General features: G+C 41.0%; 4 protein-coding genes across 7 annotated transcripts in view; 2 read left to right on the top strand and 2 right to left on the bottom strand.

The window, feature by feature from the left end:
- LOC310940404 (zinc finger MIZ domain-containing protein 2-like) overlaps positions 1–16,418 on the bottom strand; it is a 19,200-nt gene extending 2,782 nt beyond the window's left edge. Inside the window, exons 1-20 of the mRNA XM_083905359.1 lie at positions 16,325–16,418; positions 9,178–9,273; positions 6,820–6,934; positions 6,236–6,444; positions 5,904–6,060; positions 5,315–5,560; positions 5,003–5,162; positions 4,778–4,896; positions 4,595–4,684; positions 4,305–4,494; positions 3,923–4,064; positions 3,750–3,828; positions 3,532–3,663; positions 2,840–2,945; positions 2,564–2,721; positions 2,391–2,458; positions 2,248–2,316; positions 978–1,267; positions 677–849; positions 376–570 (exon numbers count right to left, since the gene is read on the bottom strand). Coding sequence (XP_083761485.1) covers positions 376–570; positions 677–849; positions 978–1,267; positions 2,248–2,316; positions 2,391–2,458; positions 2,564–2,721; positions 2,840–2,945; positions 3,532–3,663; positions 3,750–3,828; positions 3,923–4,064; positions 4,305–4,494; positions 4,595–4,684; positions 4,778–4,896; positions 5,003–5,162; positions 5,315–5,560; positions 5,904–6,060; positions 6,236–6,444; positions 6,820–6,934; positions 9,178–9,227 — 2,748 coding nt within the window. The 5' untranslated portion in view covers positions 9,228–9,273; positions 16,325–16,418. The remainder of the gene's footprint in view (positions 1–375; positions 571–676; positions 850–977; positions 1,268–2,247; positions 2,317–2,390; positions 2,459–2,563; positions 2,722–2,839; positions 2,946–3,531; positions 3,664–3,749; positions 3,829–3,922; positions 4,065–4,304; positions 4,495–4,594; positions 4,685–4,777; positions 4,897–5,002; positions 5,163–5,314; positions 5,561–5,903; positions 6,061–6,235; positions 6,445–6,819; positions 6,935–9,177; positions 9,274–16,324) is intronic.
- Positions 16,419–19,812: 3,394 nt separating this feature from the next.
- Positions 19,813–46,555, bottom strand: ogdha (oxoglutarate dehydrogenase a). 4 transcript variants are annotated; one of them, XM_083904801.1, is made up of 24 exons: positions 46,488–46,555; positions 43,538–43,915; positions 37,981–38,172; positions 35,888–35,990; positions 32,282–32,326; positions 28,735–28,850; positions 27,689–27,843; positions 27,033–27,179; positions 26,842–26,932; positions 26,374–26,553; positions 25,842–25,970; positions 25,584–25,763; positions 25,351–25,503; positions 25,164–25,266; positions 24,392–24,520; positions 24,157–24,307; positions 23,946–24,073; positions 23,520–23,698; positions 23,362–23,433; positions 22,661–22,786; positions 22,443–22,515; positions 22,183–22,346; positions 21,926–22,080; positions 19,813–21,670 (listed from the first exon to the last, which is right to left on the bottom strand). In XM_083904801.1, exons 2-24 carry the CDS (start codon positions 43,772–43,774, stop codon positions 21,550–21,552), a joined length of 3,129 nt encoding a protein of 1,042 aa, XP_083760927.1. In that variant the 5' UTR covers positions 43,775–43,915; positions 46,488–46,555; the 3' UTR covers positions 19,813–21,549. The 4 variants fall into 4 exon arrangements, with proteins under 4 accessions (XP_083760927.1, XP_083760929.1, XP_083760928.1 ...); XM_083904803.1 differs by lacking the exons at positions 32,282–32,326; positions 35,888–35,990 and adding an exon at positions 36,339–36,432; XM_083904802.1 differs by lacking the exon at positions 32,282–32,326.
- A 2,186-nt stretch (positions 46,556–48,741) lies between these two features.
- Positions 48,742–52,004, top strand: LOC310940080 (uncharacterized protein). Its single transcript, XM_083905002.1, has 11 exons — positions 48,742–48,830; positions 49,279–49,378; positions 49,456–49,690; positions 49,773–50,046; positions 50,125–50,302; positions 50,401–50,589; positions 50,680–50,860; positions 51,038–51,130; positions 51,330–51,498; positions 51,602–51,747; positions 51,874–52,004. The coding sequence occupies exons 7-11, from the start codon at positions 50,707–50,709 to the stop codon at positions 51,975–51,977; spliced, it is 666 nt and encodes a 221-aa protein (XP_083761128.1). The 5' UTR covers positions 48,742–48,830; positions 49,279–49,378; positions 49,456–49,690; positions 49,773–50,046; positions 50,125–50,302; positions 50,401–50,589; positions 50,680–50,706; the 3' UTR covers positions 51,978–52,004.
- Positions 52,005–65,572: 13,568 nt separating this feature from the next.
- fam163b (family with sequence similarity 163 member B) lies at positions 65,573–67,326 on the top strand (the record flags this gene model as incomplete). The annotated part of the gene is made up of 2 exons (XM_083904502.1): positions 65,573–65,665; positions 66,883–67,326. The coding sequence occupies 2 exons, from the start codon at positions 65,573–65,575 to the stop codon at positions 67,324–67,326; spliced, it is 537 nt and encodes a 178-aa protein (XP_083760628.1).
- Between the last annotated feature and the right edge of the window lie 4,763 nt (positions 67,327–72,089).

The raw sequence follows: 72,089 nt of genomic DNA, 5'->3' as shown, positions 1-72,089 counted from the left end.
TCGCTCGCCATCCACTCAAAACGCAACGTTTAAGCCAACTACTCTTTGGCCGGCTCGTGCAGTGCGTCTGTCGTTTTGTTTCCGGTCTAGCTAGATCCGGTGTGGTGTTGTAGTTGTTCTAACGTTACTAGTTGCTGCAACAGCATGTGAAAACAACTACAAAGTTTGCTCGGCCAGAAAGAGCGTTAATCGTGCGATAAAAAAATGTGCGCTGTTAAAATGGGTTCGCGTTAACGCTGTTAATAACGCGTATAACTGACAGCACTACTCAAAAGTAAATCTTAATATCTTGTAGTATATGGAACAGAAGTAGAGACGGGGACACAACAAGAAAGACGAAAAATACATTAGGTTCTACGTCTGGGTTCTACTTACATCCAGAGAAGGTTCTGAAACGTCTGCAGACCCCCCAAGTCCAAAGGTGCTGTCGCCTTGGAGACGGGGGTTCTGGTTGCTGCGCTGCATCATTGAGTTGCCGCCCCCCAATTGGGAGTTGCCAGGGTGAGCCTGCGACTGCTGGGTGAGAGGACCACCATGGGGAGAGGAGTCCAGGTGGCCTGAGACTGAGATCTGAGAGAGGGAAGAAGAGAAAGTTAGGAAGGAAAAGCCAGGGAGGCAGAGAAGTTAAAGTGATTCTTCCTTCTTCTTTGAATGAGTAAAAGATGAGTGTCCTCACCTGTCCTGCCAGTGGGTGTGGGGGAGGCTTGTCAGGGGTGAGGAGGGCACTGGAGAGTTCCGACTGGTAGGAGAGAGGTGGAGGACCAGGGGAGGAGAAGTCTCCTCCAACCCCAGGAGTCCCAGGACCACTGAAGTCAGAGAAACTCCCTGACTGTGCAGAATAGGATGGAGCTGATGGAGACAGAGACAAGACAATGCTGAAGAAACACAATTTTATGACAGGCCTCCCATTGATTACTAATAATAACCTGTTGATTACCACCTACGTGTGTTTCATTCATTACCTGGGTGTTGCCTACCTGGTCCAGGGTAGTCAGGGGTGTTGCTGCTGTTATTGCTTCCCCCTGAAGGCAGGGAGGAATAGGGCATCGGGGAGGAGGAGGCTGCTGAGTTGGTAGAGGAGGAGGGGGCGGGGCCGAGCGATGCGATCATTTCCATTACGCTGGGCAGGACCATGTGACTGGGGCTGAGCGTCCTGCAACGTTTTAGCACAGGGCCGTCGGACTCTTCCTTCACATGGATGTCTGGCTTCACAGGGACAGGTTTCCAACTGCACACTGGATCGATGGTGATCTCCTCATACTCCGAGCTGAGAAAGAGGAGAAGGAAAAGGAGGAGCAGGGAGTGAAGTGTTACAGGTCTGACATCAAGTTAAAGTTTAACAATGCGTTCATCCAGATCCAGACATCCCTTGTGTCCTGTGATAGCAGAACTGGACCATAACAAATTGGCTTCTGGTCTGATCAGGTTGTTAACTTTATTTAAGTGACAATGGAACACTTTACAGTAGGTTAAGCATGCAATTTCAGTCCTTTACCCACACGTTTTCTTTTTTTTTCTAAGCGTGAACCCACTGTTGCGGCTCTTTTAGTGACATATTGGTTGCATTCCTACATTTCTTATCCAAAAACAATATCAAAAGTAGCATTACACACACTTAATCAAGTTTGAAAACTGTGAAGTGGTATTATATATCTTATATAAGAATCAGAATACTTTTATTATCCCGGAGGAAATTGTTTGATATAATATTATATATTTGAAAACGTAGTGGAAGGGAAAATTAAAAGTTAGCTGGAATGCTTGAGGTTTTAAAACATGGTTATACTCATTAAAAAATGGCAAATGACTCTCGTCTCACTGTAAGAGTAGGAGTTTGTCTTTTTTTTTACTCCAGTGAGACATATTTGAAAGCCATACACAACCAACATGTGCAAAACACAACAGGACAACATGCAATAGACAGCACATCATGTCACAGTGGTGTTACACTTTTATATCATCAACTTCAGTCTTTCATATTGAATCATTTTCAATCACTGCCTGAACAGTGTCACAATGTCACACTGAAAAAGGTGCAGACTTCACATCTAGACTTGATTACCCCTTTCACCCTGGTGTCATGTTTACATAACAGCAAGTCAGAGTGTAATCTCATAATAAACAACATCTATTGCAGAGTAATTTGACCCCAAAATAAATGACAATTGTATCTCTTCCAATTGCAGCGAAAAGAAAGACGTCCATGGGTGTTGAATCACTACAAAAAAAACTTTAAAAAAATCTTACTTTTGAACGTAGATGAGGATTCCCAGCATGTACTGATCAACCTCCAGACCTTCCAACAGAGCTGTTTTACTGCACACAAACAACATGTTACAGAGGAAATAATGTATGACCAATACTGTACACCAAGTGTTTGTTGTACATACTTGCACACAGGGCACCTCCAGGTTCCTCTCTCACAGTTGAGCTGCAGGTACGACTCCAGGTCAAAACACTGTAAGACACACACACGCACACGAAGCATCAGTATCTCACAGAAAACCGGTTTTCCCTATGACATCACAGTGAGTGGGCTGCCATGATTGGCAGGTGCTCAGACCTGTATGTGTCTGCAGTCGTGACCTCTGGCAGGCAGCTGGATGCGACGGAAAGTGATGGGACATTTTAATGAGACTCTGATGGCTGTCTGCTCCACTCCGTCCTCTCCATTTAACCCGGGAGTCCCTGGAATCGACCCGCTGCTGAAGTTCCTTTTTACTGAGTGACAGAGACAGGGAGGGAGGTGGTTTAGAGTCACAAACAGAGTTTCTTTCTTCTTGACATAAATTCATGACAATGTTTTTACAGGAGTAATTAAGAACCACAGATGACTCACTCTTGGTGACACAATGCTCGGCAGGCAGCAGCCTCTTCTTCATCAGACCTTGCAGCACTGAGCGAACCGATGGACGATGGACCAACTGGAGGACGAACAGGTGAGACTGCAGAGAGGGGGGAATTTAAGGGTTATTTTGGGTATTCTCAAGTTGTATAATGTTCCGACATATAGTTAGCAGTGATTGCGCTGTGTGCACCCCCTGCTACGAGACCCAGCCCGAGACATTGAAAACATGGCTGCAAGAGGGAACTATACATACAGATGTCAGCCTCTTAACAAAAGGCTCTATACTGGCTTAATTCTATAATTTCACAAGAATTAACCAAAGTAAACCGAGAAAACCTTTGGCATTTTAAAAAGGTTACTCCAATCCCAATTCAAAACATCATGCATGGTTGCCAAAGTTTAGAGACAGGCGTAGCACTGTTTTCTTCTCCTCTCTTCTAGACTTCTTGAGAGGGGTAGTGAGGATTTTTATGTTTGGTAACATTTGGCATGTCTGACACATAGCTGCAGCTTGCCGTGTTTGCTTAACTGTGGAGGCAGCCAGGTCGTTCAAAGGCTGCAAGCCGCTTTATTGGGTTGTGCAACAAACAATCGTTGTGTCGGTCTTGTAGCCATGTTTTCTCTGAGGGTAAGCATCCATGTGCTCTGTGTTTTGTGTTTTGTGTCCGTGTGTGTGTTCTTACACAGCAGCAGGCCGTGACTGTGATCTGGATGGTGTTCCTTCCTGCCTGACACACCTGCTTCAGATACAAAGGCTTATGGGAAGTTTTGTTGTCACCTCGCTCGATGGTGAGAGGGGTCGCATTCACGCTCACCTTTGAAAGACACAAGACGGGTAAATAAACGTGCGTCATGCATTGGTGATGACGTACTGAGAATCAGCAGAATAACCGTGTCAGACCTGGACAGAGGCGGGCCAGTTTGTGTTCATCTGTCGATCCTCGTGGTGGTAACACTTAAACTGGAGCTCCAAATCTGGCCTGATACATACATACATACATACATACATCAACATTCATATATGGACGAGATAAATAAGAAGCATGGCAAAGGGCATCATCAGTCCGTTCTTACCTCATGATAAGCGTTTTATAGACAGAGTCTCGCAGCTGGAAGACATGGTTGCTCACAGCCAGGTTGTGCTCTAACCTGAAGGGCTCGAGGACCACACCGTCACGCACAGGGAAAGTCAGCCGCAGTTCATCGCTGGGGTTACCTGTTAACAGGAAGTCAACATGGCCACTTGGCTGTGATATCACATTAAAATGAGCATTTGAGTAATGTGACTGTTTCATACAAACTGAGATAATGAGTAAAACATTTACACAAAAAGTGAAACCAAAGATAATATGATTATTTTTTACAATGATTTGATTACATCACTGATAAAGTGATTTACACTGTTGTCAATCTGAATGCTTATATTCAAGACATTCTCTGTGTTTGTGTAGAGTACCTGTAGGTGGGGGTGGTACCAGGTTGGCCATGTTGGGTTTGATGTCAGGCAGGAAGGAAGAGGGTGGTGGTTTGATGTCACTGTTGCCAGGTGACATGTAGGGCGGGGCCATGGAGCTGCTGGGGGTGATGGGAGGAGTTGGGTTACCGGGTACTGGGGAGGACGGGTAACCTGGCAATCCTCGACCAGGCTGAAAGAAAGAGAAACGATTAATGTGTATTTAAAATTTAAACCATTCATTTGAACTTCCAGTGTTAATTTGCAACAAACACACAAAAAGAACTTCTTACCCCAGAAGGCTGGTTAAAGGAGTTGTAGACACCTCCAGCACCTCCTCCTGTCAGAGTGTTTAAACCTCCACTCTGACCATTTAACTGGTCCTGGTGCAGAACAGAGAACTTAAGTCATGCTTTTAAGTTGTTATCAAGTACAAATACACACACAGAGATATGTTCCAGCATAAGATTATTCACCTTGTAATACTGCGAGTTGGGGGGTCCAGAGGGGGGGTACTGTGGTAGGGACATTTTATGGCTCTGGTAGGAGGGGGAAGAGCCAGAACGCTGGGGGGCAGGGCCTGGACCACCAGGACCTAGAGGTAAACAGACAGAAAAGAGAAACGTTTTTTTTTTTATATCAAAAATATGTAATAAATCTGCAGTGAGCTTCTTCCAGTGTTCAACCTGCCACCATCTTACCTGGGTGGTACTGCATGTTTGGTCCAGAGAATGGACCAGACCCAGGATGACCACCTCCACCTGAACCCACCATTGCACCACCAGCGCCACCAGGACCCGACATGACATTCACACTGGAGCCAACAGGAACGCCGTACTGCTGAGGCATTCCTTGAAATGACTGAGACAGGGATAAAAATGTTGAACGGTACATTTTTAGTGATGTTCAATTTGAAAAAGTTTGATACTAACCTTATCCGACTTACTGAGGTTTATTATGAATTTAATCTGATAAATGGGTTTCACTGTAGAGCTAAACCTCTTGACTCTCACCTCAGAGCTGTAGGGCCGTTTAAGGCCCTGGGGGGGCCTCAGGTGACCCTGCTGTGGTCCAGGACCATAGTTTGGGTGCTGGGGGACTCTCTGGGGGCCCCCTCCAGATCCATACATGGGTCCCATTGAGGGGGGGACCCTGGAAGGTCCTCCTGGACCTGGCCCCATACCTCCGGTAGCCATACTGGGGGGGCCACGGGGGCCAGAGTGCTGCATGAACTGATTATTGTAGGCTGGGCCTCCCATCTGCAGGCACATGGACACAAAAAGCAAACATTTACAAAACAATAACTTGTCTGCAAGTACTTTGACTTTGCGTTTAAGCAAGAACCTTACTTGGCATGAAGCATCTATTTCTTTAGATAGTCTCACCCTATAAGAGCACCAGTGGTTTGGACATTGGCAGCACTCCTACCAACTCTTCTATAATGACCTTTTTGTTTGCTACAGGCTCACTTGTTTGACACTTATATTTAAATGGATCATCTCACTTTTAGTTTCTTGAAGCAACATAGAACTGAATGACCACCTGGTAACTCATGTAGAAGATAGAGGCATAACTGCATTATTAGTGGCCCTCCTCCCTCACCTGTCCATAGTTCATCTCTTGGTTTTGTTTCTCCTGAATGGCGGCAACTGTTGCCGTGGCAGTGGCAGTCGCTGTGGCAGCAGCAGCAGCAACAGCGGCAGCAGCAGCCTGAGTGAAGTCAGCGGAGCCTCGAGAGCCACCTGGGTTGGATGGGTAACTGCACACAGACACGATACATATGACGGTTTGGGTACGGTTATCAACTTGATCAATTTAGTTAAGTCTGTAAAGTCAGCCACACCATGCAGCCAGAAGACAACTGAACAGTTGTAATGTGTTATAGTAACCAAACTAAATCTTTAACTTATATAGTATCAGATAAACAAACTCACCTCCCTGTGTAGCCCCCTGGTCCTCCAGCATAGCCACCAGTCGACCGGCTATACATGCCCTGGTTCATGTACCCTTTGTTGGGCTCTCCATAGCCTTGCTGGCCCATGTAGCCACCAGGTCCACCAGCCATACCCGGACCCCCTGGGCCCTGCATCATGGGTCCTCCACCATGGTTGGCCCCGGGCCCCATCACCCCTCCACCCAGACCCTGACAGACAGAGAAACACACACGTCACATCCCAGTTCTTATGGTGAATTCACACCCAATGCAGAGATGAGAATAGACACCAGGAGCAAGGTTATTATTGTTAATGAAAACAAACAAAAATGACAATTGAAAGAACATTTTCGTTATCTAAAATAAAAATAAAAACTAGAGTTAAAAAAAAGAAAAAGAAAAGATAATCAAGTCAAACTGAATTGTGTGTGCGAGCACTAGCTCAAGGGGAGAGGTTATGTTTTGTAGCAGTAATCCCGTGATTTAGGCCAGTAAACACAAATTATTCTGCCACCACTGAAAAAGTTTGCGCCCTCATTAATACATTCTGGCCCAGAATTTCATCCATGTTTAGGGATGTCATACCTGACTCGCCGAGGGATTGGTGACTCCCCAGACAGTGGTTACTACAGAGAGGGATCCAGGAGGCTGGTTGGTAGGTTGCTGCCAGCTGGTGGGGTCATAGGAGTACGAACCATCGCTGCAGAAACATAGGGAGAGAATAAACATTACAGTTCCAGCCGAAGTAAAATATAGGACTGATCCCAATTCAGCCCCATTTGGGGTAACCAGTTCTTTGTACCAGGAAGAGCAGATGCAACACCTAAACTATGGTTTTCTAAGGCAGCGCTCCCCAACCTTTTTTGCTCCACGGACCGGTTTAATGTCAGGAAATATTTTCACGGACCGGCCCCCTAACGCTCTCTGGTCGCTATGGTAACACTTAAACGTGCCTTCAAAATAAGATACACAAAACAGCTGTAAACGTTTCATTAATGTTTATATATTTGTTCCAATTGCTAAGTGAAGCCTGTCATATTTGGGACAAGAGTTGGGACCTTAATTTGCTTGCACAAAACTATTGATCAGCACTCAGCATTTGTTTGTTTCTCATCAAAATCAGTATGTGCCGAGAGCGCGGGCGAGCGAGCGGGTGAGAGAGAGAGTAACGAGTGCGAGTGAGTGAAGTCTGCGGTCTTGGCCATTAGTTCATTTACTAATTTTTGTGTAGGCTGAATACGTCGCACAAGTAAGCGAGTTTTGCGACTCACTACTTGTCACTGAAATGTTCTGCCAGCAGGGACTTCTTTTCTGAGAGAAATCTCTGCAGCTGCTCTCGCTGCAAACACTCTGGCCAGCAATGTCCCTCGGGATGCGTCAAGAGTAAGTCATAGACGGATGTAACGGAGGGAATCCGGTCATTTTTCAAAATAAAACATTGTTCAGACCCCGATAATAAATAAAACGGAAATAAGGTTATTTTATTCTAGTTATTTATTCTTTTTGTGCGGTCTGGTACCAAATGACCCACGGACCGGTACCGGTCCGCGGCCCGGTGGTTGGGGACCGCTGTTCTAAGGGACTTAGACTATGTAGACTCAAATGATGTCCTTTGAGGATAGAAGCTGTGTTAATGCCAATCATAATAATGTACTTTCTGAAGCCCACCTCTCTTTTTTGGAAGAAGAAATTACAAAAAAGTTTACGAAGTGGTGTTGTGAGTGAGTTTGTGAGTTTTACCAGCTGCTTACATCTCACTCTTCAGAAAATTCTAAGTATTAATTGAATGCCTGTAAAGAAAATGTTGAAATTGACATTACAGACGACGACTTGGAGGGTAGCTTTTACATAAGCTCACGCTAAATTTATCAATACACTCCTTAGATTAACTCAATACAAATGGTTAATGCAAATCTATGTGACACCAGTAGATCTGAACACATAACAACAACATCCCAGTTATATGCACAAAATGCACAGAATTTCTGGGAAGAGGTGAAAAGTGTTCATTGAAAAATGATCGCAAAACACATTTTATTAGATCCCAAACTCTTCTTCCTGGGTTTATATACACAAAAACATAATTATAGTAAACATGAAAGGACATTTATACAGTTTGATTTATGCAAAAAAAATGGATGGAAAAGAGAAAGAAGACAGAGAACCACATGGTGCAGGAGGAGCGCACAATATCACTTTAAGTTGGGCAAATGTGATTGCAAGAATTTGACTACAGAGAGCAGTCTGACATAGCATTCCACGATGAGCTGATAATTATACTGTATCTATAAGAAACTAACTGCTGCTTGGACAAAAAGTCAAAAGCCACTTTTCCACCTATGGTCCCAGCTCGCCTCAACTCAGTTTAGGTTGGTTTTCCACTACAAAATAGAACCTATTCAGGGTGGGTGGAGTCATCACTGCACTACATTTAAAAGCAACACACAAACAAGTGACCAGTGATTTGTAAATCAGTTGTTTTTAGTGGACTGAATCATTAGTTAATTAATTAATTAAAATATTAGTTCAGCAAAGTATCGCCTCAGCTCGCTTGTAACCTCGCCTGTTCACCTTTTCTATAATATGCATATAACATGTTTAGATAATGGCAGTGGGTATAGTTGAATGTGAAAACATTGTGTAGCGGGCAGTAGAATAACTATTGATGTCCATTTGTGATGACTGATGGCTGAGACGGATGAGATTTAATAAATCCTGGAACTTAGCCTGCTCCAGAACAGGCTAACGCCACAGGATAAATCTCCATGGAAACTTATGTCATAACATATCCTGCTTTCCACTATCCTGCTTTTGTACAACTGGATTTCAGATAAATTAAGCCAGGATAACCAAGATACCTGGCTTAATCCCTTATACTTGAGTTGTGTTAGCGGGCCTCTGGAAACACACACTTAAATTTTGTGTGCATGTGTGTGTATATACCTGTGTTGGTTGTTTGCCAGTCCAGCCTTCATTTGGTTCATAGGGTTCATGGTGGATGGAGCTCACCAGGGTCCAATCAGCCAGGTGGACAGACTCCTGCAGACAGACCATATTAAATCAAACATTTAGAATCAAATTACAAAATCATCTCCACATTACATTTCCTATTATCCCAAGATTTGTGTCAGACTGTAAGAAAGAATAGCATCACAACATACGTAATAAATATAATCACTGTATTTATCTGATGAACTCGTGTTAATTATCGATTGTAAAACCACATTTCTGAATCTGACCACCTTCACCAACTCCTTCAAACATGTCCCAGTTTACTAATCCCTTTAATTTATTAAAATAAGAATTGTAGTTCTTAAAAGATAAATCTTAGTATCAGTTATAATAAATTGATATAAAAAAACCTTCTTGATGTCTTCGTTTTTATAAAATTTGTAAAAATAGTTTAACTCATAGGTCGCCATTGTTGTTAACGTCGCAATGCACTCTGGGTAGTGACGTCAAAAGGTTATACTGGGGGCTTCGGGACCCTGTTGTGACTGTTCAGCATAAACATGTCATCTGTTCAGCCTTTTCAATTTGAGCCCAAGCGAAACATACAGGAGGAGGACAGCACTGACAATGTTTCACAAAACGAGCATTTTGTGGGACAAAACCGGTGGTGTATGTGCGGCAACTGCGTCTCCATGGTAACCGAGTGGGAGAGTGTTTGTTGTCAAGAGCTCCAATTTTTGTCAGCAGATGTTCACGGTAAGCTACTGTTTGATCAAACTTATTCCAATATCAATAATTTGGGAAATTATTAGCATCCAGAGCTGTCGTGTGCTTTATAGATAATTAGGATATACAGTGAAGCGGCGACTGCAGACGCGGGTTGTCTGCTCAGGAGAGCATCCAGCGTCTCTCGTCTCTGGCGCTTTTTAATGCGAATTTCACTTGCTTTACGCGGGCGTTTAGGCTCCTTATGTGGGAGAATTGTCGGACAGGCATTTGGTTTAAGTCTCGTTTGTATCCACCCGCTCCGGTGAGGTCATTTAGCAGCTGTGGTCGACTAAAAGCCTCAAATACTTCTGGCGAAAAATGTAGAGAACACAGCCGCGGATCTCCTTTCTCCTCTTCTTGTCAGTGGGAAAGCTGTGTAAACTCACAGCACTTCCCTTGTTGCCTTTCGATAAAAGGCAACAAGGGGATAAAAGCCAATCGAAAGTCGACCACAGCTGCTAAAAGACCTCACCAGAGCGGGTGGATGAAGCGAGTGAAATTCGCGTTAAAAAGCGCCAGAGACAAGAAACGATGGATGCTCTCCTGAGCAGACAACCCGCTTCTGCAGTCGCTGCTTCACTGTATATCCTAATTATCTATAAAGCACAAGACAGCTCTGGGTGCTAATAATTTCCAAAATTATTGATAGTGGAATAAGTTTGATCACACAATAGTTTACGGTGAACATCTGCTGACAAAAAATTGGAGCTCTTGACAACAAACACTCTCCCTCTCGGTTACCATGGAGACCGAGTTGCCGCACATACACCACCGGTTTTGTCCCACTCTCCCCTCAGCTGAACAGATGACGTGTTTATGCTGAACAGTCACAACAGGGTCCCGAAGCCCCCAGTACAACCTTTTGACTTCACTACCCAGAGTGCATTGCGACGTTAACAACAATGGCGACCTATGAGCTAAACTATTTTTACAAATTTTATAAAAACGAAGACATCAAGAAGGTTTTTTATATCATTTTATTATAACTGATACTAACATTTATCTTTTAAGAACTACAAGTCTTATAGCCGGGGTTCCTTTTAAGATACATGATGCTTGCTAGTTTATAACCCCCATGGGCTGATAAATGATCAGACCATATCTGCTGGGATTTTTCTAAACCGGCGAACAAGGGGTCCACGTAATCAGCGAGTCCAGGTGCCGATTGAATCCCAAGTCACACTATCAAATAGGTCATTATTATGGTGATAATGTTCTTGCCAATAAAGATGTTATACACACAGTCCCCGCCATAACAAAAACATTAGATTTAAAAACAAACAAACAAAAAAAAAAAACAATCATACAGAATTGGCATAATTTATTTTGGTTTTTCAGTTTTGGTTTTCGGCCAAGTGTTTCCTGATTTTCGGTTTCGGCCAACAATTTTGCATTTTGGTGCATCCCTAGTTATATTGTTCTTGCCAATAAAGAGGTTTCTTGTTCATGTGCTCCCCCAGCTGCTTCCCAAAGTAAAGGTTTTCTGTAATACAGAGTTCTGTAATGTTCTGCGCCTGTGGTAACTTGCCCATTTTGAGTTACTTGCCCTTACTTCATGAGTCACCATAATGGTCTTTCAAAAAGCCTCAGAATGCCCCATTTTACCTCAAATTTTCAAAAGCTCCACACCGAGTGGGGGGTGGAGGGGGGCACTACTCCCTCTGCTCCCTCACCATGTGCTCCCCATAGTGAAATTGTCATAGAAAAAACCCTGATCATACTACAGTACTTATAAGAAAAAAATACATGAACTAATTAAAAAATAGTAAAACAAGTTACTCAAACATTTAGTAGTTTTGTTTATCTAACCATTTCTCAGGTAGGCTATTTAAGACTGGATTAGAAGAGACTAGTTTTGAAGACTTTTATCAACACATTTTAGGGGTTTGTCATGAACCTAGTCTAAGACCAGTCTACTGGACAGTCCCTAGTTATTAGACCAACTAGTTTTGAATATACAATGAAGAGTTAAGCAGTCGCTCTGACAAGTTTTGAAGTAGACACTTGGGAGTAATTTCATACTGGACATCAACGGTCAATTTTATTCATCTAACCTCTCCACACCTGAGAGGAAACCAAAGAACCTGGAGAAAACTCACTCACACAATGGAGAACATGCAACTCCACACAAAGACCTGAAACGGATGCAAACCAATGATCATGAACACGCTCATCGGTATGCCAGGTCTTCCCTTCAATAAAGTGTGTTGGAAAAACACTTTGACTAGTTTAGTTGATACTGTGGGCAGTTAGACACTACTTACTAATTAATTAGACCCAGTCTCTGACTAGCTAACTTGTGATTCTGACGAACTCGCTGGGCTTTCCACTGTCATTAGACAATGCAAGTCATATTGGTGATGTGGTTAATAACCGCCTCCATTTGTTATCTGTAAAGCAGTAAACACAAATGAGCATTTTAAACCAGACTCTTGACATAAGTTTCCAGCCTCAGTTAATGAAAAGCTTCAGTATTTGACTGTGCTGTGCTCAGTCACCTGAGAGGCAGCAGCTCAGAGTCAGTGACACACGAATTCATGCAAGCACACACAGAACACATGGTCTGTCACATGCTGACATACTGGGCTGTTACAGTTTATGCAGCTTCAATTAACCATCTGTCAAGTTGGGTACAACAGGAAAAACCTTTTACGATGATGCAAAGCTCAGCTGCAACTCATAAATCAATGTTGTCATGAGCGTTACAAGAGACCATTAAGGGTCATGTGAGTATTTTCAGGAATAAATTAATTAAAACATCTTTTAACCACAATTATTAGATTATTATGTACATTTCATTTTAAATATGACATCAATTACAATAAAATAAATGCATTAACGTGTGTGACCCAGCTAGGTTTTTTGTGGTTGTATCAGGTACAAAAGGTATTGCAGAATCTGAAGAACATGTTCATTGCTTTATCTCACCATTAGACAGTATTTGTCAACACACAGGGACACAGGAGCTGCTTATCTACCACTGCCTCATGTGGTAAGTTTGTGTCTCTTTAATTAAACATTTCAAATGTCAAAGTTACAAAATAACAGATTTGAATTTTCTTATGGAGGCAGCAGTGGACCGACATAGAACTGGCCTTTTCATGATGACTGGCTGTTGCAACTTATCACAATTTAATCTCATGCCGATTCCTACATTTAGCGTCAGCAATCACGTGCTGTCACACACAGCTAAAGGGTCAAGTAATCTTAAAACATTTTCTTTTATCTTTCCTTATATTGTTTGTTAATATGTGAAATATTATATTTTATTTAAATGTTTTAATCCAGGATTTATGAGCAAAGTCAAGAGAGTCAAACTGAATAGGCTCCAAAAACATGCAACACACCATTGTGATTGCTAAACAACAACCTGCTGTAAACGTAAACATGCACATGGATTTAATTGTCGAAAACTAGTTAACGAAGACACATTGTTTAAATATATTAGATATGGGAGATACAAATCTCGTGGGGCCTTTACTTTTTCTTAACATAGGCCTGACGTAAAGTTTTCTTTCTGAATGTGTGTGCTGAATATCTGGCTTGCTTGAGTTAATTACTGAAAATAATTATAATAATGGGTGCTGCTGATCTCTAAAAGTCAGGGGGTGGAAAGTCTGGGCTTTCTGGAAAGTTACTTACAGTGACATCAAAAAACATTATTTGTCCCCATGGGACAACTCAAAAAATATGGTAGTATACAAATATTTTTGGGGTATAATGTGTCTTGAGACCCCCACAACAGATGAGCACAGACAGACGTGTGCACTTCATATAGGACAGATTACCGGAGGCAATCTACACGCTCTGTGCATACTGACACAGATTCATATTGCATTTATAACAGACACTCTTTCAGATTATGTTTTCCTTCCTGCTGTTAATACTGTTTTTGTCCTAAAAAGTATTAAGCAGAGTGAGATGTGTGTGTCCGTCTCTTGAGTGACGGACAACATGTGAAATCAGATTGACTGGGCATACAGCTCTGCCGATAAAGTTCACTTTTAATTACCACATCTCTGAATGGACTTTGGTTTGACGTTGTCAACGAGACCATCGGATATGCCAAGTTTCTACACTTTCAACTTGGCTTTTATCCACAAAACAGTCACAACTCTGACAAAGGCAAGGAAATTATATTTCCAATGTGACATGATTTGCAGACTTTGGTGAACCGAATTAGTAAATTTAGGGATCAGTGATCAGATACTGTACTGTAAAGATTTGCTTTACGTGACTGAATCTCTTCATATCTGAAAGGCATCAGCTTGGAATTTAACCTTTTACTTACTTAATTGTAAAGTCAGACAGACTGATAATGACAACAGCCTGCTGTGACTGTGGCAACAACTTGGGGAATAATGGAAAGCAAAAGAATATAAACATGTGCCAGATGCCAATAAAATCATTAGAGGCAAACAAGCAAAACATTTGCATGTATTTGTAATGTATTCCACTGATTTTTAGTATTTCAGCTATTGAACATCACACGATCCAGTGACACCTGCTCAGTAAGGAAACCATCACGCCTCAACAATCACAACCTGATGAGACAAGACTGACGTCACAGTGATGTCATGGACTTTCTCAGCTGTTTACATTTTACTTCAGCAGCACCTGGCAACGCCTGAGTCATGTGACTCACCTCTCCTTTGAACACTACCTGTTCTTCTCTGGTAAATTGCTCTTACTCCTCGTAACCTGTTTACCAGGACTTATATCGGGAGTAAACCAGTGTGTCAGACACTCACAAGGTGAAGGCCGTGACACATGCGCTTTAAGTAGTAGTTTTGAAGTCTAGTAGATGGGTTAACATGTATTATTTTAAAAATATCACATAACAACACTGTGGTACAACAATACGGAAGAATGACAATGCTACAGTAGTACAACACATTTAACTAACACTGGAGTACAAGAAAACTACAGTACTGTCCCTTGAACTTTCATAAAAGGTTTTCTGGGAACTCACTCTACTAGCCCAACTCCCGCAGCTCATGACAATTGCTTTGCTCATATTATCATGTATCTTTCCATCAGTCTAATCTGTGAACCTGTGGTGTGTTATTTTTGTCATTAAATGAAAAAAAAGGATTATCCAATCTCTTATGAAACATCTATACTGAGGTATGCAGTGACATAATTGGATTGCTCTTATTTTTAAGGTCTACGGTAAACTAAGACTTGTGAAATCATTCTGGATTGTATCAGATCAGTTCATAAAAAAAGTGATGTTCCATGACTCATATTATATAATTACATATCAAATTGTTTGCCAAGTTAGACATGCCCTTGCCTATGTACCACAATACTGGAACACTGTTATACAACAAGATTAAAGTACAACACTTAAGTAATAAACTACAACAAAAGTACAGAACTACATCAAGCGAAACATGATTTACCTCCAACATCTACTTTAATTCATGGTGTTAGACATTTACCGCTGTAACAGCTGACTGAAACCGCAATAAACGAAGCAAAGGAATTAAGTGAACGTAAATGTGTTAAAAGGGCGATCACATCTTGTCAATCGGGTCACAGATTACGTCTGGTTTCACCTGCATCTCCCTCTTGCATCTCTTTGCGAACTGTGTCTGGCAATAGTTATGATGTAAAATTAGGAAACACTCGATTTAAATTGTAAAACTAAACTGTTCGTTTTAAATTTCAATCAAAGCTAAGGATTATTTACCCTCAAACTGCCCCCAAATCGCGTGCATGAATCACACACACACGTGTCTGGCATAACAGTACACCATTAGTTATTATGTAAGGCTTTCTGTGTTGTTCTGGTCCCCCTGGTTACATTTTAATACAAATCAACATTCTACAACATGAAAGTGTTCAGGGAGACATTTTGAGATTCCCCTGTGCTGGAGAAGCTAATGCTAACATGCTAACAGACAGGTCCATGGGCTCAGCGGCCGGTGAAAATGAGGCTGCTCCTGCTGTGGGTGGCACCGCATTTAGCGTTAGCATGATACCGAGACGACAATAGTCCCCTGGGTTTGAAAAGCATTTACAAGACACATAATGTGGTTATTGGTCAGGCTCCGTGGCAAACAATGTTTGGCATCTGATATTAGGGTAAATACGATATATTTAGAGAAAATGTTGACCCCCTTCTACTGCTGTACCCCCGCTAGCTGTTAGCCGATATAGCCCAACACTGTGACAATGGAAAGCTCCGAGGCTAACCGTTAGCCACAACTAGCGTTCTCCTCGAACACAAAACACACAACATGGGCGAACATGTGGCTCCACATCAGGTTTGAATCATCGACATTACGTATCTAACGAATACATTAAATCGTAAATATCACAGACACAATGTTTAGAAGGGCTGCTTTTCACCGACCCGACCTACCTCCACTTCCCCAGTGTCCGAGTGTTGCTCCGGTGTTCCGTAGTCTGTATTCTCCGGGCCTTCGAGGTCCAAAAACACTCGAAGTCAACCACCACAACGGAAAACTTCTCCTCACAGGCTGGTGTAATATCCGAAAAATGTCCAGATGAAACCCACACTGAAACCGAGTTTCACCCAGCAGCAAAATATGTGCTTGCCTGCTCCAGTCAGCCTGCTAGCCCTGCCTACCTCCCTCCTGTAACACCTGATACCAACGAGTAGTCCACGCATTGGCATCTGTCGTGTGGTGGAGCCATTGGAGCGGGGCTTGGTCCAACCAGAGGGTGAATGAGCGCACCAGGAGATAGTAGCGGAGGGCACCAACCGCCCACTGTATGTCGAAGTACTCTTTTCCCACCGTGCTGTAGTTCACCTCCCACTGAATCAGCTTTCGGATAATGTACAGTACGCGGCGGTCGACCCCCCCGTAAAACGTCACTCAACCTGCTGTTCGAGGCGTCTGTCTGTTACGATGAAAGGGAGAGAAGAGTTTGGTGTGTATAAGGCCCACTTTACATTACGCTTTTCACGACATGGGGACTGTGGACAGCGGGAACCCCCGTGTACAGAGAATTCCCGATATCGTAGTCCCACTGTCTTCAAATTTTCTCCTGACAACTGCGAAGTGGTCGCCTGACAACACAGCGGGAGTCCCAGACAACTTCAAAGTGCGTATAAAGACATGTCGGGCTTGCGACAGCGGGAGGTCAGGGTGTAGGCGATTAGCTTATACCGCAGGACTTTTGTTCCAAAAAAAAATGGCGGGGGTGAAGGAGGGCGCTGTACGCGGAGCACCTCCGAAACCAAGTGCCTGATCAGTATCTGGTCGGAGGACGATATCCAGAGGAAGCTGGAGTCATCCAGCAGTCAAAATGCAGCGGATGCGGGAGGCCGGCTACGATCGTACAGTCGAGCAAGTAAAGAAGAAAGTTGTAAGCACCGCGGGTGTCCTGCCAGATTTCCAGGCGGTGTGTCTAAATACGTTGCAACAGCGACGTCCAGACAGCTGGAAATTCCGCGAAAAGCGTAATGTAAAGTGGGCCTAAAAGTGGCTCCCCACAGAGGGCTTGCTTTACCCTCTCAAACACCAGGCACCCTTTCGAGTCAAGTCGGTTAGGGGGCTGGTCAGCTCTGAGAAAGCCAGAATGAACCTCCTATAGTAACCGGCCAGCCTCAGAAACCTCCTGACCTCTTTTTTTTGTCTTGGGTACTGGGCAGGCAGCAACAGCTGCGGTCTTTTGTATCTGTGGCCATACCTGCCAGCCAAGTGGTACTCCAAATACTGTACCTCCAACCACACACTTCCCCGGATTTGCCATGAGCCCCGCCTTCCTCAGGGACCCGGTCAATGAGGGGCTGAAACGTGGCCGGAAAATCCGAACGGAAGTGTGACAAATTGGTACAAACCATATGGAGTGGAGAAGGCCATCTTTTTCCTGGACTCCAGCGACAAGGGAATCTGCCAGTAGCTCAGGCATCGAATTTGACCCTACAGTAGTCCACACAGAACCGTATTGACCCATTGGACTTGCGAACCACCACGATGGGGCCACACCAGTCACTGTTGTACCCATCTCACAGGACCCCATCTCCAACATGGCCTGAAGTTCCGCCCAAACAATTTTCCTCTTGTGTTCTGGCGGCCGATAGGGTCGTGAACGCACTGTCACGCCCGCGGGTGTTTCTATGTGGCGATGTATGAGGCTGGCAGGGGAGAGAACACATCGGCAAACCGCCACTGTAACAAGGCTACGTCTGCTCTCTGGCCCGGGGAGAGACAGTCGTCAACAGGGACCGGCACTGACCGGTTCAACTTAGTCACCTCCGGTCCCAACTCATCTCTCTATCTCACAGTGGTGGCCAGAGAAACAGCCGTCACCTCCCTCCAGGCTTTGAGGAGGTCGAGGTGGTTAAATCTGTGTTGCTCCGCCCTTGTTCGCACAACCTCATAGTCAACATCCCCCACTCGCTTCAACTATTTTTATTGATCGCATTAATCTTTAATTACGTCATTGTACTTTTCAGCTTACTGTATTCACTCACTTCACTATCGTTGTTTTTGCATTAATTTACAAATCCATGGTTTAAACCCGAAACTAACGTGACGTCGGTATTCATGAAGTCCGCTAGCGCACGCCATTAGCGTACTCCCATCATGCCTTCCGCTGTTCATGTACGCACCGAGCTACTTGTTAACGCAGATGGCTCGTTCACATAGCTGAGAAGCATTATGGTAGTGACACTACTGCGCGTGGTCTATGGGCCCCATAACCCGGAAACAAACGCGGAAGTCAAAAACTTTTTTGGCATATGCGCTGGGTGAGCAGCTTCATAGGAATGAAGGGAAGCAAGATTTTATTATGCATCCATGGCATCACTGCACATTTTTGATACATTTCAGTAAAAACAGCCCGAGTGTCGGGGGGCCCCTATCGGCTCGGGGCCCCAAGCAGTTGCTTGCCTTGCATGTTCACAAGCTACATGTCTACCCGTGGCGCAATGAAAGTGAGAAAGCGCGTTAATGCGTGAAAAAAAATCCTGCATTAATTCCACAAATGAATCATCCTGCGTTAACGTGTTAATTTTGACAGCCCTGATATATACACTTGAGGAAGAAATTATTATTTGTTTTTTCAAATGTGTTTATTACTGTACTTTTAAATGAAGAATATTCTTGCAAAATATGAGATAAATGTTAAAAATGACTGGTTACAAGTGCCGTAGGGTTGTTACAACAAGCAACTAGCGAGTTCTTGCAGATCTGGTTTACTGAGAGCAGCGAGGGCAGTTATCTGCAAAGAGGAAGTCTCTCACTAGAGCCTCCAGTACTTTGGTTTTGGCTTTGAGACACCATAGGTCAAAGAACCGACCATTGCATCTGTAGCGAATGGTTATCCCCGCATCTGTTGCAGAGTGCTGTGAACAGCATTGTTGCAAATTTGAGGCTAAAGAGAGAGGGTGTGAGATCGAGGAGTCAGACATAACTCCATTTTCCACAACGCGGGCCATCATGGAAGGACCTGATGATGTTGACAAAGATTACCCACAGGCCCTCACTAATCTAACCTTTGTTAGATTCATAAACTTAATATACATTTCCTGAATTTGACGAAGAGTAAATACCATGTCAACAGTTCCCTTATTGCTTCTGAAGCCACACTGGCTTTTAGATACCACATTATCCAGCAGGTGGTGTGACACGGTGGAGGACAATGTAGGCCATGACTTTCCCTGGCACTCAGCAGCGGGATGCTGATGAAAGTCCCATCACATTGTTTGGAAAAAAATATTGTTTTTTAAAAATATTTGTTAGTGTTGTAAAATGCTGTGCTGTGTTTTAAAATTAAAGTCACACATCAAATAAACATTAAAATAGAAATGAATTCATGAATACAAAGTCACAATATATAAAACAGACAGGATGGAAAGAAGCAGTAGTTTTTTTTTCAGTAGAATTCTTTATTGAATGAAGCAAAAATAATGAAGAGAATTTAAATTCCCTATTATGAAAATAAATAAATCATTTTCTTGAACAGGAGCACAGAACTCTATCTGCAGCCGATTTTTTTTTTATCTTCTGCCGTTTTTATTTCTTTACTGCTTCAAACCAGAAGATTTATTATTATTATATCTTATTGTTCTGGTGACAGAGTTCATTCAGTTGATAAACACTAAAATAATAAAAACATGAGGCCCTCCAGTTTGGCACAGGATAATGTTTGGACAGAAGAGAATGAGAGAGAAGCCAAGGAATTAAATGAATCACCAGCAGTGCATTTGGTTGAGTTTATGTCAGGAAGCCAAACCCCAGATATCCCTTGAAAATAAAAGCTCAATGTGCGAGTTAAGCATAGCTGTGGTGACTAATTGGATACTTTCTTTAACAAGCAAACACACCTGACACCAAACCTCAAATACATCACTTCCATGTTTCCCAGCTAGCCACACTCCCACTGGTTTTCAATGGGAGCCCCAACTATGCTAATGAGACATTAAAAACAAACATTTGCAAAGACCTTTCAGGTGTAGATCATTTTTGGCTTTGATAACTATGCCATCTGAGAACAAAAAGGAGTAATGATGATGAAGATGGAAAACAGGAGTCACTCCCTTTTTCTGGACCCTCTTATGTAACTGCTGACCTGCTGGAATCGTGTGTGTTTGGACTGAGGTCAAAGATCATGAACGTTTAGGCTAGAGGAGCAACTCCACCAGGTGCAACAGTGGTCTCAGGAGAAAAATTTTTTTCGCTCTCAATTTCCCTCCATGTTGAGCCCTTAAAATGTCTCGTCTTGATTCAAGACAAGTTGCACAAACACTCAACGTGTTGGGCAACAGACAAGAGATCATAGAATTTGTGCCAGACCATTTTAGACCAGATTAAAAACGGATCAAACCTGTGGTTTTCAGACTTTCAAAAGTGAAGCCCTTCTGCATCTAAATCAATGACTTCATATCAATTAATAATGAGATCATGGTGCTGCAGAAATAGACGTTAAAACACCGTTTTAAGACACAAGCTTGAGAAGCCTGGTCACATGACGTCATTCCTCAACACACCAACTGTTAGGAACCAATATTCTGAAAATATGTTTTTGCTGCTGTTGCTCTGTGGTGGAGCTGAGCCTGTACTCAACTGATTTCCTGGACAAATAACATCTGTACTGTTGATATATACTGCTACTTCCTTCATGTAGTTCCCATTACTAATGCACAATAAATGACACACCCAGGGCCAATTTAAACTGAATCCAAACTAAACGTGGCAAAAACTACATGGACATGAAGAGATGTGATTCCATGTTCACTGGACCACTGATCACTAGTGCAGCAAACACCACATTTGAATTCTGAGCAGAAATATTAAACTCAGATTGTTTCTCAGTGCTGTTACACTGTGTACTATTGCAGTGTATGCTACAGAAGTAAACAGTCAACAGCATCATGCTTCGTAAAGATGTAAAAAGTATCACTGTGTACTTTACAGTACTCCTACTCTTTTTTGATCCATACTACATGATGTTGGCAGTATATACTGAGCAGTACAGCGTGTTGGTGTGTACTATATAATGTAAACTTTTCCGATACTCCGTTTTATGGAGTTGTGTGTGTGTGTATTGTGATACAGAATTCCAGGAGGGTCAGGGGTCACAGGTGGGACAGATGAGAGTGTTGCAGGTCAGACTTCACTGCTTATCTTTGAAAGCATCCAGGCCGAAGGCTGTGTCCAGGAGACGGCGCAGCTCCATCAGGTGAGTGTTTTTGTTTCCTGTGGCTGGAGCCGCACCTGGATCTCTGCCAGCATACCTGATACAGACACAGACAGACACACACAGAGTGAGGTGAACTGACCGATCATGTTTGTAAACTGCTCACTTTTCCAGAACAAATTCCATTGGAAAATCTCAAAGGAACTTAGAGATTTTATTCAGTAAAACTTTGGTTAAGTAGGTAAAATTTATCTTTCAGCTGAAGTCAGTGCAGACCATGCATGTCATACAACCTTAACAATCCACACAGAAATCACTGAGCAATCATTCTGAAGATGAGGAAGATTATTACCAGACAGGCTGGGATCTCTGGATCGTGGTCCTGATGCGAGGCTTCACGTAGTCATAGTAACCCTGGTTCTTATGCTCCTCCTGACACCAAACTAGGTCAGCATTGGCAAAACGCTCCACCTCGGTCTTCACTTGGTCGAAGGGGAAAGGAGACAGCTGGGGAAGAAACATGAGAGATGTTTAATTTGCTGCTTCTCCACATCAATCAGGAAAAAAACAAACTCAAAAATGTGTAAATGCTCAAAACAATTTCAGTACCTGCTCCATGCGTATAATTGCCACGGTCCCTTCCATCCCTCTGTTCTTCCTCTCTTTGGTCAGCTCATAGTAAACCTTCCCCGTGCAGAAGATTATCCTCTTCACCTCCTCAGGATGCTCAGACACAGGGCCGTTATCAAGGATCAACCTCTGGAAGTGAGTTCCTGCAGGAGGAGAGAGGAGGAGTGTAGTTAAATGTCACCGTAATGACATAATATCTATAAACCACTGGTAAATAACACAAACAGCTGTAACATTACCAGGCAGCATCTGATCAAAGCTGCCCCTAGCCTCTGGGTGACGGAGCAGAGATTTAGGAGTGAAGACAATCAGCTGCAGAGACAAACAGGATGCTGAGTATTTACAAGATACAAAGGGAAAAAGTCTTTAAAACAGGTGTAAAATGGTGTTTGGATCAGAGGAAAACCCAGCAATGATGTCATGTATGAGGCTGTTGTGCGAGGACGTGTGCGCTCACAGGCTTCCTGAACGGCATGAGGATCTGTCTTCTGAGGACGTGGAAGTAGTTTGAAGGGGACGTACAGTTCACCACAATCCAATTACACTCGTAGAGCTGACGCACCGCAAAGTCCTCTGTGATGTTCTGGAGACAAAATACAATTTACTTTAAAAAAAAAGAAAAGAAAAATACAATCGGTAAGTCTGGAGAAATAGAGAAATGTGATGAAAATCTCCTTTAGGATCAGTACTTTCAGAGCTATTTTTATAGTGAAGATGAAGAATCTGTTTCTGTGAAGAGCATCACGGGTTGTGCTTATTGCTCAGATTCGGGTAGAAAGCAGGAAAGAGGCGAGGCAGGATGAAACCGAGTGAGAACCAGTTTGTTCACGAGTCTGGTTTACGTCAAAAGAAAGCCTGATTCCCTGTGGATACATTAGGTTTTGATGCAAACATAATGTTGCATATAATTTTGGTCTAACAAGCTGATGCTCAGTTTTGCATTTTGCATCTTCGATTAATTTACTATGATGAAAAACATGTAGAAACACTGAAGCTGAACCAAGTACACACATAAAACAAGGCAATCAGAGATGGCAGACTTCACCCCATTCATGCAACAAGCCTCTGGCGGCCTCTGTTGGTCATATTGGCAAGTGCAATTGTGGATGCACAAACAGACGGACACAAAAAGCCACTAAATGAGTGTGTGTATCTCACCGGCATGACATCTGGGTCATCATTGCACATTTGGAGGAATCTCTCTGGACGAGCTGAAGAATGTTCTGGACCCTGGAAACACAAGTTAAAGTGGATTCACATCACAAGTAGGATAATGTGAACCTGAGGACACGTGTGGGTGTGTGTGTGCACCTTACCATGCCCTCCATGCCGTGGGGCAGCAGCAGCACAATGCCATTCTGTCTGACCCACTTGGCCTGACCGGCACAGATGAACTGGTCGATGATGCACTGAGCCGTGTTGTTGAAGTCTCCGAACTGAGCCTCCCACAGGATCAGAGCGTTGGGACTCGCCATCGCAAAGCCAAGCTCAAAACCTACAGAAGAGCAATGAGATGTCAACACAATGCGGAGCTCAAGATAACGAAAATTGTTTTTTTGATGCGTTGTATGAGGTACACAGGCAATTTCTTCACCTGGTTCTTGGTACAGAAGGAGCAGATAGCACAGTAATCACCAATTATGTATCAATATCTCATAGACAATTCAAAAGAACCAAAAACAAACGTTATCCCTTTATCAGCCTTAATTTACAAAGACAGCATGGAGTGGGTCCTGACTGACCTAGAACTCCATACTCGGACAGCGAGCTGTTGCAGACTGTGTAAGGCGCCTGGTCAGGAGACAGGTGGTTCATGGGAATACAGATCCTCTTGTCCACGTTCTGATCATGGAGGACGTGATGACGGTGACTGAAAAGAGACAGTGTGAATCTGCAGAACAACCACACAGCAACTGACTTCCTGAAGTTTCTTTTGTACTTCAAACCGTTTACCTGAAAGTCCCTCTCTCTACATCCTGTCCCGACAGTCGAATATGGATTCCCTCTTTCAGCAGCGATCCAAAGGCCATGTACTCGCCAAGCGCCCAGTCTACTGTCCGGTTACGAATCATCTCACCTCGGCCTTTCAGGATACGACTCAGACCTGAAACACCCTCCCCAGTGTTAGTCTAGGTTTAAAACTTAAAGTCCTGAAAACTTGAAACAACCAGTTTGAACTGTGTCCAACCTCCATGGATGGTGAAGTCCTCCACAGGAACAGATGAGGCTACCTGTCCTATTTGGTTCAGGTTTTCCTCAGTCAGACCAGTAGAGGGGCAGCTCATAGACTTGGGCTGTCCATCCAGAGTGAAAAAACCTAGAAACAACAAGACCGGTATATTAATGACCTCACAGAGAATGCCACATTTTAAATTCAAGCCAAGGGAGTTGGACCACATGACCTTTATAGAGCTTATTCTAGAGCTGTTGTCAGATTGCTGTGCACTGACTGGGAAGAGTGTCATCACAGGAAGAGGCACAAGAATCAAACCAAATAATGGCAAAAAAAAAAAACTGTAGATCAATTTAAGGGGTCATATTATACCCTATTTCACAAAGTGAACCTAGTTCCCTGGTGTTCTAATGAACATGCCTGTGACATGCTTTGGTCAAAATACCATAAGGATGAAGCACCACAGCAGTTCAATCACTCTGCCAAAACAGCCCTCTTCAGAACGCTCTGTTTAGTAGTATCTCTTTAGATCCTCCTTAAAAAAAAGTAAAATGAAACTATGTATCCACTAAATAGATAAATCCTCTGAGGCTGGAAGTTTGTGTAGGACTCTGTGCTGCATTCTGGCATACCCTTAAACAAGAAAACAATTGAGAGAATAATGGATACATAATAATCAATCTAATTAGCTGCAGTGTGTGCTAAACCAACATTATTTATCTCATCCCACCCTTTTCACATATACACATTTTTGATTTTCTCTCAACAGTACAATACGTGACCTCACCAGGCCATGGAGAGTCCAGCCAGTGCTTAATGTGAAGGATTTTCTCATCTTTAGATCGAGCGTATGCCTCCTCACAGATCCTATCATACTTGGATATCTCCTCCTACGAGCACAGAAACAAGAGAGATTCAAATAAATTCAAATTAAAGAACAATCTATGTTTAATTTACGCTTGTTTGAGTTTTACCTCGTATTCCTGGCGGCTCACCACTCCCTCTGAGATCAGCTTCTCTGCGTATTTCTGGAGAACAGGCTTCTGCTTCTTGATCTGCTTGTACATCAGTGGCTGAGTGAACATCGGCTCATCCATCTCGTTGTGGCCCATCCGGCGGTAACACACCTGCGAGTAAATGTGAATATCAATTCACGGCTCACCAACACAAATATTTAATCAGATGGAAGAAACAAGACGACACTGACCAGGTCGACGACCACGTCCGAATGGAAAGTAGCTCTCCACTCAGCGGCCACTTTGCAGACGTAGATGACAGCCTCAGGGTCATCGGCGTTGACATGGAAGATGGGAGCGTTGACGACACGGGCCACATCTGTTGGATACGGAGACGAGCGAGCCACTCGAGGGTCTGTGGTGAAACCAATCTGCAGATGTGACGACAACACGTTAGAGCTTTGACTACCATACATTCACCTGAACATGTCACAGCTTGAGGTATTTACCTGGTTGTTGACGACGACATGCACCGTGCCGTGAGTGGTGTAGGACGGCAGGTCTGCCAAGTGAAAGGTCTCATAGACGATACCCTGACCTGCAAACGCTGCATCTCCATGGAGCAGGATGGACATCACCTACACACGCAAACACTGAAACTTAAAAATCGTGCAGCAGCGGCTGATGATGAGGTAATGTTGTGATATGATGTCAGGTGATAATGACACATGTCTGTCTCCAGAGCAAATCATCTGACATTGTCCCAGTTTTGGAAGTGAATATAGAACACTGAATAATACAATCATTTTATTGTTATCTTGTGCAATATTTAGCACAATTATCAAACTTGATATACATCTAGATCAGCTAAAAGTATGGTAATATTTCCCCTTGAAGTCCTTTTTTCAGAAAAGCTGATTGATGTTTAAACACAAAATATGATTGGCTGGATATATAAACAGGTGTTGTTGCTTTGGAAGTCCAAGTTTGGTGGGGGATTATAATATAATATATATTATTATTATGTGTGAGGCAGCTCACCCGTTTCCCATCGTTGTCTCCACAGTAGAACTGCTCGGCCTTGGTCTTACCCTGCACCACGGGGTCAACAGCCTCCAGGTGAGAGGGGTTGGCCACGAGAGACAAGGTTATGTTCCTATCTGTCACGCGGTTGATGCGTCGGTGGTACATGCCGAGGTGATACTTCACATCTCCAGATCCCTATGGAGGAAAACCTCAGTGAGCTTGATGTTTCACTCTAGAGTCAAATGGCAGCATGTTGTCTCCAGGTATTTGAGATTATATACATGTACACATATACATACATACATACATATGTATACATACATATATATGTGTACATACATGTACGTGTGTGTGTGTGTGTGTGTGTGTGTGTGTGTGTGTGTATGTATATATATATATATATACACATACATACATACATACATACATACATACAAGCACAACTGTATAAATAAACAACAAACAACTAGAGCAACAAATTACCTCATCGGCTGCTTCCAGTTTGGAGTCAAACTGACAGAATATCTGTTCCAGCTCTTTACGGATCACATTTGCCAGCACATTAAGACGACCTCTGAGAGATACAAACAGATGTGGTGTGTAAACTGACCGGAAAACCTCTGTGTGGTGTGCGCGCACATACGTGTGTGTGTGTGTGTGTGTGCGTGTGTTACCTATGAGGCATGCCCATGATCACGTTCTCTACTCCATTCTCAGAGGATTTATCAATGATAGTTTTCAGAGCAGGGATCAGAGACTCACATCCTTCCAGACCAAAACGCTTCTCTGCAGACCACTTCTTCTGCAGGAACTCCTCAAACCTGAACACACACACAGCCACACACACACACACGGACACAGACACAAAGAAATGCAGAAACATAGAAATGCACACAGACACATACATGATTGCAAATGGACACAAATAAATAAAAATACACAGAGACAAAGTAATATCTCCTTATCTCACAAATTAATGAACATTTCATCATTCACTTGAAGTGGTGTGTACAGTTCTGTCCAGTAGTTGTGTGCACTGGTGAAAAGGAACACATGGCCCAGCACTGCTGTCTTCCCCTTTAGAGTTTTTACTGTGTTGGTTTACTATATGTAGTACAGATGCAACGTCACTATGTCACTTAAACTGAAAATGTCATTTTGCAGTAAAGACAAAATAGAATGTAGCCATTCTTAATAAAACAAGAGGAAAAAGGAGCAAAAACCTTAAAGAAGAAATCTTCTCCTAAATTAGCTTAACAGAATGAACCAAAACTGTGACCCAGAAACCACGATGTCAATCTATTGTGCAATGTTGTGTTAAGTTGTGTACCTGGTCGAGCGAATCATACGGGCCAGTAGTGTTCTCTTCTCCTCAGGAGTGAACTGCATCACTCCTGGAGTCTCAAACTTCTCTCTGATCCACTGACACTGGTCCAGGTCGTTGATGAACATGAACTCCACTCCAATGTGCTGACAATACGCCATCTACACAAACACAACATCAGCAGCACTGCAGGATTCCTCACATACATACAAACATGTTTTATTTTTACATTTTATTCTGATCGTTCTCTCCTGTAATGTTTTAATCCTGTATAAATTATGTAAATCACGACCACCACTTCATTTATGAGCAAAATGAACAAGATGATGAGAAGACTTCATTAACGCAGTCTGACACAGAGCTCAAATGCTCTTGGTATAGATAACAAACACAATGTTGTAGTTTTGTAAAGACCCTAAACTGGAAGTTACATGGTGCCAATACAGGGGATGCAGACATGCTCAGGCTTCACTCACCCTGTTCTCAGTTGATGTATCATCAAAATAATCTTAGAGATATTACAGTATTTGAAGGTTGAAATCCTACATTGTGTCACTTTAATTCTATCACATACAGTACTGTGCAAAAGTCTTAAAGCAGCACCAGCGTTGTCGTTTTTATGTCTGTCTTTAAGTTTGGATTGAAATTAAGTGACTATAGTGTGGTCTAATATATTAGCAGCAAGCTGTCAGTGAGACGTAACAGACTTTTTCCACAGCCGATATTTTGTCAACATGAAATAGTACGACAAACACAAGCTTCATTAGTCACATTCTGCCTTGTCTGGGTGTCTGAAGTTTGTTTCAATTCATATGAATGAGAAATTGTCTTTTACAATTCTTTGACCCATTTGAAAGTTTCTATGATGAAGTATGTGGAACTAAATAACAGACTGACACGGCAGAATAACTTGAAAAAATGGCTGCCATAGAACAACGCATAGTGGGATGGTTTACAGCAATACCACTATCAGTGGGATGCAAATACTGTGAGAACAGAAGCTGCAACCAATCCACAGGTTTATGTCAAGTCGATGTGTGCACTCTGTTTACCTCTAGGCGGCGAATGATTTCCTTCAGGGGGAGGGCACTCTCTGCACCTCCGATGAAAGTGGTGGTGGGCAGTCGGAACACCTTGTCCAGATCAGACTCATCCAGACCGTAGAAGCCTACATGTCCCAACCACCACAGGACAGGAAAAGGGAAAAGGAGGTGAGGACAGGTTGAAGACGGACTCCACAGACATGCAAAAACGTTTGTGGGCAAATGACAACATGCATATGTAATTTAGTGATGCGTCATAACACAACATGGAGCAACTTCAGAGACAGCATTGACGGACAATAACAAATAAAATAAGGAGAAAACAATAGCCAGACAGAGCTCAGAATGAGTTTCACCTTATTGTCACAAAAAAACACAAATCCCTGTTCTTCCTTTTTTTTTCCCTGCTACAGAAATCTGATTTACAAAACACTTCACCACACACAGAGAGAGGGATCAGGAGTCATGACAGCAGGAAATGATGCAGTGATGGCGTGCTCAGGAATTTTAATGTTATTTTAACCACTTCAAACTGGTTATTATGGGACATGTGGGCAATGAGGGAGAGAGGACAGATCAAGAGAAAGATGCTGTTGTCAAATGGGACACTTGAGAAGTTGACGTTCAAGTGTTAAAGTGCTTCATGATCGCCATTATTTCTGAGCTTACCAATTCAGCAGTGACTGATGGAGGAACATCTTTCATAATTAAAGACTCTCCCTTGTCCTTGGATGTCCCGATTCAAACAATCAAAGAGCTCCTCCTACAAGCCAACACAAACCACCAAAATGATAGACTCCAACCAATTAAAAAGTGGTTTTCCTGATCAGCTGCTCCTTCACTCGTCTCCTTCTCTGCGAGGGGGGGTGATTAAGGAGGAGAGGAATGACTCTTCCTCTAAAGAAAGGTCTAAAGAAACAAACAACCTTAACGTTTTATTTCTCTCTTTTTTGGGGGGGTGCTGCTTCTGCAGCAACAACTCACAACATGAACAGACTCATAAAGACAACAGAGTGTTGTTAGTAATGGTAACATCTAATTCAACAGAAAAAAATAACAAATGTGCAAAAACCCAAAAGACTGGAGCAAAGCAGAGAACAGAAAATAAACTGAAAGAGATGATCCAAACCAACAGATGCCAGAGAAACAAAATAACAGGAAGAAGAAGCAGCTTCACACACTGAAGCTTCACGCAAGAAACGTCCATTGTCATTATGATGTTATAACTGATAACACGCACGCCTTGCTCATTTAAAATGATTCCCGTGGGACCACAAGGATGCGGTTTTTGTGTTAGAATTTCAACTCGAATTACGGCAAAAATGACTTGTATTTTTATATATCCTAAACAAGGAAGTTCACCGTGTCTACTGTGCTTTGTCACACAGGGATCTTTATTACAAAACAAAACTGGCTTTGAAAAACATGTTATTTCCAAAAATGTTTGGAAATAACATGTCATTACTAGTGACATGTCAAATACCCGATGCCCCCCCATGACATGCAGTCCATAAAACTACATGTAGCACATAACTAACTGATTTTAATTTCTTACAGTTCTGTCATCCCAAAGTCTCTGACCACAACAACCTTCGCTACAGGCTGCGACAAACCCAGTGATCCAGATGGTTTTACTTTCTATTCTTTGTAATTGTGTATTGTATGTTTTGGGTAACATCTACTGCACGTCTGTCCGTCCAGGGAGTGGATCCCTCACCTGTGGTTCTCCCTAAGGTTTATACATTTTTTCCCCTCTTATAAGGGTTTTTTCCCTGGTAGTTTTTCCTTACCCTGGTCGAGGGTCTACAGAGGATGTTACCAACCCTGTGAAGTCGAAAGACAAACTATGTTTTATAAACTGTGGGCTCTACAAGTAAAATATGATTGCTTGATTGATTGACTAGTGCCTTGCTATTGCTGCGTGACCAAAGGTGAACCATTAGGGACACAAAAACTGTAAACAAAAAACTTTGTCTCAAAAACCAAGAGCTGAAGCGTCAGCAAAGCAATTCAGCAAGTCAGCAATTTCTGCTCCACAACCAACACACACAATAACCCTGACTGGACAACATCATTAGCATATTAAATAACTTCGGTTTGACCTTTAGTCAGTCAGTAAGGCAGTAGAAGAAGTATTTGAGTATCACATCGAGTGTTTTATTTATAAAGGGAGTGTTTTAAAACTGTTCAGTTCCCAGTTTTCAGCTGGTTTGGGTCACATCTACAGTGGCAAATCTCAAAATTATAAAATTGTAAATAAAGGTCATGTGATTGTAAATACTGCTATGGTATATTTTAGATTAGATATGCAGCCTGGTTAAAAGACAAATCCCTCACACTTTCTTCATCATAAAGAGTCCGCGGATTAATGTTCATCTTCCCTGCTGCTCTGGTGATGAGCAGCATCCCGAAAGCCAGAAGGTGGGCGGGTGTGGTGGAGCAACTACAGCTTTGGTGTTTTCATGTATATATTTCCCAGTGAGAAGCTGAATAAATAGGGAGGAGAATCACTGATAGTCAGGACAGAGTGCAAGTCCCTAACTCTTCCTCCTCTTCCGCAGGTATAGATGGCACATTTAGCCAAGCTAGAATCATTAACTCTGATTCAGGCTCTGTTTCTCACGTGTAGGCAGGTGTTGGACTTACCCTCATCCTACCGGACATGGGCGAGAAAGGGCGAATCTGCAATTTCACAGGTGATGATGCTCAACTAAATATGGTAGTTTGCATGCAGAGGAGGAAAAGATGGGCCAGAACATTCTCATTTCCTTTCATCAGTGACTCTCCTCCCGGTTCTACCTTCTACTCATTTGTGGATGTAGATGACAAAACTGAGGCTGTAGCTACACTACAGTGAAAGGTGCGGAAGCAGTTCACACCAGTGATGAACCGCTACGAGACCACCTCCTTAAAGCAGACCGGAGTTTGGTTGTTCAAGGCATGATCAAAGTCATCACACACAAACCATGTTGCACCAGGCACGCTGTAACAAATATAAACCAAGCTTCAGAAACCTACACTAGTTGTTTTACAGTGTACTAGGAAGAGCAGGACACTATCAACAGCTGGGAGTTCACAAAGCTGACTACACTGGCCACAACACACAAGAGACATTCAGAGGAAGTTAAAGACCATAATAAATTATTATCATAGTAAACAGTTGTCTTACAAACAAAATTGAACAGAAAGGGAAAAAAAAATTATGTTTTAGAATATTTTAGTGGGTTTCCTCTGATGCCTCCTGTGTATTGATGTTTTTTTTAGGGAAATGTTACCATAGTTCAATGTGTGAACTGTGTCAATAATTCCTCTGTATCCTCTCATCCTCCCAGTGCTTAGACTTGGCCAGGAACTCAGGAGGTAAGAGGTCAGAGGCGGATCCTGCTGCGACTCTCATCGCTCTGCAGGCTGCAGCATCTGTTCCCCACCTCCTAGAGCTGCTGCAGATGATCCTGCAAACTAATGACAACACCACTACAGACACACTACTGGCTTCATAGCATTGTGCAGTGACACAGCAGCAGCATTACTGTCATTGCTTCTCAGCTTGTCATACCTCCAACTGTTAGGACACTCAGCCTCTCCTTGAAAAACGCCACATCTGGAGGGTCACCAGCAGGGAGCAGCAATGGAGAGAGATACCTGGACACCATTAATTATCTATGGCCCATTTATACCCAACAAACAAGTCCAGTTTACAGAACTAACAGCTACACCAGAGCAAAACACCGGCCCCAGCATCTCCACCACCTTATAATTTATCGTCAAGTCAAATACTCTTGGTTCGAAACAGTTTGAATGTGGTCGAAGGTGGTGGAGAAATACAGATGAAGTTAACACCATGCTGAGGTTACATAGTCCTCAATACAGAAGCAAGACACAACCAAACGTTCTCCCAAACAGGAAGCCATTCTGCACAGGTCATCATTACTACAGCAAGGATGGAACTTAAGGTCTGCTCACATCAAATGTGACGCGAGAGCTTTTGTACAAAGTCAATACAAACACATGAATGGACATGAAATTCATGCCAGTCTTGTCAGGCAACAAAATCCATGCAAGTCCAGCTGAAACTGAGCGAGGACTATCTGGTAAGTGATAAAAATGTCACTTGATTCAAGGTGCTGGTCACAATAACTACGAACATAGTGAACTCAAGTAAAGCATTAGATACATATGGTCCAGTGACCATCGTTAAGCACATAACATGACCTGGAAAAAATATATAATAATTGTGTTTGATGTGAATACATTTTCACAGTTTTCCAAACTGCGGGGGTGCAGCATACTATACTTAAATCCCTATGTTCCACTATTTGTCCCTGCAAGAGTCTACTTGAATTAAATTATGATCAACAACTACGAAAGCGAAAATACGTTGGTGGCTCCGAGCACAGCTAACGTGAAACTGTTGGTTTTTCCACTTGTCAAAGCGGACTTCTTCCCTTGCTTCAAATAGCAGGAGTCCATGCAATGGCGCAACGTTGTTGTTATGGCAGCACACAGGACGTGAGACTGTAGTCTTCTGCTGAAAATCTTTGCAGAGGTAGAAGGGGAGGTGACCATGTGGGGATAGCGATCACATCTTGATGTGGATGCATGTTAATACCACATAATGACTCAGATTTCAATGCTACTTAGTCATTAAACATTTTGCCAATGTGAAGTGGGCTGTATTTGTGCAGTCATACTGGTGCGGTCCTGTAGTGGCGTAGTCGTGCTCACACCAGTGTGACTCATCCTGTAGCTACCATCTTTAATTGTGGCCAGAAAATGTTGGAGGGGTACTACACTCATTTTCAGATGTGATTATTTGAATGTATTTTTACGACATAATATCTTGGATCTGTGCTTATTCTTGTGTGTGATGGACATTTACTACCCTGAACTCGCATCTGAGATGCCTCCTGGGTCAGGGTTATGTGGATCAAGAATCCACAGTGATTTAGCCACAAGTGTCTTCTTCAACACTGCAGCTCAGTTTTATTGTGGACTGCAATTTTACCACATCACATGTCAAATTAGTAGGTGACAAATAAATCCATTCATGTACAAATATTCGGTTTTGACTGGCATAGCCAGTCTCATTTCAAAAGACCCTCGCCTTTACAGTGTAGTAGAAAGTGAAAGGCTTTAGTTTTATGATTATAATTGAGCCACAGAATCAGGTCACATACATTTTTGGTCATACAGCCCAGCAATACTGCTAGACATACCTCTAGACATACCGCTTCTATGTTGTCATTGAGTTACGCCCGCCTCCAGCGTGTCAGGGAAAAAACCCTGTTTGTGATTGAGGCATTTTCATGCCCTTGATCCAGGCAGTTCAAACCTAGACTACATTAAAATTCAAATTTTTCAAGGATATCAAGCACCCATATAAATCTTTTACTTATATAGGTGTTGTTTTTTGAGTGAAAGTGAGCCGCCATGTCTGAGGCTTGTTCTCAGTGCCTGGGGTGCTCATTCAGCTATCACTTTGTGCGAGTAGATCATACAACCACACTTACAAAGAAAAACAGAACATATTATTCATCCTATGTGACACATTGTCTCAGCAGCGATCAGCCAACAGAAGCAAACTGACAAACAGACAGCCATGGCCCAAAGCCAAGAGCTAAAACCCGTCAGCAGACTAAAATCAATCAAATGCTACAAATGACAGCGCAGCTACTTTTCTAATGCATGGACATCAAGGTTCACATGAAGCTAACAGCTCATCAGTTGAGCTGTACAAATAGTGACTAACAATAACCACAATCACTGAGGCCTGTCGTATCTAAATCAACATCAAAAACAGTACAACTTATTTAATCAAGAATAATGTTATAAAGTCTTGTGACACATGGTGTTTTTCTTCTCAACAACGAATCTTAAGTTCAGAGTCAAACCATTACACTTACACTGCGGTAGCACTGACTGTGAATTAATCCATCACTGGGACTTATACTATACTTATAATTACTATACGACTAGAGTAATTGACTATAAATGACTATAATTAGACAATTGCATAATAAAAAATGCTGTTTATTAAAATCACTGGTGATTTTTTGGTGATCATTGGTTGGTGTTCTCGAAATCTCCATATTGGGACTACACAATGTTTAGATTATTTTTGATGATTTTGCATCTAAACTTTTATTTTACTTAATTCAGCTTAAATGTGTAAAATCCAAGTTTCTAAATTTAATGATGAATTTAAGTCATGTTAATGGAATTAATCCAGATTTTAATATCCATGTTCCTTGGGAAAAATTCTGAAATAATATCATGTCTGTCATAAACGTCTGGATTGGTAACTCAACTCATCCTCCTTGCGACAATAAATTCTGCCAGTTAGCAAATAGCATCCAGTGACATACTCATACAATTCCAATTAAATCCACAGGAGCAGGAGAAGTTGGTGGTGAGTCATGATGGCTCTCATCATGACTTTCCATGTTGAGTTTATATAAACTAATAACTCTGCTGCTATCAGCTGCTATAATATCTAAAGCTTTCTCTATTTGAAACCGTTTTACCATACGTGTAAGAATGTATATCTTCAGTAGGAACCAAAGGCGACAGACTGACTTTGTTAGTTTGGGTCTGAACATTAGATTTTTTTGACAACAAAATTTAAAAAAATAGCAAACCAACACCATACTCATCTTTTAAATGTACGACAAGAACCAAACCTACTCCTTCCTGTCCTTTTGAAGTAAAGTAAGAAAAAGGTTTTCAGAACAAATGTCTGAGGATATTTTATGGGCCAGTCCTGTCCCTGATGGGAACTATTTTATTATCAATCCAGCAGACTGTTATGGTTTAAGGTTCCAAAAGACAAAAAAAGCTCCTGAAACTTTCATGTTCACAAGAAACTACACAGGAAGGTTTGAAATACCATTTTGATGTGCAGAAAAGTCCGGTGTTCTTTCCATTCCATCATCTTAGTTTCAGATTAATTCGTTATGAGAACAATCCATTAACTTGATTCTGTTTCAGGTAAAGGCTTCAGCTTAATTTTAAGAAAATATAATTGAACAGAGGTAGGTTAAATAACTATCTATTCTACTAACTATTTTAAGAAGAGGTGGACTACAAGTCAGCCATAAGGGAAACCAGGGAAACAAAAATAAAAATAAAACCACAGTGGTTTTCTGAGGGATTAGCGCCTCACCCAGCTTATCGGAGGAAGTGATAATGTCAGTGGGGACACAGGAGTCCAGATCAGCGTCCATAATGCCGAGGGGGTCCAACTGGGCCACATGATGCCCTCGGATCTACAGAGGAGTAACAACAGTACAGAGCCACCCAGGACAGGAGAAGGAGGAAGAGCAAGAAGCATGAAGCAACAAAATAAGCGAAGGGGAGTGGTGGGAGGATGTGGAGAGGTCGGTGCATGAGCAGGACGAAAAAAATATCAGGATAAAAATGGGATTTCGCAACAAAAAAAAAATCAAAGTAGCATTGGACAACAGCAGGGCAAGAACATGAAAGTAAAAGACCAAAGAGAGAGAGAGAGGAAGACGCAGAGAAGGAGAAAAGAGAGAAAGAGGGTGGGTGGGGGGAAGGGAAGAGCAAGATTAACACCACAGGCTATGTTTGTTTGTTAGTTCCGTTGTTCTCACCAACATCTTGGAAGCCAGTATTGACCGGAGAATCATCAAAATTCACACAGTTGATTCCCAGAGGATCCAAATGGGCATTATGATGCCCCATGACCTACACACATGCAGGCACATCAACACACACATTCACCTGGTTATCATATCACAAATAGCTCTTACACCTGGAGATCTTTACAGGTCGCCAACTCACGAAGACACCACTGCTGGCTGGATATCGAAGAAATTTGGATGCCACTAAAGTGATGTGACTGGCTAATTAGGATGACCATTTAATTATCTTTACTGTTATAATTATACTTTTTAATAGCCTGTTACCCAGTAAATGTGAAAGACATTTCGCCTTTGCAGCAGGTTGGAAATGAACAGAAATCTTAAAATCAAGCCAATTCCGGTATGCACCAAAAAAGTTCTAGGTAATGTGAAATTATTATTTATATTTTTTTTAACAATTGATCACAGGTGATATAACACATGCCGGTAAACCATGACCACGCTTATATATAGTGTATATAAGGGGTGGGTAACAATTTCATAGCAATACAATTCATGATTTAACTGTCTACGGAATTGTCTTTACCACATATGTTTTTCCTCAGATATATGAAAAGTTTTTCTGATAATTGTAAAATAAATGTCAATCCAATATACAAACACTTAGGAGGGTTAATTCTAATCAATGTAATTATACTGTAAACCTTAACAAAAATGTCAATCATATTAAAAATGTGACTGGGGGACTTAATCCTAAAGTTGAGAAACACTCATACACTATAAACCCCCCCCCCCCCCCCCCCAAAAAAAACAGGAGGCTCTGCAGGAAAAAAAACATCAAATGTGTCACAGTAGTAATCAACAGATGATCATTTAAGGATTAGGAGACTTATAAATGTTTTTCAGTTTTCTAAACAGGAGGGTAAAGCTCTGAAAAAATAGATTACATTTACATTCAACTTTTATCAATCATCCAGCAATAGGCAATTACATTGTTGTAACCTGCTCAATGGAAGTTTTCACTAAATGTAAACCCCACACACACACACACACACACACACACACACACACACACACACACACACACACACACACACACACACACACACACACACACACACACACACACACACACACACACACACACACACACACACACACACACACACACACACACACACACACACACACACACACACACACACACACTTTATGAATTTGATTATTTATAGCCTCTTTTGTCATTTCTGTCAAGCGAGATTCAAATGAAAGCTCTGAGGTAACGAGCAACAATACTAACAGAAAGCATCTGGATTTTACTGTTGTTTTATAAGCAATTCGTATGGCGATTTGTGCAGGCGCAGTGAGAAAAAAGGCAATCATATCGGGGAATTGAGTGTCAGTTGTCTGACATGTCAGAAATGCACCTGTCCATTCAGGCATTCCAGTCCAACCTGTACACCAATTGCCCAACCTTAGTTTGTTTCCTGTTCAACTTTTAAAATGCTTTTCCACACTGTGAGCTGCACAAACAACACTCCTACTTTTATCATTCTAAGGTGGACACACCTAAAACCACACCTATCTGACTGCAAAGAAGCCACCTATACAACATCATTTTTAAGTGGAGTCTGTGTCTGCGTGTTTGTACCTGGTATGCCCTGATGAGAGATTGGACTGCCAGGTGATCTTCCACCAGCTTCTCCACGTTGGGCTGAGCTCCAACCAGAGAGGAGAGCTGTGGAGCGACGAGGCTCGCTGATGCAGAGAGACCCAGAGGAGAGTGGTAGGCAGCACCAGGAGGAGCACCGGCATTAGCGTTACGGAAAAAGACATCCCATGACTGGAGCAGGAGGAGTAGCAGGAGAAGGAGCAGTATGGGCAGCATGAGGAAGAGGAGGAATTAGAAGGGACAAGGGGAAGGATAGAGACAAAATAAAGAGATATATTAATAACCACTTAAAATATAATAAATACATAGAAAAAAAATACAGAGGTTACTGGGTGTTGGTGTGATTTTTGACCAGTTGAAAAGAGGGTTGTGAGAGCATCAACACCGACAGATTTGACATGGTACTGAGTGGTACATACATTTTTCATAGATTGCAAGAACAATTTGTTTTTACATTTATTGAAGCTTAACTTTCACAAGTATGCTGAGTATAACCTGAAGTAATGTGATGGTATGACATACTGTGGCTCAATTGTAATCATAAAACTGAAGCCTTTGCTTACTACTACGCTGCATGGGCAGGTCTTTTGAAATGAGACGGGCTATGCCAATAAAAACTGAAGCCACGTAAAAACAATCTTTACATTAAATCAATTTCATTGTGTCGTCTATACGAGTTCGACATGAATTATGCACACATGATGTAGTAAAATTGAGGTCCACAATAAAACTGAGCTGCAGTCTTGAAGACACATAGACCCAAAACACAACCCTGACCCAGGAGGCATCTCAGCACACAGACTTTGCACGAGCCGCACTTTCTCTACCCCGTCCTCGATTTTTCATCCCTCACCACTTACCCGATGTACCCCCATGAGATGTAGCACATAGATCTACATATAGCACATCTCTAACTGATTTTAATCTCTTACAGTTCTGCTGACACCAGTGAACGACATGAGGTCAGGACAGGAAAGAAGACTCCGTCATCCTCAAGTCTCTGACCACAACAGTCTTCACTACAGGCTGTGATAAACCCAGTGATCCAGATGATCCTGGCATTTAAAGACTTTTTTTTTTTCACTTTTTATTCTACTGGATCTACTGCACGTCTGTCCGTCCAGGGAGTGGATCCCTCACCTGTGGTTCTCCCTAAGGTTTCTACCCTTTTTCCCTTTTACAAGGGTTTTTTTTTCCCTGGTAGTTTTTCCTTACCCTGGTCGAAGGTCTAAGGACAGAGGATGTTACCAACCCTGTGAAGTCCCGTGAGACAAACTATGTTTTGTAAACTGTGGGCTATATAAATAAAGATTGATTGATTGATTGATTGATGTGAGTACGGGGTCATAAACCTCTATCGATCGCATACAAACAAGAATAAACACAGTTCCACGATTTTATGTTGTAACTAGAAAAGCACCCCCCCCCCCCCAATGGATCATGCCCAAAATGTAATCACTTGTGCCTGGTTCCTTTGTGGACATTTCCTGAATTTCATTTCATCCAAATCCGTCCCATGACTTTAGAGTTATGTTGCTAACGGAGACAGACAGACAAACTCCAGCAAAAACATATACCTCCTTGGCGGAGGTCAAAAATACATTCAAATAATCACATCTCAAAAGGAGCCATGTCTGCATGGTGAACTCAACGATTAGACAACAAGTCTAACATTTTCATAATTTTCTACCACTTGAAGGCAGCACAGGAAAATCCCCTCCAAAATATTCTGGTAACAATTAAAGATGCAGCTACAGGATGAGTCACACTGGTGTGAGCATGACTATACAGGACCACACAAGTACGACTGCGCGAATAGTTTAGTTCACCACTGGCTAAATCTTTAATGACTGTAAACTTTTCTGTGCAGATGAGAAAGCATCTGAGTTGAGTCACAGGGAAAGGATGTGTTCAATAAAAAGCTGGACAGTTTACCTAATCTTGGATCCACTGCTTAGTAGTGCTGGACGGTAGGACCAAACATATATATTGCGGTATTTTTCCCCACATGCCGGTTCAGCCAACTGGTAAAGTCACTGTTAGAGTTAAGCCCAATTTATACTCCTGCGTAAAGTGCTCTGCGTAGGTTACGCAGAGACTCTGTGTCGACGCAGAGCCTGTCGTAGAGCCTCTGCGTCGTCTCCGACTGCATGAAATATCTTTTAAGTGTCCGTCACTCCGTCAAGGGACAACGGAGACGGCAAGAGCTGCGATTGGTCATCAGGACAGGCCCAGCGAAGCTGCTCTGTGCCGGCTCACAGTGCGCACCGAGCGTCCACAGAGGCGGAGCTGATCCCCGCCGACAGCGTCGCTGCCAAACTATAAATACGTCATATCTTAATACACACAGCACATGTTTAGACTCTAAATGGCCAATTTCTCGCCTCAAATTACCTTAAAGCGGACCTAGACCGGAAGTTCCTATTCACGCTGTTTTTTGGTGTGTATCTGCGTCATTACCTTGTTTAAGAAGCCCTGATGTTTCAAAACAAACAGTTCAGCCACTGCTGAGAACGCTGTGTTTATTGTAATCTCGGGGCTCAGCGAGATCTCTGAAAATCCCATAATAGTTACGTAAACAGCGGTTCTCCTGAACAGCCAATCGTCCTGCTCCGGGCACTAGTCCGGGCACATCCGGTTGCGTACATTGAACCGCAGAAGAAGAATAACGTCCGTTGTGGAGGTGTTTCACGAGCAACAGTGTCTTCTGACTCTGGGTCTGACTCCGGGTCAAAGTCATAAAAGGGACTGCGGCGGGGAGTCGGGACAAAGCTATTTTTAAACACTGTTAAAACAATGCTTTGATAATGAGGAGCAGTGCAGCCACCGTTCCAGAGGGGGGAGCTGCGCTTCTGAGAGCGGATGTGCTGAATAGTACTGGCCAATCACAAGACTCTGTCTTCTGGGGGTGAAAGTTCACTCTGAAACATCGCGGCTGACGAACAGCGTCAGAAAAGAGGATTTCAATCGGCTCGTTTACAGCAACTACGAGGTTTTTGACCATAAAAAAAAGTTAATATATGTAAGTAGACCTCCATAACTAACATATATGTGCAACAGGACCACTCTATGTGACCTTTAAAACTGCGTTCCGTGACACAGAAAAGTGAGAAACGGCCACTGTTTCAACAACAACAACAGTCTTTCTCTCTCGGACGCCATTGCTCACTGTAGCCTGAAGAATAACAACCTTGCGCAGCGACCCCTACTGATCGGGCCGGAAATTGCAGCGCGTATCCGTCACCACGACGCAGAAGTATGAGTGGTCTCCGTGGTTACTCAGTCGGAAAACGCATACACAGTCGGAGAAGTATAATGTGGCCTTAAAAGCCACCACAAATTACAAAGAAATACTGAAATACTGTTTGTCAGTCACTTTACAAATCAAAGAACATTGTGTCATCAAGACACAATGCGTGGTTCTGAAGTGATTTCTATCAAGACAAACAAACCTTGAGCCTCCGTATTGCTTGCTTGAAAATAGGGCTGAGTGATATAAGAAAATCATTCAATATGAAATAGCACTGTTGAATATTTAGATGAAGACAACTTATTTTTTTTTGATATGTATCGATATGCTCATATATTCTGCGTGATTAAGACGAATTATGAAAGCAACTGTGGACACGCGCCACAACTCAGACAGAGGAGAGTGTAGCCACAGACTTGATTCTGGTGCTTGTGGGTGACTACTTTTCAAATTCATTATAAAATTGCACTCATCTAACTTTATTTGGATGGCACAGAGGCAGAATGTGCAGCAGTGCATTTACCAATGCTGACATTTCAGCCTGGTTTTATCATTAATATAAAACCCATGTTTACTAACACCTGAGAAGCATCTAATGAGAAACATATTAAAGACATACACCAAACACGTGAAATGAATGGTGGGAGAAACACTGAGACCACTGATATTTGTTAATCAATGCGAAATACTGTGAGATGACAATATGTTTTTGATATACTGTGCAGCCCTACTTGAAATATTATAATAGGAGATAGATAGATAGTTTAAAGGGATAGACGATTAACAAAAAATTAACCTTATGTTACACACTGGACAACACTGCTTTAAAACTGAATACAGAGGAAAACCTGTGGTTCAAGAAGTTCAAGAAAATGGTCCACACAAAGCTACAACACACTCCATCTGCTCTCTGTATGACCTGAGGAGACATGATCTGAAGAGAAACCTGGAGAACAAGCTCCTTATCATTACCATCACTACCTTACATCAGGCCCATCCTCTACTGGGAACCTTTCTAGAATTAGGAGCAGTGGGAAGCCACTGAGCAGCGCCCGGGGAGCAATGGGGGTTGGGTACCTCGCTCAACAATAATCAATTACGTCGACTACAAAAAATTGTCGACGATAAAATTTAAGCGTTGACACGTCTTGTTATTTTTGTTGTAAATCACACACCAGCCGCTTCCTGCTCATCTGTAACTGCAGTGCAAACAAACACGACCAAACCCACTCGAGCTATCCAGAACTAGCTACAAGAAGTGCTGGGAGCAGTATTGCTCGCTGTTTACATCCCGCAAGGAAGCAGAGGAGAAGAACGCACGAATTATGGCGGAAACAGACGAAGAGTCTCGAAAACCAATAAACCCGTGAAACACTTTAAATGCAATCTCTGTGAAGCGCAACTCTCATTTCATGGTAGCGCGACGGCGATACACGAACACCTTAAATGCAGACACCCGGGAGCCGCTGTATCATCACGTACCGCAGAGAAATTGTGTGTAGTGAAGTAAAATCACATGCTCATTCAGACTACGATGCAAGTACATTATACGTTTGTGTCGTACGTCTATCTGTACAGTCACTGTAAACATTGTAAAAGTCGTACATATCATACTTGCCTGTATAAAGGAGTTTATTAAAGCCTTATAATCAAAATGATGATAATAACAATGATATTAATAATATTAAAGCAAACAGAGCATCCATATCGGAATAGTATCAGTATCGGCAGATATCCAAATTCAGAATATCAGATCGGATTGGAAGTGAAAAAAAGCGGATCGGTGCATCCCTAATTGTAAACCTCTTTCACTTTTCAACTGTGGAGCATATTACTTTAATATTTAAACTGTAAGAAATCTGTGATAATTTCAGGTATTTAGCTGTGATAAATGTCGTCTTATTAACGCACACGCGTGAGTCCACTGTATGTAGGTTAAACAGAAGTCCAAAATAGGTAAGATAATCGTGATTAATCGACTAATCGAAAAAATTATCGTTAGATTAGTCGACACCAAAAATAATCGTTAGTTGCAGCCCTACCCCAGCCCTCAGTCCCTTGGTCATGGGCCAAGTAAATCACAATCTGGACAGAAAACACTCTCAAATCTAATACAAAGGTCTTATAGGTGAATTTAAAATTATATAAATGGTCTAAATGGTCTAAATGTGATAAATTATACAAAATTAACACCCACCTCTCCACTGTGATGCTTTTGCATCCAGTGTGGGCATGGTGCAAACTGTTATTATGTAATTCCCCAATCGAGCAGTGGGCTCCACTCACCTTGTGAACACTCTTTGGGTTCTCCAGCCAGGCATAATACATCTCCTCCACATAGTTGGAGCTTGTCCCGTTAAGGAATGGCTCAGAGGCCACTGGTGCCGAGTAGCACCTAATTGGCTGAAACGTCCTTGTGCCACCTGTGGAGGCTGTGATAGGCCGCTGCTGGCCAACAGTCTGAGCCGCCTGTGAGGCAGTAAGTGGGCGCAACCGCGCCGCACAAGTCCTTAAACGATGCATTAGCAGTTCTTAAAGTATCACACCCGCGGTGCTGGTGGTGAGTCCGACAGGCCGGACGTTCCTCAATGTCAGAACCACAACAGGAAATACACCTCCAACGAGGAGAGAGCCAGGGAAAATGTCCACTGAACTGCCTGTCCACTAGGAGAGGGAGAGAGAGACACTATGTTAGAGAGGGAGTGAGAGAACAAGGCAGTTAGAAATAAACATTGAAACCTTGTCTAGAAGGTAGTTTTAATTTGTTCATGCTTAAAAAAAGAAAAAGAAAAAAACAATTCAAAGAGCAGGATGAGATGACATCAACTGAAACTCCAACAAGAATATAAAATCAATTCAGACAGAAGAGGGAGAAGGAAAAGAAAATCACATAAAAAGAAAACAATCACAGAAAGCACTGGAACCATAAACATTTAGAAGCTGCCCTGTAAACATTGAACAGAATTAATTAAGCCAGAATTTGCTGTGTCACTTCTCCATATGTTTTTTGTTTTGTTGGGTTTTTTTGTTCAGGAAAAGATGATGAATGAACCTGGTCACACATTTAGTGTGAATTGAAACAACTGCAATAAGGCGACTGTCTGATACGATTGTGAGGATTCAAAGCATCTTAAGTTTACCTCATCAAATGTAAAAATAATATACCTATAAATTGTAATATTACAATAATATATAAGTTTTATAAAATAACAGAATGTAAGGTTATCCCTAAATCTTTAACTATAAATGTATGGTCACAGCCCTAACATTAAGTAAAGAAAAAGCAGAGTTTCTACTCTTTATGCCCTATACCAAAAAATAGTGGCCTTAAATATCAATTGTAATACTGATCCAAACCCACGAACATATTTGGGCCGAGATCTGGTGACATTACCCTTGAGAATAATGTTCATGGTGTTATTGCATTTACGACCCTTTCGGCACAGGATGTGCCTTGTAAAATTGACGTATATATCCCCCTATACACAGCAGATGTTCAAGAGAAATAACGCTCCACATAAAGCTAGAAAAGATAAGGTACTTTCACACGGGCTCCGTAAATCAATTTGGAAGAAGTGGTCCCCTTTTCAAGCCTACTATGAAAGTGCCCGTCTGAGACAAGACTTAGGTTTTAGCTGAAGTCATACCACATTATTATTTTTTTTACTTGCCAGTAAGAACACTTTTTTCTATTCATCTTATTTTGCTGTTTAATTTTTTATTTCTGGTACACACCAGTACTTTCTTTGCGATCCAATACTTGTTAATTATGTGATTACTGATCCTTGGTCACTATGCATCATGAAGCAGGGAAGGGTATGAGGGAGAGGGTATTCTAAATTTTATCAGGATATTGTATTCTATAGCTTCTTTTCAGTCTTCTGCTCAGAAGAGTATATATATATATATATATAATAAAATATCTCTCACCCACCCCAATGCAAAAACTAGCAGAAGAGCTAAGGCACTTCATTTAAAATAATGGAGTAGAAGGACAAAAAGAAGTGCACACTCCTTACCAACAAACAAGCAGTTTGATACCAGAGGATTTACATTCCTATTCTGTACAAACAGTGATCAACAGTGCGTGCCCACAAAATTGTAATTATTTATTTAGGTTAAGAAACTTTTGTAATTTTAGTATACTTTGTATGAATCACAAAGTTAACGTTTTCTGATGTGTACTATGGTAGTAACCAAACAAGACATTAGAAGAGTTGTTTTGCATTGTCTGCCATTATAGAGACTTATTAATAATGTAAAGTTGGGAGGAAATTCGCAGATAAAAAAAACTGGTTAAGCTTCAGTGCAGTTACAGTTACACCTAGAAGCACCCGTTTATTATGCAGGTCACTGAGTGCACTTACATTTCTGAATTTGCCAAATATTACTATAACATTTAACTGAACCCCTTTTCTCTGTCCCCTGCTAGAAGTGCCCTGTGCAACGAGGGGCAACGAGAGTGAAGGGAACTCCTCAAAGAGACACCAGGACTCTGTCGCCGATTCTCTGAAGTGTCGAGGGGCAGAGAAACCTGAGTCTTCACGTGTCTCCTCAGCTGTGGTTTCTTGTGTTTTGACCTTGTGGAGTCGCTCCACTCCCAGGCTCCGTTCGCCGTCCCTCTGCCCTCCCTACAGCTTACTACCGGACCTACCGATTGGCTCAGTGAAAGAAATTCCGCCCAGAAAGCAATCACAACGGGCTTTAATTGGTCACTTGAATTGTCAATGTGTCCTTTCCCGAGTCATGAGTTCTCGGAAATAACTGCTTCATCAAAACATAGTAAAAATATCTCACGTTATTATAAGAGTGCTTGCTACTTTTAAACTATGTGGTTAGCTGCTATGCTATGCTACATAATAAGCCAACTAAGTGAAACGCCTATTTACTCCATCAACTGTCGATGTTAGCACGTTAAGCTAGTGGCTAAACGGGTGCTAAATAAATCGAGCCAACTCAATAAACTACATTGAATCTGTTTCTTCGGTTGAGAGAGTCGTGATTTTCACTAAAAACAGACGGTTGTAGTAAGTGTAATGACAGATAACCTGGCTCACGTTACTTTTGTTGTGTTAGCTAAGCCGCGACTAACATGCTAACACGTTCTTTCTTTATCAAATTCCTCAAAATGTCTTTATAAAAGGTTTGGCAAACAGGAGGCTTCGGTGGTATCGGCGTGGACGCGCAGTCCAGAGCGTCTCCCTGCGGACGCTGTCTCAAAATCCCGGTTACTGACCTCGAGAAAAGCGTGTCCTCCGCTCCCGACTCGACCGGTGTGCCCTTCGTTTCTCCCGGTGAAAAGATGACAACCCGGGCGCATAGACTGGAAGAGAGGCCTGCCTGGAAGTGACGCGTTCCTGGTGACGTCATGTCGTGTTTTGTTGGTATTTTTTAACGATTAATATTGGAGATATAACACATACTATTTTGAGGGACTTCTGAATGGCTTCAAAAATGGTTTAGATCTCTCTTTAAATGTAGTGATTTTACACAATTAATTAATTAGCTAAATGTAATATTACTACGAACAATAACAATTATTATTATTGTTATTATTATGGCTTGTATGGCATTTGGAGCGTTTTACAAATGTGAAACAACATATATTAAAAATATAGAATATAAAGATCTATAAATGTCCATGTCCATGTCTCGAAGTGTCCTGTGAACAGTTTTACAGGCGTGTCTTTTACTATTGTGAGTATTTTATGCTGCAGTACCACGAGTGGCCACTGGAAAAATGTGATACAGGTACATGGTGTCCTCTCCACAGCAGGTGAGACATGTGATGACTGAGTCAGTCAAAGTCATCATCATATCAACCACCACTTCTATGAATTGTTCCTCCTGTTGATTCGTGTGGTGCTTTTTTTCTCTTTTCATTAAAAATACGCAGCTCCAACATTTTTTTTTTTACCACCAGCTGCCTCTGACTATGAGTGATTGTCTGTAACCTGACACTGGTGAACGTTGGCTCTAGCTGCTCTTTAGTCTCTAAATAACTGCAGTCTATTTCCTCAGGGGACAGCATTCAGGAGGAAACACTGATTTATTTTAAGCATAATTCTACTTTGCTGTAATCTATTGCACCTACAATTGGAGCATGTCTATGAAATCCACCATGTTTCCTCAGCACACCAGAACAAATAAAAACAAATATCAACTTCAAAGAGCAGGGGCTCTCAAACCCTTTGGGACCAATGACCTCTTATTATCGGAGAAAGTCTTCCAAGGATTCCCTTATAATCCTCACACATAAAGAAAGACAATCAAGCCATTTCTTGTAGATGCCACACAGTGTATTTACATTTTTATCTTTTTAACCTAAATACTTCAATAATGTTTCATAAATATTAACTTAAATTTAATTTGAACACTTTTAAACACAGGGTTATTTATATTCATATTTTGATATTCAAGTCACAGTTCTAAGACAAGACAGACATGCTTAGACAAGGAACAGCAACAAGACAACACAGTCCTAATGAACCAAGTTCAAGAGGACATTTAAAGTTTTTATAACTTCTGAGCCACTGGAGATCTCTTTCAAATGGGCAGTGAAAACCTAAGCCAGTGGTAAACTGGCTTAGGTTTTCAGGAGAACGCAGGACATCGTAGGCAGCCCTGATGGTAAAGCTCACCTTGAATGGGGTTTGAAAATTTGAACATCATGCATCAGCATTAATATCCAAGTAAACATATAGTAAAGCAGAAATTAAAAGCATGATTAAAGCTAAAAATAAGAGTATATGGCAATATTCATGGGACGATTAGACGATAGAATTTAGTGTTGTAGAGTTCAGACCCACATTCCTATCCAGAAGGTGGCGGTAATGTACCTAAAAGCTGTTTGCCAACCGCCATAAAGCAAGAAGAAGTAAAAGAGGAAGGCCTTATTTTTTTTAATGGATAGATACATTAATTAATTAATTATTTATTTATTTAGTATTATTATTATTATTGTACTCATTTTTTAAATTTATTATCTATTTTCTCCTTACAAAAATGAGAATGTGAGTCTATCCCATGGATGTATAATATGAATATAAAATATAAAAATGAATATATATTCATTTATACATTTGATATATATTTCATATATATATGAATTATATTATATATGAATATATTCATATATAATACATCCATGGTCTATCCCATCCTGTCCCTTTACACACTCCTGTACAGTAGGTGGCGGTATACGCAAACAAAAGCTGTAACCAGCCATTAATAAGAAAGAAGAAGAAGAAGAAGAAAAAGAAGAAGAATTGAGAACATGCCTCCGAAGAAAACTTCAGTTAGTGTTTGCTCTGTTGTCGGTTGTAGAAACCGAAACCGAGAGCTGACGATTCACAAGCTCACCTCCAACGAGGAAAAAAGATCTGAGTGGATATCTTTCATTTACAATGGGGATGTCCCCGCAGAGTTACCTAAAACGCTCTATGTTTGTTGTCTTCACTTCACAACGGATAGTTACTCAAACTACGGACAACATAAAGCAGGACTCAGCGAATTACTGCATCTGAACTACGGATCAGTGCCTACAATCCGTGATGGAGATGCCGAAGAAGACAGAACGGTAATAATAACCGTGTCCATCCTGTGTTTTCTTGTTCTCATATGTAGCACTAGCTAACGCCGGCGCAACGCCTAGCTTACAGCCGATGGGATGGGGGCGTGTATTATTTTTTTGTTGCAAGAATTCTTTATTGTCATTGCATACAAATAACGAAACTACGTTTGGTAACTGTCGGCTTCAAAAAGGCACAGTACCTTGGGAATAAGACACACGATAAATAGTTTAAATAAATACACATTACACTGTGAATAACACTGTGAATAAATTAAAGTATAGTATGTAAGTGTATGAAAGACCTGTAAGCATCAATTTTGGTGAAAAATAACTACAATCTATAGTGAAATTGGCGCAGATTCGAGATAGATCATGAACGTGGGCCTTAGAGAAAGCCCATACGTTTTAAATGATCCATAATATTGATATTAACCTTTACTATTGTCCACACCAGGGTTTTTTCGACCACAAAGCCACTCAAACTTACACAAGTGTGAGAAAATATGGCACTCAGCTGTCAATGGGGACACTGTCAGCACGCGTGTGCAGCACAAGTAAGTGAACTTGCATAAGTGTAACTTTTTTAACACTGAAGGGCATAGAATGTTCACACATTGCGTCTATTCAATAGAGACCCAGACACCAGTGCCTACACTTCGCACTGTTGGCACACAAACCCCGGCCAAATTCCCTGTGCACAAGATGTCATCATCACATATAAAGGGGCCGGGGGTTAGACCAGCAAAGAGACGACATGTTGAGTCAGAGGAGGAAGAGGGATTCACTTTGCCAGAGTCACAAGTCGAACCAGATCACTCAACCTTTAACCCTGGTGAATCCCGAAGAACAAAGCACTCGGCAACGTCGTAAGTACGGTCGAGTTTCATGAGTTATCACTGCAGATGAAAGAAATGAGCCAGTATGATTTTTGTTTCGTTTCATTTTTAGGATTGACTCGAGACCTGCATACAATGATAAAAAATACATTGTATTTGAGTCCTGCCTGAGGGAGCTTTTTGACACCTGTCCAGTGTGCGAGAGAGAGTGTGAAATGCAGCAGCAACAGAAGGACACATTTGTTGCTTTTAATCAAATTTGCGAAGAGTGTGAATACTCAAGGCAGTGGCAAAGCCAGCCCTTGATTAAGGATATCCCAGTTGGCAATGTCCAGTTTTCTGCAGCGACATATTTCAGCGGTGCATCTTTTGTCCAGCTGGAAAAGGTACTACTGGTAATGTATTGCCATTCAAATCATATGACACTGTCAATCAATAAGTTCTAAACTCTAATGTGTTCCCAGCTATGCAAGGCCCTGCAGCTCCAGATTTGTCAGTATGACACCTTCCAGAAACATGCAAGGGAATACCTGGAACCTGCCATAATCCATATGTGGAAGAACGATCAACAGAGCCTTTTCTCTGAGCTAAAACAGGAGGGGAAAGTTGCACTAGCTGGAGATGTGCGCACAGACTCACCAGGTAAAGAAAGCAATCCTATACAGTTATATACCTATGACTTACAGTCATGACTTAACAGTATTGGTATTAGAAAACACATTCTGTTATGTTTACTTCAGGGGACTCTGCAACATTTGGGAGCTACTCTGTGATGCACCTGGAAAGCAACAAAGTGTTGGATCTCCAGCTAATTCAGGTTTGTGGTTTTTTGTTTTTTTTGGTGAAATTTTATTCTGATGTAACATATTTGTTTTTGCCTCTAATTGTCCGTCCATGGAGTGGATCTCTCACCTGTGGTTCTCTCTAAGGTTTCTACCTTTTTTCCCTGTTATAAGGGCTATACAAATAAATAAATTTGAGATTTGAAATGTAATTTGTGTTTCCATTTCTCTAAACAGAACATTGAAGTAGGTGGTAGCGGCCACATGGAAAAGGAGGGGCTGAAACGAAGCCTGGACCTTCTACATTCCAGTGGGTTGGCTGTGGAGTACATGGTTACAGACAGACATCCACAGACCCAGAAGCTTTTACAGGAACTGAATATCACACAGTTTTATGACGTGTGGGACTTTGAAAAAGGTAATTTTTCGTGACGCATGTTTTTGTTACTGCATTGTACAGATGGCCAGATGTAGTCAAATCGTTAGCATCGAGACAGTTCGTGACAGTTCGTGACAGTTCACATGGATGAATGAGTCAAATATATATTTGTCACTACGACAGTATTTACACTATATTTGTGTTTTCTCTTTTCAGATTTGTCTGAGAAATTACAGAAACCTGCTAAAACGGAAGACTGTGTGAAGTTGAGGAAGTGGCAGCGTGCCATTGAAAATCATGTGTACTATAGTGAGTAAACAAAATGTCTTTTCCAAATTAGTGTTAGTCGGGTCCATAAATATTGGGACATTGACACAATTCTCTTCTTTTTGGCTCTACTTCCAGTGATGATGTAAATTTTTCACATGCGAGATCAACATTTCTGTCGAGTTACAGTCTAATTAATACATTTAGATGGGTATTTAATAAATATTTGTTGTTACTCAAGGGTCTGTTGCACTCAACAAGGTTGAAAAGATCCTGACCAACAAGAGGCTGTTGAAGGATTTGGAGAGGCTGAACCACAACCAGACTTCATCAGAGGAGTCTTTCCACAGCTTGGTCTTGCGTTTTGCTCCCGAGAAGGCGGTTTTTCCCCACATTGGAATGCTATGCAGGTAATTATAATCAACTCTATAACAGTGTTTGACGAATACTTAATTAATCAACCGAACCAAATTAAGTACTGGCTCATTGATCTGCATATTAATGTTTATATAGGTTGTACCTCGCGACCATGGATCACAACGAAAACACAAACCGTGAGCAGGCGACAACCACTTCAGGCAAACCTGTTTATCAGATGTATCCAACATCTAAGAAGGGCGAAGCTTCTGCAAAGCCAGTGAAAACGGACCCTACATTCAGTAAGTCACTGATAAAATGTATTCTCATTTAAAGAAGAAAAAAAAAGTTTTACAAATGCTGACAAATCTTAATTATTTACAAGTAGTGTGTTACAAATGTAAGTGACTAATATTTTCGTTGAATAGACTACATTGCCCACCTGATGAGGCTAGTGTTTGAGGAGGTGATGGAGGATCCTGAATCTTTCGCAGAGGATATGAAGAAGATCCCCATCCCAGTGACCCTGTAGGCTCAGGAAACTCGTGGCGTATCTGACATACAACACATGACGGGATGACAACTCTTTCCCGTATAGCCCCAGCACCAGCTGACATAGCTGCTGTATGCTTACTGCTGGTAATGCTTTTGTAACATTATTGTAAATAGTTCAAAATAAACATTTTCTGGATAAAAAGGTCATTCTTTTATTCATTCTGTGTGGTATAATTTAAACATCATAGTCCAAAAAAATGCAGTACGGGGATTAGGTAAATTGGGACACTCTAAATTAATTGACTGTAGGTGTGAGAGTGGGTCCTATCGCCCTATGTCAGCTGAGATTTGCACAGCACACCCCTGACCCTCCTGTGAAGGATAAAGCAGTAGAAGATGGATGGATGATTTTAACAGGCTCCTTGTTTTTACATTGCATGTACGAATTTCATTAGATGTGATTTAAAACAAGAAAAAAAAAATTGTACTGTTCTGCCCCGCAAGGGCCCATAGTCTGCATGGTAGGTGTTGTTAATGTTTTGCAACATGTATGGTTCAAGGTTCAAGGTTTTTATTCGCCATTTGTGCTTACACAGACAGTCCAGGCGCACTGGAAATCTTATGCGGGTTCTGCGAGTCAGCTTTAAGAAACAGGAACACAAACTAAAGTATAAATATAGAGCACGATCTATACAGAGTATTAAAAAAAAAAAAAAAAAAAAATGTAAAAGAAGATGTAGAAAATGTAAAAAAGAATAAAAAATATACAGCACCTTTATAAGAGAGAGAGAGAGAATTGCAGTATTACACTGGGATGTATTGCACATTTGTCAGGGAGAAGAGTGAAATTGCACAGAATTTATTATACATATATTGCAGATTGTTAAGGTGAGGTAGTGTCTGGTTATTGTACAGAGAGTTTAAACAGTTTGGCTCCAGGCCTGGGTGGTGGATCATGCATGTTGGAGGGTCCGGTCGCTCGTTCATTCTTCTGAACCCTAAGAGTGGGCAGACCAATAGTGTATAATGTGATGAGGTAAAACTTGATTTAGGTAACATCACTGTAAAGAAATGTAAATATCCCCAATGCAGAATTTATTTGAGTACTCACTCAAATAGAGTTGTGGTCTTATTATCACTTCACTGATTGTTTTAGTGACTCTATGTCTGTCTGTTTGTTTGTGCTTACTCACTTGCACTTGCCAATATGACCAACAGAAGCCGCCACAGGCGAGGTGAAAAGGTAACTGTGTTCCCTGCTCAGCACCTAGAGGTCAGTCTAGAAACATGCAGATCCAAGTGCTTTCTTAAATTCTTGATTAATTGTTTCTGAGTAAAAAAAGCACCAGTTTGTACAAAAGTGGGAAAAGGGACAAACGCAATGTCCTATTACTGTAAATTATATTTATGAACATGAGAACCACAAACAGAGATGTGTGTGACATCTGGCCTCATTTCCCAGTGATTCATTTCCTTGATTCCTGCCTGGCTCCTCATGTTTCGTAGAATGTAGAAACATAAAAACATAATACACTTACTTCTATGCCAAACATTTACATCTAAATGTTAGATGTTCAATCTAAATGTTTGCAATATAGCTTAAACATTTAGATTCATCATTTAAACAATTGACACAGCTGTAAATCTGGTTAAAAGTGATTTAAATAAACTTACACCATTTCTTTTAGCATTGTTTCGAGATCATTTTTTTTAACCTTTATTGTGTGTCTGCATCAGCATGAGCACTTGTTAATTAGATGTACTTTACAAATCCACAGTAACTTTTAGCTGCAGCTTTGTTCCATTGTGGCAGTGTTTGTTATGTTATGGTCTTGTAAGTCAGCAGGGGGCAGCAACACACTGGCAAATTAACAATAATGCTGCGTTCTGATCAGGAATCTAAATACGATTTGCTCATACATACATGTATGTATACATGTATCTACTCCTGTCGGACTGTGGTAGGGCAGAGGGTGATCGACTAACTACAATCCAGGAGACATGTCCTTTTGGAGCCCTGCATTGTCTAAATGTAGTTTATGGTCAACGCGCGCCTTAAAGCAGCATAGACCTATTTTAACACAGATCTTTAAAACCAATTAATCACTTGTGGGCCACATAAAATGATTGTTTGATGAAAATGAAAATTTAGATGTTACCCTGCTCCAAAAACACCAGATTCAAATAACCCTCATCATCAAGCTCTGCACAAGCCTGATAACGAGCTTTTGTCAATTATTTACAAAAAATTTAATATTTCAACTTTTGTCTTTAAAAAATATAAATAATAATAATAATAAAATAAAATCATTTATTTTTCCAAAAAAGTAATGTTTCAACTTTTGTAAAAAAAAATAATAAATAAATAATAATAATAATATTGATCCCCAGCTCCCCCACATTGCTTCTCAAAGTGTCCACGATGAAGATGAACCAAAAAACTGCCCCTAAATAATGTGTAACAGCTTTGTATGAATGTAGTTTAATGCAACTTTACCATACAGTTCTGTTGTTAAGTACCTTCCAGATATTGTAAAATGCTATATAAATAAACATGGATTGATTGATTGATTCATCCACTAACTTACCAAATGAGGCTTATAATTTATTAGCAGAGTCTTTTTTCAGTTTTTCCTTGTGTCCCTGTTGGCAGCCAACCAGGGCTGACTGTGACTCTGTGACGTCATCCAACCGTGAAACTGAAATGTCCCTTTAAGACCAAACAAAATATTAATCAATGAAACACACAAAAAAAAGGAAAGTCAGAACATAAGAAACAAATCCAACATTATGTTTCTGTGTGTTAAAACAAAGTTAAACCTGCATTTATTGGGATTTCTATGTAAAAAAAAAATACTTGAGTCTCATCTCCAGGTCATTAAATATTAACATTCAAGGCTTTTTGTCCTGAGCCCATTTCACCAAAAGAACATGGACAAATGCATGTGCCAGAGGAGCTGAGGCAATCTCTTCATCTCCTTAAAGGCGCCATATGTAAGAATGTGGCCAAAAATGATTACTACACTCAAATTCAAAATACAGCGGTCTTTTAGGTTTAGTTTTCTAGACTCTATAAGGGAGACTCTACTGACTGCAGTGATTGTAGATGGCGATGGTGGCGCCACATGCCAAAACATGATTTGCAGTCTGCAAAATATATTTTTTAATGCAAATATTTTGGCTGTACTGTTGTTGGTGGTGAGTTCAGTTTGTTATATGAACATTATTCCTGAGTCTCTGTGAGGAGGATTTTACGGCCAGTTGCTTTAGATTTATTACATAATGCACCTTTAAGGCTCCACACATTTATTACATTTATTGACTACATTTATTTTCCTCTCCTTATTTTTTTTTTTTTAACAGCATACGCGGTTGTTACCAATGGTGAAATAGTGACCTGTCCACTGAAAGGATGTGTAGATGCAGCTGCTTAGTAAAAGAGCCAATAGGAGGTGCTCTCTGACTCTGAACTGTGCGTGACTGGTCAAATTCCAAATGGGCCAGATTTGATGATCTGACGGCATCAGGGCCTTTTCTAGCTTTGTGGGGGACCTATTTCGCCAAACTAAGATGGAGAGATTCTTGACCCTGATCCACTAAGATGACACAATCTATTACACAACACGCACAAAACAGGCTACAGTCATGATAAACTCTCATATTAAAATGAAACATTGAGCCACCCAGACAAGTTCCATGTGTCAAACTCAAGGGCCGGGGGCCAGATGTGCCGGCACGTAATTTTATGTGGCCCCTGCGAGTGATTCATTGGTCTTAAAAATCTGTGTTAAAATAGGTTTATGCTAGTTTAAGGCGTGCGTTGACCATAAACTACATTTCCCACAATGCATGGCGATTGCGTTACCCGCAAAGTGACAAAGCATCCTGCCACTAGATCGCAATGTATCGTTGAATATAATATACGGTATATCACGCACCGAGTGAAATTGAGATCGCAGCAGAATGTGTTCACAAAAGCCACAACCAAAAACGACGAGTGCCTTGTGGCTGAAGAAATCACCCGTGCTTCGAAGTATTTATTCTGAGGGTGCGTTTTTGAAGCAGTGCATGCTGAAGGTGTGTGAGCAACTCTGACCCGACCAGATACAGACTTAGTTTGTCAAGAAACACCATCGTGGACCTATAGTGGTTACATCTATAATGCATCATATTTGTAACTTGAATAAGTCATAAATACAGAAAGTTATTTAGCAATATGTTACGGAGTAGTTACCTTTATATTTTACATTATATTTGGTTACATTTATTCTGTATGACAGTTACATCTCGCCCTTTGAGGATTACCATTATGCTGATGTGGCCCTCAGTGAAAATGAGGTCGAAAAATTATAATACAGGGAAAACAACAATTTTGAATGAAAGAATAACTCAAGTTTTCATAGCAACACAAATTCTCACAACCCAAAACAATAATACAGTAAATAATGAGGGCGATCAACAGACAGTAAATTAGGTTATTACTTGAGTAAAAATCATAACGAGCCAGCATCTATATCAATGTGCAAAAAAAAAAAACAAAAAAAAAAACATTTCGGATCTGTTAGTTAATAAGTTAGTAAGTTTGTTTGGTCATTGCATATGATAAACATAAATCAACACAGACTGTTGCCTATAATAATAAAAAAAATAGACCAGCATCTATTTTTTAATGCAACAATGAAAACAAACCAACACTAAAACGAATATTAACTCAGTTGAGAGCAATAATCCGCTCACGCCACAATAGTCCAAAAATAATTAACATTAGGCCTAATATTTACTAGTCACTTTTATAAAGCAGAAGTACACTTCTAAAAACACACTCTTAACTGCATTGAAATGTACTGGAAGAAAAAACTCCTGGACATAAAACAGTTCACGTGCAGATGTAAGGCTTTTTAAAAACCCACCAGTGTCAATATGTGGACAAGGTCTAAGTCTGTCCACACTCTCTGCTGCCACCTCTCCCTGGCAGGTCCTGCTGCGTCGTCCGTGACCTGTCCACCTCACAGACATAATGAATGCTGACCTGCTGTCGCCTCCACGCTCAGTCTGCCCAATGTCAGGTGATCATATCACTGGCTATGCTAATATCCTGAAGAATATGCTAAAGCAGGGTGTTGAATATTCATCAACTGACTGGACAACAGATGAGAACTGAGCTTTAATGTCACTGGAGGAAAAGTATGGACTGCAACTGTGACTGCTATGTCTAAACTTCCTGTCAGAATGAGTCAGTGCATGACCTGGGGCAGTCACTGAGTTTGGTGGCTTGAATATTCATGGTCCTGGGAGAATTAATTGTAATGTCTTCTGTGATAACATGACTTTTCCTTTAACACAGGGTTTCTCAATCCTGGTCCTGGGTACCCACTGCCCTGCATGCTTTAGATGTTTCTTTGCGCCATCACACCTGATCAGGGAACAGGGAAACATCTGAAACATGCAGGGCAGTGGGTCCCCAGGACAGGGATTGTGAAACCTTGATCTAGCACCACCAACAAAATCTTGGTGCATATGTAAGAATGTGGCCAAAAACTATTACTACACTCAAATTCAAAATACCAAGTTTTTTAAGGTTTCATTTTCTCCGCCATTGTAGCTCAGACGTAACTGGTAACCCGTGGTTGCTCGGCAGCTGAGACTCTACTGACCGCAATGATTGGTAGACGGCGGTAGGTGGCGCCATATGCCAAAACATGATTTCAAAACATAAACATGATTTGCAGTCTGCAAAAGATTTTTTTTAATGCAAATATTTTGTCTGTACTGTTGTTGTTGGTGAGTTCAGTTTGTTATATGAACATTATTCCTGAGTCTCTGTGACATATTAGGAGGATTTTATGGCCAGTTGCTTTAGATTTATTACATAATGCACCTTTAAAACTCTCAACTCCACCGTTGGCTCGTAGCAGCAGTGCAAACTCAAACAGAAAAAACACAAATGAAGAAAGAAAAAATGGCACATTGCCATTTGCAATACATTACATGATGCATTAATCAAATAGTAGTAGGGGCAGTGCGAGGCAATTTAGCCACCGTTACAAGTCTCACATATGATTGAGCTGTGATCTCATTTTCTTCCATAATCTCAGAGATAATCTAACTCTCTCCGATTTCACCAGAGCTTTTCTTCACAAATTGTTATATACAGCCTGTCTGTGGTGTGCCCCCTAGTGGAATACATGTTACACATAATATGTATGTGCAAAACTACAGTCATGACAAGTGAATGTGTATATCATTTAAGTATATTTCCAACCAAATATGATGTGACAATTTGCTTCATACACACATATCAACTTTTACCTAGCATCAACGTCAGGTCATCATAAAGTATAATTTCTAATTAGTGGCAACCAAGATATTAAATGTACATTTTCACAAACCTGGTTAAATCAAGAGATATGTTCCTTTTTAAAAAGTACCTTGATACAATCTGTGAGTGAAATAGAGCATGGCTGATGAAGCTCAGGAAGTGGTTCTTTGACCTCCACTTTTATGTAAAATGTATTTAAATTACCACATTTTTTTCTCCTCACCTGGACCTAATCTGCATATGTTAACCTTGGCTCTGACATCAGTTTTCACCTTCATTTATTAAGGAGGGAAGTTTTTGTTTGTTGACACAAGGTTAGAAGTGGAAATCTCATCTTCATAGTTGTCTGAAGCAGATGCACTTACACCTGAAGAGATGCAGTTTGAGTAGAACAAATCAAATCCTTGTGTTTTCTAATATATCTGAATGTTTGGTTTTAGTGCGAGAGAAAACGGCTGAGATGGCGTAGGGAGACGAGGGCTGTCTCCATATCCAATAACAGCCTCTTCAAGAGGGAGATGCTCTCTGCATGCCTCAGTGGAGACAAGCTGGACTATTCCATGAAAAAAGCCTTTTTCTTCTTCTAAAAGTGGGGTCACTGCATCACAGTGAAGAACAAACCATCAAATAGAAATCTTTGTCTTTCATTATTAATAGTTGTGTTTTGTGCACTGCAGCAGGGGGAGGAAGTCACTAAAAGCTCCTGACTGAGACACAGAAACTGAGAAATTACTGCTTATGCTTCTGTGTTATTATCTGAAACTTTGTTGATCTAGTTTATGAAATAAAGTTTTTTCTGGGCCTCTTTTTCAATCTGGGCTGTAATAATAAGCAATTACTAGAAGAAAATCTCAGTTGATTGAATTAAGCATGAATTCTGTTGAGTAACTAAAATGTGGTTTTCCTGTGGTCCACACTGGCAGGCAAATGTAATGGCTATTTTCCTATATACAGTTCTAGCACTACTGGACTCTTTTTTTAATTATTATTATTTTTTATAAATCTTTTTATTGAAAGGGTAATAACAATGATTTGTCAGCAAAGTTACAAATACTTAAAACAAATTTTTTTTTTATACACTCACAAACCAAAATACACTCTACTCCAATGCAATCAATGTACCACCAGTCTTGCACAGGAAGTGCTATTGTTCACTCTTCTCAAAGCTTCAGCCCAAATATCTTCTGAGACTGCAGATCCAAGTTCTTTCTGCCATGCATTTTTAATATTGTCCAGCTTAGCATTGTCCGTTGACATGATCATTGTCTAACAGTGCGCAGTAAAAACCCTCAGCCAAAAAGGAACTTTCAAAATTAAATCTACAAGTGACTCATTAGGAAGGTTAGGAAACTGTGGGCTATAGCGAACTGACGAAATAGATCCTTTTGTTGGATGTCATATTTGGAACGCAAACCCTCAAAACTAGAAATGGTTCCATTTATATATAGATCATTGAACCTTGTGATTCCTTTTCTATGCCATGCTACAAATGTGTGATCAAATTTGTCTGGCAAGAAGTTGTGATTGTTACACAGCGGAGAGTATGTCAAAAGAGTTTCCCTCATGTTATGCTGCCTCCTGAATTGCATTTTTCTTCCATGTACTGGAATCAGTTAATGACAAGGATTAGTTCATGCATCACTGGAGCACAGACTCCATCCGACACTAAATATCGCTTGTTCGCTACAGCTCTGCATGGTTCGTTTTGAATCCCGTGTAGGACATCGCGCTCATGACTCTTCCAGTGACAACTCTCTGTCAATGACTGGCCTGGTCCTCTGTTGATATCATATTTTAGTATCAATGCAGTTCACTTGGGGCCCACGGTTGGTATAGTGGTTAGCAGCCTTTGCAGCAAGAAAAACTGAGTTTGAACAACATCAAGCCCCGGTTGGAACAGGGGCCTTTCTGCATGCAGTTTGCATGTTCTCCCTGTGTGTGTGTGGGTTTTCTCCAGGTTCTCCTGCTTCCTCCCGCTGTCCAAAAACATGCAGATTTGGGGATTAGGTGATTTGGTCACTCTAAATTGACCGTAGGTGTGAGAGTGTGAGTGAGTTGTTGTTTGTCTCTATGTGGCCCTGTGATGGACTGGAGAACTGTCCAGGGTGTACCCCGCCTATCGCCCTATGTCAGCTGAGATAGGCACAGCACCCCCCGCGACCCTCTGGTGGAGGATAAAGCGGTAGATAATGGATGGATGGATGCATTTCACTTGAAACCTCACCAGAGCAAGTACTAAAAAAAATACCAGGTACTATTGCTAATGTTGTTGAGCCGAGCTGAGCCATGCCATGCTATAACTGTATCTATAATGGAAAAGTGCCATAAGTGTCAGGCTCTTTCCTCTGTCTAAACCTGAGATCTGTTAATTCAGGACTGGCCTTTGAATGTCTCCAGACTCTGACCTCTGCTGTCCGACCCGTCACTGATGCGAGGAAGGAGGAAGTGCAGCAGCAGCCTAACATCACAGACTGCAACATGAGGATAACTATATATATATACTATATGATCTAGGGACAGCTAATGCAACGGACCAGGCTAACATTACATTTTCCTGTCCCCTGGTCTTTTAAGCTGATCCGGCTGAGGAAATTATAATACATCTGCTGGGTGCCAGAGGCGCCTCCCTTCAGTCTTAGTAAGTATTATTCTTGGCTCCACAGTGCAGCACAGAGTCCTACACAAACTTCCAGCCTCAGAGGATTTATCTGTCCAGTGGATACATGTTATATATGACGGCAATGTGCCTGCTAGAGCCTGCAAATGATCACTTTTCCAAATGCTAACTGCTGTTAGCTACCAGTAGCCTCTGTGGCTGATGTCATTTCCTGTCCCTTAAGTTTAGTTTTATTTTTTTAAGGTGGACATTTAAGGTGGACCTAAAGACATACTACTAAACAGAGCGTTCTGCTGTTTTGGCAGGGTGACTGAACTGCTGTGGTGCTTCATCCTTATGGTATTTTGACCAAAGCATGTCACAGACATGTTCATTAGGACACCAGGGAACTAGGTTAACTTGGAGAAATAGGATATAATACGACTCCTTTCAGGCTCCACTGATTGGAGTAACAGTTGCCTGTGGTAGCAGCTGGATCCTGAAGTGTTGAAACACAGCAGGAGCAGAAAAGAGGAGAAATCACCTCTAATGTCTTCACTCATTAATAAATTATCACAAGCTCATGTCTGTGGAATTTCATGCTGCTTTTACCTCTAAATAATTCAGACAATAAAATCTTTCCTTTCTCTGCCTTTCTCCCTCACACTCATCTTTTTTTGGTGCTGCCCTAAGTGGAGTGATAGAAGTGAGGGAGGTTGATTGTGAACTGAGATATGGGATGGTTGGGGGGGGGGGGGGGGGGGGGGTACTGAATGTTGCTTTCTTGTTAAATGTGAGCCAAAATCATTGCAATTAAAAGACTTACACTAATTCAGTCTGTGTGTATTGAAGTTATATAATACAGGGTTTCACTGTTTGAGTTGAATTACTGAAATAAATGAACTTTTCCATGATATTTCCATGATGTGCCTGTAGTGTTATTTCAAGCCAGTTTGTTCACAAAAGGTTATAAAGACATCAATGGTCTCACCTGCTGTGGAGAAGACGTGTGTCCACACTGACGCTGGCAGATCTGCAGCTGCGCACAAGAGCATGTCCTTACTGGAGTAAGATGTTTATATCCAGTTATCTAGGTCAGTCCACTCGGCTGTGGGAGGTCTTTGGGCGCTAATTTGTGTGCCCCAGAGTTTTCGTATCTTTTCGTCACTTGAGAACATTTTTTAACTAAATGCAGATTACACACGGCACTCACTGTCTGTATAATGTATAGTTCATTTATTTGTACATATTTTTGTAAAAGTATTTAATGTAATTCCTATCTTCTTCTTCTTCATGTGAGACAGTTGGGGTGGTGCCCTAGTGTGCTTTATTGACGAGCGCCACTGGTTAAATCGGATTTTCCTGGCACACATCACCTGACTCATGCATGAACAGGTGGCTTGGCTGATGTGTCAACACTCAACAGCCATGATCTTTTCCTAATACACTACTCTTTGTAAATCAGAAACAACATGATGCAACTACTGTCAATGCATTGAGGATTAAAAGATATTCTCACTCTCTTCCTCTTGCTCTCTTTAACTTTGGTGATCAGGATCTTAAAGTGCCACAATCGGTTGAAGAGGTATGTTGTTGAACTGTAGATCAATTCAAAAGACCTTAAAGTCATTGAAAAAACTTTGTTCAATGCCAAATTTTTGCGAGGATTTTTTTTTTTTTTTAATTCTAGCATTCTACATGGAGTTTGGATTGTTTTGGCGTTTCCTGTTCCTGAAGCCAGACATTATCATAGATATTGACTATTCAGATGTGTCATGCCACTAACCCATCTCTGCATTATTGGCTGACACGCTTCTGGAAATAACCAGGAAGATACATACACATGTGAATGAATAAATAATCACCTGTGCTTACAGAAGCCTTTTTCAACAGGAAACTGAAGCTTGTGTAACTCTGAAGTTCTTATTCACCTGTACCAGAGTCCATCGGGTAAATCACCAGTTTTATATCTTAACATTATTTATTAAGTTAGTCTTAAGCCTGGATAAAATGTGTATTTGTAGAAATGGCTGAAACCCTGTGTGGCAGCACTTTACTGAGCCAACACCAGGCAAGGATCGGTGCAAAATCTGCAATTCATGGTTACTTTTGTTATATGTTTAAATGTTCTACATTGTTTGTTCTAACTAATTTGTTAATAAATGTTTTGTTTTTGGTGAAATTGAGACTTGGGTAACATTTGTGATCATTGAGTCATTTGTATCATGTAAATGGAGAGAGAAAAAGCAATATTGGTTAAAAAAAATCGGAATCGGCATTGGCCATAAGAAACCCATATCGGTTTTTAATTTCATTGTACCGGTGACAATGACAATAAGATCTATTCTATTCTATTCTATTCTAAACCTCCACTACAGTTTACACTTTAACCTTTAACCGTGTTTTCTGTCACATGCTTCCACGTTTTGCTGTGACAAATCGATATTATCAGCATATTTTAGGATTCAGTGCGTGTACCGTTTGAGGTTTGATCCCTGAATCACGAATATTATAAATGAATGCTTGTAAATGAAGCGACCTGGGCGCGCGCTGCTGTGACGCGCATCAGTTCATCATCAAACATGAACGCACTGCAGCGCGGTGCGCGCATCATAAACCAGAGTTCATTTGAAAGTGTCCCTCTGCCTGTAGGGTCACTGTGGACTTGGAGTCCGGAGAGGATCCAATACCAAGAAGATCAGTGGATTTACTGAAACAGATAAACCGCCGTGGATCAGAGAACTTAGGTTAAAGAAAACTATAAGAGGGGGAATTGTGAGGAAACCGTTGGAGAGAGACTTCCTCTGAATCACAGCACCGGTTGTGTGGATGTACAGCGCTGCTGCCCACGACCTCCTGTGCCGCGGGAGAAGCCATGGGACAATCCAAACACTGATGTGATGGGTAAGAATATGAAGTGTTTTTTTGTTTACGAGTCCATGGCTGAGGAGGGAAGCAGGTGAGACTTCAGCCATGGATAAACCTCAGTACTGTACACACATCATTAAAGTGACCATCATCTAACATAAGGGTTACAAACCTATGTTAATCATCAATATTTATCAGATGATAGGTAGCTTTTTTGACTGGGAGAAATAGTGTATAATATGATTGCATTACGCGTAATTGAGTGCGTAATTCATGCGTAAAACTCGCATAAACGTTGATATTCTTCCATGTCTTATTCTATTTTCTGGATCAAATCAATCACATGAAGTCATGGTTTGTGTTTAATTATTAATCACAGGTCAAGTCACTGTCAGGTGTTTGTTTTATGAAATGTGAAATAGCACACACACACACACACACACTAAGATAAGGAGTATCTGTGACTTTGGTTTAAAAAAAAGAAAAAAGATGATGTTTTAATGTTTGAATTTAAAAGAATTTGTGTGTATTTGTGTGTATTTGTGTGTATGTGTATGTGTGTGTGTGTGTGTGTGTGTGTGTGTGTGTGTGTGTGTGTGTGTGTGTGTGTGTGTGTGTGTGTGTGTGGTGTGTGTAAATTACTCTGACTGATTGTGCTGATATCCAGGGCTTTATTTCTATGGAAACACCTGTGCCCTGATGGAGTGGTCCTAAAGATGAACATGTTCACAGTATGTCAAAGGAGTTAGAGTCAGACATCGTGAACCTTTAACTATCGATTCGACAAACTCCTTAAACAGGAAACTGTAACACTTTTCTTTCTCGGGTATATATGTTTAATAAAAAGCAAGATGCTTGTTTATAGTTCTTTGTCGAGAATCTGAACCTGTCATTTCAATCTTGCTTATTTTCACCAGGTTTACACTGAATGTGATCAGATTAAAATCATCACCATTGTTTCCAGAAAGTTAGTATTTTAATACTTTTATATTTTGACAGACATTTAGGCTTTAAAATATATTTTGATTTGAACATTTCAGTAGGCTTTATTGCGATTTCAATAAATAAATCATCCGATCAGTGTTCATGATGTCATGTTGTTCCAATCATGACTTCCTAGGAGTCGACACAGTTTTCTTATTAGAAACTTCTGAAGAATTCTGAATTGTAGGGCCGTAAATCAAATGTGCTTGGATTGGAGTAAATCTCCCTGTTTATCAAACACAGGAGGAGCATGATCTGCTGAGCTGTAGCTTTATTACGGAGAACAGAAATAAAAGTCACAGATGTGAGACGAGAGGGAAAAGTAATTGATGGTATTGCAAGGAGACGAGCAAAGTGGAAATATCTGAGAGAGCAATGACAAAGGCGTTGGTTTTCTCAAATTTCTTCTTTTGAGAGAAATGCTTTAATGCTATTTCAAAAGGATTAGGTAGGACGAGGTAATTAATCAGACAGTCAGTATAAATTCCTGATTTCCGTTTTTCTCTTTCAGAATAAAGGCTCAGTGAAAGTATTGTCTATTTCAGAATAAAGGCTTACTCAATAGTGTCTCTTTCAACATAAAGACAGTGAAAATATTGCATTCCAACATTCCATCTGTACTCTCCTTTCACATATTCCCCCTTTTCCGTCTATACTTTTAATTTGTTTTATTCTTTGGTCTTTCTTCATCTCCTACTATCTTCCTCTCTTTCATGCCTCTTGGTCCTTTTCTCCTTCATCTCTCCTCCTGCATCCTGCCTCTTTTCCTTCCCTTCTTATTGTCCATCTCTTCCTTGTTTCTCCTTTCACTTCCGTCCTCCTCCTCTTCCTCCTGCCTGCAGGCTGTTGATGGAGAGCATTTCGAATGTCAGCCGGGACAGTGGTCATCGCAGGAGGAATTCTGGCTACAGTCATCTTACTGACCATTGTTGCTGTACTGTGTATATGTAGGTTACAGGTATGACTCTTTGACTCTCCACGTCATGTTTAACAGAGAAAGTTCCATCACCACACTTGTTAATATTCACTTTTCTGTCAAGGATGATGAGAATTTCCACATTGTGCTAATAGAGTGGTTTTAAGTAATCATAAGAGTGTTTGGTGTAACAGGACTGTGTAAACAAAGTAATTTGATCATCAATTCTAATTTCCAAACAGACTTGTGTCAGATATATTTTAGATAAGGACATGCAACATGACTGAGAACAGTCATATTTTGCCTATAGGCCTGCACTGAGCGCTATCACCATCGACCTGCACCTGAAATGCGACAAAGCCAAATAACAATGGATCAGAGAACAGTCTTGCTCACAAAAAAAAGGTTATGAACGTGAACTGTCTGTTGGTTTGCAACATGACTGGAGCAGAAAAACTTTTCCAGTATCACAAAACCCCAAACCCAAAAAAGGCTGTTTATCCATTAATAAATGCTCCACCTCCTCGCCACGTCATGAGGTGATGTAGTGAGGATGGAGGGGAAGGCTACTGACAGCAATGAACAGGAAGTAAGCCACACAACATTGCTGAAAATAACTGTGTTCTTTTGATTTATTTTATTTGAATGTGCTGATTCTATTCTAGCAGTTTGAGTGGTTGACTGTGACTTGGCGTCATGTTCACTGTGTAGCATGCAACACATTAGCGCGTATGGCAAGCATTTTTAACATAAAGAGTAACTAAACCCCTGGTCTGAACTCCATTTTTAACACAAAAAAAGGTAATTCAAAATACTTTACACAAAACTACCAAGAGTTGGACCTGGATCGCTGAATAAAATGACTAGATAACCATATACACTAGTTTTAACCTGAAAAAAAGTGGTTTAGGGGTTCAGTTACTCTTTTATCACCAAGTTTGAATTACCATTACATCATGTGACATCACTCTTACAGTTTCAGATATCTGTAATTCAGTTTTTACTCGTCAACTTGTCCTACACATTATGTGTATGGGGTTTGTCATTATAGATATCTACCATTCCAGTTCCAGATATCTACAACTTCATTGTGGCTATCTGAAACTTAATTCACGATATCTAATAAGGACAATGTAGATATCTTCAAATGAGGATCATTAAAGATATCTCGAATGACAAACCCCATACACATGAATGGAAAACCATATCAACAGTGACTCAGACCTACAGTTTTCTCTTCCTGTGTTTAACTGCACCAGTATTACTGCTGTAAGAGGGAGGAGTCTGAGAAGGGGGAAGAGGAGGAACCAGAGTTTGCCACGACGTCGCCGTCCCACCCCCTGGCACTATGTGCTCCTCCTACACCTCCCACACCAGAGCATTATAGTGACGAACCTGAGACCTACCCTCCAACCTTCCTCACCGAGGCCAACGGGCCCATCAGCTACTCCCCAACCCCTCCACCACGCAGGTGCCAGCGCTCACATGCCTTCTGCCCATCCTGCGCCCGCTGCTCACTGCCTTTTTACCTGCAGCACCCGGAGAGGCTGTGTGATGGCAGGCGCAGGATAAGCTACAGGACTGTGCAGCAGCAGGACCTGGAACTGCCCACAGATCTGGCCAGCCTTTACCAGAAGCTCAACCTCATCCGCTCTGTCACCATGAGGGAGGTGGTGACCCACAGTGTCAGCACTGACGTCTAGGAGTGGGCGGAACAATGGCAGTGCCACCTTGCTGCTGTCCTGGAGGACACACTGGCGGACATTCTGCTGTCCTGACAGACAGTCCGGTGCTGTCAGTGGACACACGATCTGAGTGTTGTGTTGTGGTTACACAAGTATTGTCCTGTTAGATGACAACATGAGGGCTTTCATGTGGCAGCCATGTTGGAGGTCAACAGCTCTAATATAATTTGAAACACACAAATCCAGTCGTTTTAATGCTGACTTTTTTTTTTTTTTTTGCGTAGTAGAGTACCTGACCAGTATACTTTGTGTGTTGATTAAAATAAAAACATTGACCTGCTAATTAACACATTGAGTTTTTCTACTACTGAATACACCACATGAGCCAGAAATGTATGTAAAAAAAATTGTGAAAACAGGACCTCAGGCTAGTTAGCCAATTGGTAGATATAATCAAAATTGAACAATCTTCCTTTAAATTACTGCAACACAGATAAGAAATTACATTGAAGGAGATGATGTGTGAAAATATTGGATTGTGGCAGAGGGAGGTGTATAGGTGCCTTCAGGTGGGTTTGTGTTTTCCAGACATGACATATTCATATCCGCATCATAACTGGAATTAATCACAGATTTCACACGTTATAAGATTATATGGGGACCCAAATGCAGTTTAAAGACAAAAAGAGTCTTTCCATCCATTATCTATCTACCGTTTCATCCTCCACCGGAGGGTAGCGGGGGGTGCTGTGCCTATCTCATCTGGCATTAGGCGGGGTACACCCTGGACAGTTCGCCAGTCCATCGCAGGGCCACATACAGAGACAAACAACCATTCACTCACACTCTCACACCTACAGTCAATTTAGAGTGACCAATTCACCTAATCCCCATATCGCAACCCATGCAAACTCCTTGCGGAAAGGTACTTGTTCTGAAGTTGTTCCAAACGGGGCTCGAACCCAGGAACCCAGGTCTTCTTGCTGCAACCGTGGGCGCCCCAAAAAGAGTCTTTAATAAGACAAACTAACAAAAAGGCAAAAAAAAAAAAAAAAACATGGAGCAAAAAACACATGGAAAAGACAAGGAACACGTGAAAACCAGACTATCAACAAAACAGCAATGGATGGGACTGAGACATGATGAACCAACACAAACACTGGCGAACACAATACACTAGGGAGGTCACAATCAAATACAGGTGAGACCAACAAGACACAGGTGAAACACATGAGGGTGGGCAGACAATCAGGGAAGTCAGGATAGGAATCAAGACTGGTACACACAAGGAAACACTTCAAAATAAAACAGGAAACAAGGAACTGAAAACCAGACAGAACTAAAAACGTAGGGTTGTGACAGTATGTTTAATTTGTCTGCAGAAACGTTGACACATTATTATTATTTACCTCAACTGCACCACAGTAGTGTTGAGCATACTGTGTTAAAAACCTCCCATGTCAAAAACACAAGTTCACAAGACCCTTTTGAAGGCACAAATACTTTTCTAAGGTGATGCACTGCACACTATATGTCTACACAGTAACACGTTAATAAAAAAAAAAATTATGAGAATATGTGCTCAAATTAATATTTTCAGTTTGAGAGCCTTGTAAGAACAGTTTTGAAGTCGTTTTCTGTCATTGGCCTTTTTCACAGCAGACATTTGACATGAATAAGGAGGAAAAAACACACACACATTAACAATGGCCTTGCTGAGTACAGGTAATCTGTGCGATACTGAACTAATATGCACCCTGAAACTGAGGAAGTTAAAATGGAACTCTACACCTGTGCGCTTTCCTAATGTGGTCTGTCAAGATGTTTGCAATGAAAAAGACCAATTCAGAAGTGTTTTGATCAAATTACTAGTTTATTATTATTATTATTATTATTATTTTATTATTATTTCAAATCCCTTAGCCAGTAAGTTGAACTTTACATACATTTCAATAGCAGATCCAACTTAGACTGGCTATATCTTGTGATTGTGTTTGAGGTAAATAGCATAGAATCAATGTGAATTTCTCTACATGTATATGTATATGTATATGTATATGTATATATATACATGTATGTATGTACATGTATATGTGTATATATATATACATTTCTGTCCTGACTTTATCTCAGACCGAGAACCACCTGAGGGATGACGTCAGGATGAGACTGCGTCAGTGTGTGAACTCACAGGAATCTTCCCAAAGTGTTGTATGATCTAATGTGACAACACCCATGTGTCCTATTGCGCTTTTAAGACCAAACTGACAGGAAATCAGTGTGTGAACAAACAGAATACATCCAACTTTGAATCAGTGTTACTTCAGTCTGTAGCTGCTATCTACGCCTCTGTAGAAAAGTACTCATATTGACCAGCAGAGGTCAGCAACAGCTATTTTCCATCCTGTGTGTGCTGTGATGGTTAAGGTTAGGGTAAAGGGCATTATGGAGAAATGCATTATGTCTACGAGTGTCCTTACTTAGGATGTTGTCCAAGAATATGCATGTGTTACTTTAATTACACTGTTAAACATTCATTCATCGTCCTCCACATGAGGGTCACATGAATGCTGGTGCCAATCCCAGCTGACGTATGGTGAAAAGGTGGAGTCACACCCTGGAGAATGTAATGGGAATGTCTTTGTCTCAGAGCTAGAGCTGCCCAACACCCCTTTCCTAACACAAGATACCAGGTCCTTTTGTGTATTTAAATTAGTTTATGTCTAGACTCAACTTTGCACCTAAATACAACATCCTGCAGGATACCTCTGTGAGGGGTCGGCCTCGATACCTGCAATAGACAGAGGGGTCTGAAAGCACGGCCTGGAGGGGCAGACCCCTGCAACAGACAAAGAGATGTGAGAGGGGTGCTCCTTAGGTATAAAAGTTTAGCTCTTGCCATGCTCTGGGTCTTTCTTCATCTTTGACTACTCGTGTGTTTATTGACCTTTTCAAATAAAATAAAACCTTGTCGGCCCACAGAAGTCTCTATTTCATTCGTCACCAGCAGCAGCAGCAGAGCAGCAGCAGAAGAAGAGAATTTCCACAACAAGAGGTCGCAAACCTGCACTGTTGAATATAATAATTGTTTTTGATCCAGGCACATCAATGTACTTCTATTAAAAAAAGTGAGGAAAACAAAAGTGTGACAACTGTCATCACATTTACAGAATTTGAACCCTCAAACATCCGTAAGTTTAGAATGAGAAAAACAAAAAAATAACACCCTGAAACATGTCAGCTCTTACAATCATTCTGGACCAAGGTCTTGTTTTATGTCAGGTGACAAAATCCCACCAAAACAAATACATTTGTTAAATTAAAAGAGTAAAAAGCCCACATTAACTCATTACTATTTTAGGGCTACTGCATAAGATTAAAGGCAACAAAGACAACATGAGGGAAGAAAAACATGAGGTTTACATATTGAATTCCCAATGATGAGTTTTCCCACATAAATGTACCTTTTCCACTGCAAACCTTAGAGGATGACAATTTTTACGTTTGTGTATGTGTACAGTAAAACAAGGAAGACACAACAAAGACACTCATTTGAACTGTTATTTATTTAAAATACAAGTCAGTACCATTTGTTTTTTTTCAGTTTATTATCATCAGTACACAATCTGCATACTTTTGTTTTGTAAAAAGAGGTATCAGTTATATAAAAACACTACACATTAGTTAAACATGAGACATACATGTACACGTCTGAATACATTTCATACTTCAAGTGTCAGGACTCTTTATCTGTGTGTGTGTTTGTTGGGACTCTCTCACACACACATGCACACACACACACACACACACAACAACTGGCCTCAGCTGAGCTGATGAGTAAACACCAACTGGCATCAGGAGCGTCAAGATAAATGAAAATGTGCTATGACTAATAAATATGGTAGTAGAATATATATATGTATATATACTATATATATATACATATATATATTTGTCTTACTTCCTGTTGGGCCATGACATCTAACCCAAACACAATTAAATAAGATTAAATGTTATCTGCATTAAATATCCTAATCATGCATTATGTTCAGATGAGAATTAATTTAATTGATCTGGTGACTCCACTGTGTCCCCAACTCCCCATGATGTCAGAGGAAAACGTTCAATCAGAGCATCAGCATTTCCTGTTATGGTTCAGATGTGATGATCCATGTCATGATGAAAAACAAACAAACAAAAAAAAGATAAATTCAGCTGTAGCTAAGAACTGATAAGGCTGGGACACACCAAGCTATGTTAAGGCTTTGGTTTTTGGAGAGGTGGAAGTGGACTTAACTAGAGGTGCCCATAAGAGATTTGGTGATGATTGATCGCTATTTTGGGACATTAAGCTAAGCTTTTTCATGTTAAGCGTTTTAGAATGTCCCCACAGGAGAAGAAAAGCAGAAGCAAGAAGAAATCAAAGAAACAAATCAATATAGAATAAATTGTTTTTTTATAATATTACCTGACATTTCCACTGTACTTTCTTAAGTTACACTATAGAACTATGGCTGCAACAATTAATTCATAATTAATCCTTAGCTATTTTAATAATCAATTAAACATTTTTTTTTTACAAAAGTTCTCTGATTTGTAAATGCTTCTTAAATGTAAATATTTGTCTGGTTTCTCTGCTCCATATAACATAGAAACTGTTAAAACCAAATAATTTTGGCATTCGGAAACATCATCATTTCCAGGATTGGTAAACTCATCAAACGTTTTCTTACACTTTAAAGACATAACAAGTACATGATTAATCAGAAAATAATCGATTA

Source organism: Microchirus variegatus, assembly GCF_963457635.1.
Source record: "Microchirus variegatus genome assembly, chromosome: 18".
Classification (NCBI taxonomy): domain Eukaryota; kingdom Metazoa; phylum Chordata; class Actinopteri; order Pleuronectiformes; family Soleidae; genus Microchirus; species Microchirus variegatus.
The sequence above is the reverse complement of the archived record's forward strand: the minus strand, read 5'-3'. Positions and strand labels throughout refer to the sequence as shown.

What these genes read in the sequence shown, in the direction of transcription:
- ogdha (XM_083904801.1), bottom strand. Translation starts at nt 43,774, where the DNA reads ATGCATCGTTTAAGGACTTGTGCGGCGCGGTTGCGCCCACTTACTGCC. An exon ending in CTCTCATCAGGGCATACCAG is followed by an intron (nt 35,991 to 37,980) that starts GTACAAACACGC and finishes ACTCCTCTGTAG; the next exon opens with ATCCGAGGGCATCATGTGGC. An exon ending in GTAGAGAGAGGGACTTTCAG is followed by an intron (nt 24,074 to 24,156) that starts GTAAACGGTTTG and finishes GTCTCTTTTCAG; the next exon opens with TCACCGTCATCACGTCCTCC.
- LOC310940080 (XM_083905002.1), top strand. Translation starts at nt 50,707, where the DNA reads ATGGAAAAGGAGGGGCTGAAACGAAGCCTGGACCTTCTACATTCCAGT. An exon ending in CGTGTGGGACTTTGAAAAAG is followed by an intron (nt 50,861 to 51,037) that starts GTAATTTTTCGT and finishes TTCTCTTTTCAG; the next exon opens with ATTTGTCTGAGAAATTACAG. An exon ending in CACATTGGAATGCTATGCAG is followed by an intron (nt 51,499 to 51,601) that starts GTAATTATAATC and finishes ATGTTTATATAG; the next exon opens with GTTGTACCTCGCGACCATGG.